Here is a 72,089-nt window from a genome sequence, read left to right as displayed (position 1 = left end):
GTGGCTCCCTCACACACCTTGATTACCTCTAATGCAGATACATAGAACAAGGCTATCTTAGCACTGTGATGTTAGCAATAAAGTATTTCTGTCCTTTACAATAATCATTCTGTCCTTTGATGGAGATGGTAATCCAAGTATTAGAAGTTTGGTTCTTCTTTCTCTCATCTTTGTGTTGCTCCCTGCCAAATACAGTAACCATGGAGTTTCTGTTGACCATTTTTGTTACAGTAGTGCTCTGGATGTTTTCTTAATTGCCCATGTGATGCTGTTGTTGCCTTTGTAGTAAAAAACCCCTGCTGTTCTTGCAGGAATGTTAGCCATCTAATGCAAGACATTGGACTTCAGATATATAATTTTCCCTTATTTCACTGTTAACTTATTAAACATCAGCATACAGTGTGTCTGGATGCTTCTTGTACATACACCCCACACTTCTTTTTACATGGCAAATCATTCTGGAAGTACATTTACTGCACCCAGAGACACGGTGGAAATGTTCTAAAACATTCCCCTGTCACTGTGAAAAATGTTGGAGTGCTAGAGAAGAGTTATATTGAGTTTCAGCAAAGCTGGTTTCTTTTCTCTTTATTTTCTGTGATCAGATATAGCAATCAAAGAATTTGTTGTATAGAGAATATGTCCAGAGTTAAAGATAAGAAGAGTGAGTCAGAGATGTGGGCATTGCCTGGGGAATTTTGAACATTGTTGTGCAATAATTTTTATAATTCATTACATTTGGATTAAGACACATAGATTATGGCTGTTCTCTGAATTTTTATCTGTGGTGAAATCAATCACACGACTAAAGTAAACCACCAAAGAGCCCAGATTCTATCCCTTTGTAAAGACAAACTACCGGAATTGAGAGTTCACTGATGCATATTTGTAGGAAAAACAGGGTATCCAGCAAGTGACCGTGTGGGATGTTGCTAGATAGGGATGATCTCAGCTATTATAAACAAGAGACTAGTTCTAACTGAAGGGGATAATAAAAGCTATAATTAGCTAATGCTTCCTAAAAGCCTAACTAAACTGTTGGGTTTTTTCCATTCCAAAGTGCAATACCACAGTGAGATCAAGTGTCATGTAGTAAGTGCAGACAGAGAAACAAATCTTGTATACACAATATCATCTGCCATTATCTCAGGACAATCTTGTAAACTCTCTGAAACAGATACTTTTCCTGTGATGGCTGAAGGACTGTTTACTTATTATATTTGAATGGTTTACTTACTGTTTACAAGTATTCATGGTGTTACCATGATAACCTGATGAAGGATGACTGTGTCTGTTCTTATGAATCTTATTTCAAAGTACACAAATATGCAATGGTTCAGGGAAGGGTTCAGACCCTGATGGAGAATAAATGAAGGGGCATGGGACATCCTTTCTCTTATAGAGCACCAACAAATGTGACTTGACCTTTCCTGTTGACATGTGAGTAACAGAAGGAAGCACCAGAGGAAAAGCAGAACTACCAGCCATGAAAAGGCTCTTCAGAAGTGTGGTTGATGCTGTCTTACAGAGGACAGGCAGTTTGTACCATCTGCTAGAGATGCAGAAGAACACAAAGTGCTTTGCTGAGACATGCATTGACTAAATAGGAAAGCGCAGGCTTGATTCTCCCAAGTCCACCCCAGCACACCCAAAGAACATCTGGTAAGCTAATTCCATAAGAAGATCAAGTTATATTGATTTTTGAAACAAATTCATAGTTTCTTCAAAACTGAAATTTGCATGTGACTTTAGAAAATATGTTACTCACCTGAGCTAAAGTGTACAAGCATCTTTAAAGTGCAAGCTCTCCAACTGACATCAAAATTGCTGGTTATAAACATAAAATTCTGCGTTTACTTTAATTCTGTGCTAGGTTGGGCTTGTGTGCTAGGTGGCTCAGCTGGCCAGCCGCAGTCCTTTTTTCCAGTTTTGGGGGAAAAGGTCTGAGACTATCTTGCAAACATCTTGCCTTACATAGGACAAACCCATCACTGTGACAGTTTATCAGTTTTCTTCCTCATTGCATTAAATACACAAAAGCTTTTGTTATTAAATCATAGACGCACATGACTCACTGAGTATCTAAGTGACTGTCTAGTAACAGTAAATCTTAGTCTTTCTGAGTCAGTGCTAAGAGTTATGATATCTTGAGTGGTAAATATATATTATGTGATCCATAAGGAGGTTTTCCTCACAAGGGACATGACTTGGCTTCACTAAGGCACTGCAGCTATAATGGTGAGCGTTAAAGGAGACACATCAGTTTCAAATGCATCTCCTCTCTGAAAACCAGCAATATTTTTGTGATAACCAGTGACTCATGATAAGCATCAGTCCTGCAACAGGGTTCTGTATATGACTGACTAATAAAATGTAAACCTTTGGTAGAGAAGCACTTTTGCGTGTGACCTTGGGCTTCCTGAACCACAGCTTGGGGTATGTTTGTAGCAGAGGACCATCAACATCAATAGTCTGCTAAGCTGATAGTGCAATTAGAAAACCTCTTGGCAGCAGGGTAAGGAAGTAATAAATGCTTCCTTAGGCATTTTTACCCATTTGGACCCTTGTCTCTAAATTGGAGAGACATGGATTTGATGGGTAGACCACTTGGTGGATAAAGAATTGGCTGGACAGTTGGACTCAAAGAGCTGTGGTCAAAGGCTCAATATCCAAATGGAGACTGGTCAAAAGTTGTGTTCTGCAGAGATTGGAACTGGGACTGGCACTGTTTAATGTCTTTGTTGGAGAAATGGACAGTGGCATTGAGTGCACCTGCAGCAAGTTTAGTGAAGACGCCAAGCTGTGTGGCGCGGTTGACATACTGGAGGGAAGGGATGCTATCCAGAGGGACCTTGACAGGCTTGAGAAGTGGGCCAATGAGAACATCATGAAGTTCAACAAGGCCGAGTGCAAGGTCCTGCACATGGGTCAGGCCAATCCCAAGCCCAGCTACAGGCTGGGCAGAGAATGGATTGAGAGCACTCCTGAGGGGAAGGACTTAGGGGTGTTGAGTGATGTAAAGCTCAGCATGAGCTAGCAATGTGTGCTTGCAGCCCAGAAAGCCAACTGTATGCATAAGCAGCAGGTTGAGGGAGGTGATTCTCCCCCTCTGCTCTGCTCTGGTGAGACTCCACATGGACTACTGCATCCAGCTCTGAGGGCCCTAGAACAAGAAAGTCACGGAGCTGTTGGAGCAAGTGCAGAGGAGGGCCAGAAAGATGTGAAGAGGGCTTGAGCATGATCAGACAGGCTGAGAGCTGGGGTTGTTCAGTCTGGAGAAGAGAAGGCTCCAGGGAGACCTACTGCAATTGTGGCCTTCCAGTATCTAAAAGGGGCCTACAGGACAGTTGGAGAGGGATTGCTCACAAGGGAAAGTACTGAAAGGACAAGAGGTAATGGGGTTTAAACTAAAAAAAGGTCAATTTAGATTAGATATAAGAAAGAATTCTTTACTGTGAAGGTGGTGAGGCCCTGGCACAGGTTGCCTAGAGAAGCTGTGGCTGCCCCCTCCATAGAAGTATCCAAGGCCAGGTTGGATGGGGCTTTAGTTAACCTGGTCTAGTGGAGGGTGTCCCTGCTCAAGGCACAGAGGTTGGAACACAATGGTCTTTGAGGTCCCTTCCAACCCAAACCATTCTGTGACTCTATGATGCCATGTATGAAGGAATTTAAGTCATTCATAAAAGCAACCAACTACCCCAAGATAAAACAATTCTCCAGTGGGTCACAAGTTAGTCTAGTACAGCCTTGTGTTGTGCTCCTTGTAATGTGATCTGTGCAGTGCATAAGCAGTAAATGCAGAACACATCAAACCTACTGCCTGCATTCAGCACTACTGATCTGCACCCACAGTCAACTTGCTGTACATCCAATACAGCAAGCAGCCCAAATGTGCACAGAATGACAGCGCATTGTGTGGGTATCAAATTCTTCTGCACCTCCAGAATGTCCGCTTTGCAGTATTTCAGGGTGCATAGCCAGTGTTATTAGATGTTAGTCAGAAAACTACCACCCAAAAAAGGCAAGACATGTTATTACTAAAAGCAAAAACCACAGTCAAAGCTGATAAAGTCAGTGGGGCTCAATGAAGGTCTTGTCATGTGCATAATGACACAGGGAAATTTAAGATATCTATTTTTAAAGAAAATTTACAGGATTAGAGCACTGCTAGTCCATATTAGATGGCTTAAGCCCTCAACCATGAAGATTGTGTCGGGTAAGGGTTACTTGATGTCACAGACTATGCATCTAGTTATTTAAATGGAATTCTTTGTATTTGCTTCTGTGGCTTGGGTAGATAATCTAAATACATATTTCTTTAACAAGACTACAATTTACTGTTTTGTTGTACTCAAAGACATAGTTAAACACAGTTACTGAACTCAGAGAAGTAGATATAAAACTTAAGTACAATGCACTGGATATGCAGATGATGGCATCTTTTAAACATTTTTCTTTATTGAGCTCAGGGCAATCTGGAGTATTGCAGCAAAATAGCTGAGTAAAACAGAACTTATTTATAAAAGCGAAATACTTCCCTCCTCCTTCCTTCTAACAGCATGCAATCTTGTGATAGTTGTGTTTGCAGCATCCCCTGACACTCCAGTTGCCAGCCCAGGCAAGTGTAACAACCTATTGTACACAAGATGCAAGACTGGGGCTTTTTTTAATGCAAGACAAGGGTGATGTTATGCTTTTGCTCTTTTTAATTTTTTTTTTAACAAGGTAACTTTTATGAGATTTGGTTTATTGTCCTTTCACACTGGGGAGCTTAGTTTGGAATTCAGAATTAAAAAAATGAGCATTAGAACATATAGTTAGTTCTTTTACTGAAAAAGTCTTGCTAATACTCTGCAGACTTATCTGGTCATCCAGTTTTCTATTGATGCTGTAAAACTCTTCCCTGCCTCGAGGTGTCCGATTTTTTGCAAATGGAGAAACTTGTTCAGAATATAAACCTTTTGAAAAGAAGGGTGGCACTGCAGGATGAGGATTTTCTTTAGCCCTTGTGAGACGTGTTTTCTAAGAAACTGTTAGTAGCACTCCATGAAAACATGTGCAAGGATTAATTCTTTACAGCTGTACCAGCTCGAAGTTGTGCCAACTGTACTGCTGCCTTTCGGCTGATCTAAACAGATAATGAGAAATTTTTCACTCTGGCTGAGTTTCAAGAGGGAAAAATCCCTCTTAAAAAGCATTCACAAATTGTGGAAGTGAGAACAGGTTGGCTGATGGAGGAAAACCTTTACCTGCCTTTTCTTCCCAGATCATCATAGGTGAAGGTGTAGGAAAACAAGTCACTGCACTTTGCAGCTGAGAAATGCAGGGATATGTGGGTGATTGATAGGATGATTTGGGACAAAAATAAGAGCCTAGTCACTGAAATCTTGCTTTTGACAGAAGGTATTCAGATTTACAGACCTTCATTTGTTTGCTGCACCTAGTCTATGGGGAATGTCATACAGTTCCCTGGGTTTTATAGCAGTACAACTTAAAGCAGAGCTGAACAAAATTTTTAGGCACGTAGGTTATACAGTTTCTCATTGGGGGTTATGAAATGATGAAATTATGTTAATAAGTAGGTTTTAAATTGTTTTAACTCAAAATAAATTTTTCACCTTTTTTTTTTAATTTGCTGCTTAGCACCTGACATCTGACATCAACTCAAATAATTTGACTTCTGATACTACTTCTGGTGTGACTAATATTTATTTGATTTTTTTTTTATTACGTGGGATCTAATATTAAGAAGTTACTTGTATGAATCTGCAAACCTATTTTGCTTACACAAGCCTGCGTGTTCTCTATGTATGAAAATTTGTTACAAAATGAAGGCATATCTGCTTTTAAAGATAGGTTGGCTTTGCCTTCACAGGTTAGTATATTCAAATGATCAAATGATAAAAGCTTGAGGTATAAATGTCATCCAGTTCTAACCTCCTGAGGTGCTTTGTCCAGATTAATACCAGACATGCCAGGTGAGAGAGGGAAAAGGCACATTTTTCATGACTAATGTTCCTCTCACATAATCTGTTTTTTTTTTTTAGGTAGTAGTAAGATGTAAGACATCTGTAATACAAACAATGAGTGCAGTTGCCTATACTCCCTTTTTGATCATCTCCCACCAGGAATACTTTACTTTATTGCATTTTATTAGATTTCAGTCTCTGGAGTTTAATTGGAAAATAATTTGATTAAACTGTTTTGAGAAGGGGCTCAATCATGGCATGTATTCTCCCAGCCCAAACAGAAGATCATAACCTACAGCATCCCTGAATTTATAGCTAAACAAATGCTCCTGATGCTGGACTACACGGATGAAAATTGTTGGCCTGTTGCCCAATTGTGTGTGTAAGACCTATAATTGAAACGCTGGGTTTATTGCCTCTGTCAAGAAAGATATAGTGATGCAAGGTTAGAAAAATATTTTCCATCTCTAATGCCTTAAAATACTTTGCTATAGTTTCTGCAGAGGACCTTAGCAAAAAGCATGTAGTTAAAGCTGGGAAAAAGCCCAGCCAGAAGCACGCAGAAGACTGAATACAGAAACCACCTTTACAAACACAACTGTTTAGGGATGCAAACTGAGAAACATTAACCTAAATTTCAGGTCGCTGTGGGTGTTCAATCTGCTGCTCTTTCCACCCAGCATGCTACTTGCAGGCTGTAACTCCACAGGAAAATAATGAAATGGATTGGTGACGTTGTGTAGTGCAGCCACCAGAGTGGAATGAATTTCCTCCCTTCAGTAAAGGCACTCCTGTAAGGAGGTAGCTAACATGTAGCATTTGTGCGGCTGTCTTAATGAATAAAAAAGTTTGTGGTAATCATGTGATTGTTTTTTAACAGAGTCTTCTGAGATGGGGAGTAGGGTGTGGTACTCTCTGCACCATTGCAGCAATGTGGATGCTGGCCAGGGACAGACACACACAAGTCCTTGGGGGACATCAGTGTTAGAGACAGGGCTAGATTTAATGACTTCTCATTTCTTGTCATATCACTTTCACTGCAGTCGTGCTGTCCTGGAGGCATTTGCGTTCTGAATAGCTGGGAAGTCTTTGCTGTGTCCATGTGGCATGTTTGAGAAATTGTAGATACTTCTTGGTTATAGAAACCACTAGTACTGACCAGCTTGAGACTTCTTATAGGTATTTCCTTATCTGTGATTCTTCATTGTTATATATTTAATCTTCATTTCCCTACTTCAGCCCAGCATATTTCTTAAAACTAACCAATAAGATTTACTAAGAAATTAGGTCAGTTGGGCTTCCTACCCGCATTGTGCAGTAGTGAACTGGTGCACACCGTTCATGGCGTCAGAGAGTACACCTCAGTGTGCATCCCAAATATGGGGCTTTCACTGAATGTAGCTGAGCAAATCAAAAACATTTCTAAAGTCTAGAGTGATTGCTTGACTATGTATGTAGAAAGGAGTTTCCTGAAAACACTAAAACTGAAGGAAAGACAGCAACCCAGCATCAGGCAAATGTTAAGAATCCATGAGAATGATTTGCTTTCTCAACAGCTTTCTGGAGTCAGAATTGTGCATCTCCTACACTGAGAGTGGTTAGGATCTGTGCCTGTGACATTTGGGGAGGATATACCACCACTGCTGCTGGGAGGGCCAAAGTCTGTTGTTCCGGGTTGTACATGTGGCTACCGGCAGACAGTAGTTGCATGCTCTGGGGTCGGGGTCCTAAGCTAGGATGACAAAAAGCATTTCTGTTGCACTATTACTGAGCTCTTTATGTGGTTGCAAGCCGTAACCATTATTGCAGTGACAGAAGCACAAGATTCCAGATGGGACCTCTTAGCATCACTGTTGCAATTAGTGTATCACACTGAGGCCCTTACTAATCTTCTTTGCAGACAAGTTAGGAAGATGTGCAGTGTTTGTGCCAGAAAATATTCTGTTCTTGTCCACAGTTCCACAATGACATAAAGGGTTTACTAGTAAAAAATCCTCAAGTAAAATATCCAAAATGTAAGTATTACATTGATACTTTTTACTGGTTTTACAGGTGGCACTGAAACATCCTTAAGGTTGAGAGTCAAGAGCTTAGTTCTGACAGGCTCTGAGTATTTTGGCTCCATACTTGAAACGTAATTCTGTACCTCAGCCCTACTGTGGGTATGTGAATAAGCTCACCAAGATGCCTGCGAGATTTGAATGGCAGAGTTCGATTGGATCACATGAAGTATGTCTAGCATCGATCATCAAAGCCAATCTGGGCATTCATTCGGGAGAACAAAGAGTAGGGGCTTTTTTGTTCAGGTTATTTTAAATACATAATGTAAAGATGCATTAAGCAACCAACACATTCATAGAGAATGGAGAGTAACATCACAGAGAAAGTTAAAGAAATGCAGAGAAAGAGACTGAGGAACAGAAAGACACAGAAAGCAGGCAGAGAAACCAGCAAAATCCTTTGTGTCAGACCGACTGCTCTACTGAGTCATGCTGGGCTGTCAGACCCACCGCATTTCAATTAGTTGTACCGGCAGCTTTAAGGAGCAGACGTGTTGTAGGATCCATAACTCAAGCTTATAAGAGGCCATGTTAGAGAAAGCTGAATATTGCAGAGAGGTCCATGGAGATATATTGGTATAAATTCATAGAAATGAGTCTTAAAAAGAAGATGAGGGAATCCGAGGATTTTGGCCATAAGACTGTAACATGCTACCAACTACAAAATTAGGTACTGCTCTATTAACATACCCTCAGACAGATTTTTAAAGACTGTATTTTAGGGTCACTGTGTATCATTCTCTTAGTCTACTTCTGAGATTTTTGGGTTTTTTTTTTTTAACCTCATTATTCATTTCTTAAACTGCTCTGAGAAGAACATTAACATAGTTTATATAGTTTCTCAGTTACTGAAAGCTTTTTGTTAGGTATTTTCCCCCTCTCTGGCAATGTCTGCTCTTCAATATGTGTTGCTGAAATTTATGCATTTGACAAGTATGAGGTTCCCTATACTGACTCCTTTTTAACTACACAATCCTTACACTTTCTATATAAATATAAATGTTTATATTTCCATACTATCTTTTTATGACCTTCAGACAATGCTTTCAAAGTTGGGTTTTTTTTGTGGTCTCAGAGTGAAATCTTGACTCTGTTCAACTGAAGAGAAGCACAAGTGTTGACAGAAATGGGATGCTCTGCCCTGACCTTTCCAACTGCACAAACGGTTTGGCTTAGTCAGGAGTGACTTCCTCAGGCCTTTGGGGAACAGGCATCTCAAGGGATTTCTGGAAGATGATTAAGAGCTGGAGTCTCCACCACCTGCAGAGGCCATGTTTCAAGGGCTGGAAACACATCCAATGATGTTCATATAAAATTATCGTTTAGGAGGATGTGTCTCACAAGAAAATATCTATGAAGTACTTCTGTTTTGCTGAATCATTAACTATATGACATATATCATGGAGATTCCTTTTGTAAAACCCTTCTGAACCCCTCCAGCCTCACCTTAGCATTTCTGTGGTCTGTGTAGGACTGTTCCCAGGTAGATGTTACTGCCAGAGTACCATGCAAAATGAAGGTCATACATTAAACTCTACCTTGATATCAAACAGTTGCCAAACTGATGGAATTTCCAAACAGACACGTCCGGAGCTTATAAAAGCAAACAGTATAGGTCAGATTCTCATACTTGGATTATTTCAAGTCAGACTGTGCCAGTGTGTATAAAAGTAGACAGCCCAAGTCAGATTTGGATTTCAGTGTGAATGCCATACAAGTAAATCCCTATGGGAAAAGAGAAGAGTCATCTTCCTGCAGTTTAGTTTTTCAGGTCTGGAAGATGTGTCTTAAACAGGCAGTATATTTTTGTTGCATCAGATCTATATGTGACATTTAATAAATTTACTCTTTTTTTTTCTTGCTACTGGTACACTTTTAAGCCTCTGCTTATTTTAATAGATTGCCACAAGGAAAACTATTTTTCTTTTAGTTTCTTCTGCTAAATCTGAAGTCTACCTTATGTTTTCCATTTTTATTATATCTCATGGGCTGAATATTAAGTTCTGCAAATGGTAGTCTATGTTCTGAGCTGCAACAGGCGAATAATGGGATTTTGCACGCAAGGTCCTAGAGTCTGAACAGACTGCTGAGCCCTATGCCTTTTGAAACAGAAAGATGCATTAAAAGTCTGCCTAATGTTTGTCTACCTTCTGCTTTTTATGAAAAGCAGCATAACGTTCTGCTTTTCATAAAAAACATTAAATGCAGCTAAAGAACTCATCATATAAAAGCAACAAAATTGCCCCAATATGTTTCTCTTTCTCCTTTGGCAGATCTTCCAGAGATCTGGCCGTCAATGGGGGTTTCCATTCATACCTGCAATGTTTTCCGTAGCATGGCATCTCAGTGAAGTAGAAGGCATATGACAATTTGGCTTTTTGGCTGTGGCATGCCACCATGGCATCCCTCAATCAAAAGCACTGAGTGACATGCCTTTCTTGCACTGCCTGGCATGCAATGTGCAATATGTCAAAACACATTGCTGCCCCTTCCATAGTGTGTATTATCGGATTCCTTTCTGTTGTATTGTTTTCTTCCACAAGCTATTAAATATAGTGGAAGAAAATTTATATTTAGATCAGCCACAGGCACTGAGTAAATGCTTTTGCTCCTTTAACAGTGTGGTCATTGTGGGCACGTTCTGTGCCCCAGTAAAGCCCTTTGCATGAAATCACCCATGGGAAATAGCCCTGAGCACGGTGGAACCTGGAAAGCTTAGCTTCGAGCAGGGGAATTCTTGAATTACATCCTGCTGGCATATTTGGTTCTGTGTGTCCCCTTACAGTCTGCCATTCCTAGCTGTCACACTGGCCTCTGGAGACTGCTAGAAACTGGCATGCTGAGGTGGAGCAGCACTTCGGTTGTTCTCGTTATGTCAAGGTATTGGCCAAGCCAGTCATGGCTGGCAGAGCCCCGAGCTGCTGTAGGACGCTTTTCCATCACTCTCTGCGTGTTTTGTGTACTGTGCGCAAAGCCCTGGCTGTGAGCCATTTTCCAGATTCCTGTTATTCCTGTTTTCCATTCTCAAGGAAAGCATCTGTGATTTCAGGTGGTGTATTTTCATAAGTGAGATGAGCATGATTACATCTTTTGCTTGTTTAGCAGAAGCAAACTGTAAGTCCAGCAGACAGTGTCCCATTATAGCATGTTAATTGTCACTGGTGTCTCGGTTTCCATCTTTCATTTAGATGACAAATGTACAAATTCCTGTTTTGGATGAAGCATACCTCACTGGTTAGGTATCCAGCAGGACCACTGGTTTATTTTTCTGTTGAGCTTTTTAAGTAAACTGCTGTCACCAGGTGCCCAGATGTGATCCTGTGACTGGGTGCCAGTTTCAGACAAGACCCTGTCTGCAATTACCATGTAGGTTAAAACCTCTCACTTTTGGTCTCATTTCATCCCACTGCATCTCTCTTCAGTTACAGAAGCATATGATGCATGTACTTACCTCCTTTACATGGTCAGATTTATTACTGTAACAGAGAGGCAGTTCAGCATGAAGATTGCTGACGTATCCACCTGGATCGGATTCTGCTAGTTTTTGATATTACGTATTTACAGCTGGAGCAGTGATAGGAAGTTGGCTGGCAGGCATTGTTCAAAGACAAAACACTGACCGAGTTCTTCAATGACATCACTTTTCATGCTACATCACTTGCTTTTTACTTAAGTCCTTGCATTATACGTGCTGTGTTCATGGACTATTCTAAAAGGACAGTTAGAGAAGCCAGATTTAGAATGTATTCATCCCATACTTCAACATCATACTTCTCCAGTTGATGCTCAGATCACTTCTACCTTTAAGAACAGAATCAGAACACTTGCAGCAAATGCAGAGCTTTTCTTCTGCAGCTAAAACCATAGGTAATGACTTTACAAATACATTTTAACCAGAGACATTAACGATGCCACTGAAATTAGCAATTCACTTTGATCAGTTTGATTCAATTCCCCAATTTTCCTATTACTTTTCCTTCCCTGATTCGCCAGACCTTATCTTTCTGATGAAACATGTCCTTTTGCTACATCTTACTCAGCTCCCAGCTGAGTATTACTGCACACACGTATGTCCTGAGGGAGTGTGACTTTTTTATTAAAGCATAGAGTAAGGAGGGCTCTATGGACTCCATGTTGGTTTGCAGTCTTATGTACTCACAGGTATGTAAAAAGCCAAGGCTTTTAAAAGTGTGTGAGAGATGTGGGATAACTTGTATGAATGCCATCCCTAAAAATGTTGTAACTCCACTTGAACAACAATCTTTTTGAAGATGCTGTGAAAACGCTTTCATTAGTGACATACTGTGGTGCTGTAGGTGAAGGAACTACAGCTGGGTTCAAAGTAATCCTGGAACTTTTTGTGGACGTTATAGGTTGATCTTGTTATGCTCTTATCCTTGCTATTTCAGATGCCTGTTGGCTTTCTAAACATGTCAGAGAATTAGAAAAAAATAAACAAAACTCTGCAAATGCAGCTGTGAATGTGTTAGGTAATACCACTCAAATGTTTAAAACTGTGGCCTTTTCTTACTTAGAAGGACGTTTCCACGACACAAGTATTTATTTCCTAGAGAAAGTGACATTATGCAGATTAGATAATAATGCATTTCTGAGCCAATATCAAATAAAACAGCTAAATGTGAAGACAGGTCCTAAGGGATGCAAAAGTAATTGAATTGTGATTATCTCTCAATGCAGATAAAGCTACTACGTTTTCTTTTTGCTCTGTCTTTGATGATGAAAGCAAGAGGAAATGAATACCACCACCACAAAGTCAGTGAGACACAGTGATATGACTCAGTGCCTGGGGCTGACTCCAAGAACCCACACTGTTGATCCTAGCATTTGTCACTTACGTGCAAGTCAGCGCCTAGAAGCCACAACGTGCAGAAGCTGACATAGAGCTGCTCCTCTGGGTACAACAGGACCGCACCACTGGAGAGCTTAAATACCAAGACTTCTGCTGTAGGCATGTGTGGTGGGTTCACCCTGGCTGGAGGCCAGGTCCCCACCAAAACCTATCACCGCTCTCCTCAGCTGGACAGGGGAGAGAAAATAGGCTCATGGTAAGGACAGGGAAAGATCATTCAGCAATTACCATCAGGGGCAAACCAGACTGGACTTGGGGAAAATAGTTTAGTTTACTACCAAAGAAATTAAAGTAGAATAATGACAAATGAACCCAAATTTTAAAAAGACTTTTTCTCCACCAGTTCCTTCTTCCCATGCTTAGCTTCACTCTCAATTTCTCTACCTCCTCCCCATAGCAGCACAGAAGACAGGGAATAGAGGCTGGGGCCAGGTCATCGCATGTTGTCCCATGGGGTCACAAGTCCTGTCAGCAAACCCGCTCCAGTGTGGCCTCCTCTCTCAGCAGGGCCACAGGTCCTGCCAGGACCCTGCTACAGTGTGGGCCTCCCACAGGATCACAGCCTCCTTCAGGTGCATCTACCTGCTCCAGTGTGGGGTACTCCATGGGCTGCAGGTCAATATCTGTTCCACTGTCAGCCACCATGGGCTGTAGGACAGCTTGCCTCACCATGGTCTTCTCCACGGGCTGCAGAGGAATCTCTGCTTCTCTGGCACCTGGACACCTCCTCCTTCTTCACTGACCTTAGTGTCTTCAGAGTTTCTTCTGTCTTCTCACTCCTCTCTCTGGCTGCTGGCCAGGTTGGGGTTTTTTCCTTCTTAGCTATGTTATATCCCAGAGGTGCCACCACTGCTGCTGCTGAGCTCAGCCTTGGCCACAGTCCATCTCGTCACTGGCTGATACTAGCTCTGTTGGACATGGGGAAGTTTGTAGCAGCTTCTCACAGAAGCCACCCCTGCAGCCCCCCACTACCAAAACCTTGTCATGCAAACCCCATACTTAATAAGAGAAGATTGTGTAAATTATAATATAGAGCAATGAATTGAAACACCAGGGAAATAACCTTGTTCTATGTGATAGAAATCCTGTCCTTTAGCTCCATAGATTGCTCCAATAAGCATTCCTTGTATATATAAAGGTGGTCAGCCTCTTCTTGCACATAACTAGTGATAGGACCAGAGGGAATGGCTGCGAGTTGCGCCAGGGGAGGTTCAGGTTAGAAATGAGGAGAAATTTCTTCTCAAAAAGAGTGGTTGGGCATTGGAACAGGTTGCCCAGAGAGGTGGTGGAGTCATCGTCCCTCATAAGGAAAGGTTGGATGAGGTACTTAGGAATATGGTTTAGTAGTAATATAGGTGGTATGGGGATGGTTGGACTGGATGATCCTGGAAGTCTTTTCCAACCCTAACGATTTGATGATTAAGTCTCTCTGAGACTTCAATAAGTAAGTCCACTAAAGCTGTCTGTTTATACAGACAGAAAATGAGCTGATACAATTAACATTTCATGAGCTCACACATCTTTCTCTCTAGAAAGATGAGGTAGAAATCATTTCAAAAGGATTAATGTCTAAGCTTTCTGAATTAAAATTGCAACAGGTGTCAATTTTGCATGTCTGTCCATTATCCACTTGATTGACGACAGAGTAAAAGTATTTTCTTTTGTATCAGAGTTCTCTTCTGAAAAGATGTCATTTCTTATACCCTTGTACCCAAAACACCTCCTAATATTATCTTACGAGTTCTTCCCAAGGAAAATAGGAGGAACTACATTTTTTTAAGGACACTTTGACAATGAGCACACCTCTGTATCTTCAAAGATGGTAAGAGGCACACCTGTTACAATATTGTAGGTGTTTCTAAGGTTTTGTGAGTTTTCAACTGACATATCTTCTCCATGTAAAGATATCATATACATCTCCATATAAATCTTCTCAGATTCCTAGGTGAGAGATCTTGTCCTACCTTTTTCTCAAAGGGGCAGGGGGATGTTTACTTATGATTAACCTCAGATCCAGGTAAATGTACTAAAGAAGTCAAAAGAAATCATTATAGTTACCCTAAATAAAGTCCATGTTTAGTTACTTACTAGCTTAGCTATATAGCCAAGGTAGAAGGGGAGTTGTTGTCTCTGAGCTAGTTTTAGGACATGAAACACAAACGAATTTGTCATAGGCTCTGTATACTACAGCTTTTCCCTGTACCTCACCAATACACAGGGTTTGCAGTCTCTCAAAGCTGCGGATTTATTTCCATGCTGCTTTCAATTGCTGAAGTGTACAAGGAGCATTTGAGCAAGTTCACTGCAACTATGTTGGAAATCTCCGTGGTTCCCGATGCTTCTTGGCCGACCCCCAAATATTTAGCTTGGGATATTATTTAGCTCGAGGTATGAAGTTTGAGGTGGTATTTAGCTCGAGATAGATACAGTTGCAGCAGTGATAACACGGACTGACAAAGCCAAAGGAGACTGCAGCAGAGCTGGCATTTGAAAGGAAAGCTTTGAGTATCCAATATAGATGCAGAAACAAAGCCAACTAACACAACCCTACCGATCGCTAACTCTCCATCATCTGAAAAACAGCTGCTTTCCTGATGGAAACATCAACTGCTAAGTGTCTAACGTGAGAAATGCGCTTGGTGTAAAGCTCCCTGCACGAGGGAGAACCAACTGGCTAACGTCAAACCCGAATTTAACCAAATAGCCAGGAATGGCCTCATGTGGGGCTGGCTGAGGCTAGCTTTGCTAACGGCATGGGTTTGGAGATGTCCTTTCGGGCAGGCACAGTGTCTTTCGGATCTGTTAAGAGTATTTGTGAGTCTCCTGCCCGCCTGGGGAGCTCGCCCAAAATCATGCTGTCGGACCTCACGCCCGCGATGCTGCCCGCAGCCGGGAAACCCGCGCAGGCTGGGCCGGGCTGGGGTACTGCGCTCCGTCCCGGCCGGCTCCCCGTGCCTCTGCAGCAGGTCCCCCCCCGCAGCCACTCCTCCACCCGAGCCCGGCCCCGCGTCCCTCCGAGCGGGCTGCGGGACGCGGCCGCCGCTTCTGCCGCCGCTTCTGCCGCGGGTTCAGCACCAGCACCAGTACCAGCACCAGCACCAGTACCAGCACCAGCACCAGCACCAGTACCAGTCTGCCCTCGTCGGGCTCCCGGGCGGCGCAGCCGCCTCTTTCCCACTCGCGGGGCAGGGCGGACTGAGGCGTTCCCTGCCGAGGGGGACGAAAGGAGTCGCCGGGTCCCGCCGGCGTGCCCCTGCCTAGTCCGGGGGGAGAAAATGGCTTTGCCCGCCCCCCGCCGCTCCCCACCGCCCCCCACCCCTGCCCACCTCGCAGCCTCCCGCCACCGCCCTCCCCCTGGCCACCCCTCAGGGGAGGACGCGGACCCGCAGCGCTCTATAAAAAGCCCCCCGGGGCGGAAGGGAAGGAGGGAGGAAGGGAGGAGGCCGTCGTGCCGCCGGAGCAGCCGCGGGGGACGAGGCACAGGGTGCGGGCAGCGGCACCATGGCCCAGTCCGTGTGGGGCTATGACAGCGAGAACGGTGAGTGGAAGTGCGGGGCCGTCGAGCCGGTCGGGGCTGGGCCAGGGAAACATCTCCTTCCCTTTCCCCCTCAGGACCGGAGCGCTGGCATGAAAACTATCCCATGGCCAAGGGGGACAAGCAGTCGCCCATTGAGATCAACAGCAAAGAGGTGCGGCACGACTCTTCCCTCGCCCCTTGGCACGCCAGTTACGACCCCGGGGCAGCGAAAACCATCCTGAACAACGGGCGCACCTGCCGCGTCGTCTTCGATGACACGTTTGATCGATCAGGTCGGTTTTTGGGTCTGGCTTTTGGGGGTTGTTAGGAACTGAGGTTTTCAATGTCCTGGGAGTGAAAACGCATCCTGAGGTACCTGGTCTACGTGGGCTGGCTGAGAAAACCCATTTGGATGCATAAAAAAGGTGTTCCCAGAGTTTATTCTGATGGATCCAGCCTTGGTTAGGTCTACCACATGTGTGACAGGGAAGCTGTAGCTGCAGCCCCTGAAATATAGACCTAGCTGGAAGGTGGATTTGCATTCCCCAAGGCACCTCCTCCAACGCAGGCATCATATCCTCAGGGTTTGTGTGAGGGGGTGGTGTTTCCCAGAGGGGTGTTGGGCACGCCATAAGCATGGAACTCGTGTGTTTCCTCTGACCGTGATCCTGATTTCTTCTCTTTGTGTGGGAAGTCTTAAGATCCTTCAGAGACTGAAAAATCTATGAAAATGACATTTATGACAAAAGCATTTCATGGCTTCTGGAAACCTATAAAATGGCTTTATTGTTTAATTGAGGGATAGCAGTCTTGAACCAAGTTAAACTGTTCGAGCTGTATCAGAGTGTGGCCCTGAATGCAGACAGGCAGCAGCAGTCAAAATGAACGATAAAGTCCAAATATTGTATAACATGAAGACATCTTAAAAGCATGCAGTATTGATCAGTCCTTTGTCAAGAAGGAAAGCAATCTAATTAATGGAAAACAGTTACTTTCCACTGTGGTTTTTTTTTATATTTGGATTTTGTGCTTGGTAAGCTATACTGTTAATTCAATATATCTGCAATGCATTGAAAGACCACTCTCTTGTTTATCATGATGAGCTCACTGTTTCCTTGGACTCCTTTATTTACCATTACAGCTACCTGTTATTGTTCCACATCTCACAGATGGAATCTAAACTATTTAGGGCAGGGATCATCTACTTTGTTATGTATTTGTATGGTGCTTTGGAATTTATTCCTGCAGTTTCTACACAATAGCCTTGGACAAATTGCAGTTTTGTTATAATACAGAATACTCTTCTACAAACACTGTATATAGTTAATGCCATGACTGAAAGCATGGCAAGTAAATTGATTATGAATCTTTTCACCATATTTTCAGGCAGTTCTGCTATGTCTTCTTTTCTTTTTCTAAAACTGCACTGTTTAGGCACAGGCTGCTCAAGAACATACCTGCTCAGAGAACTGTGTCAGAGAAAGACCCTGATTTGTCCAAGCAGAGTGCAGCCCTTGGTGCAGCCCTTCTTCTAAATCCTCACTCCACCTCTTCCCTCCCCATTATCTCTGGATGTTGTTCCTCTGGGCACCCAGTGTGCACATTCAATCTCTGCTGCTGTTACTAACTTTCTGCAGGCTGCAGGACAGTAGTTCAGGACTCAAGCCTTTCATGGGGATGTGCCTGATTGGAATCAAGTACAGTGTTTGACAGCCCTGGAAAACCCCATGAGAAAGCATTTAATAAACATTGCCTTCATTAGTTGGCTTATGTGGTGGCAGCAGCTGATAAGTAGCAGTTTTATTTTGCAAAAGTAGCCTGACTTGAAGATAGCCTTTTTCTGATCTAATCACATGGGGGAAAAAAATAATAATGTTAATAAGAGATTTTTATGCTAGAGAGATCTGTATGTTGTTACAAAATGCTCTTTCCAAGTGCATCACAGTATTTGAGCTCTGGAATGGGCCACCTGTAAGAAATGACTGCTAAATGAGTTTGCGGTTCTGATATTGATTTATCTTTAAATGTAGGTAGATCACATAAATTCAGCTACTGAAAGTTCCTGCCTCCCATTGATTCCAGGGTGGAATGGCAGCAAACACCTGTGAGGAGTTGGAGTCTATGCCCTAGTTTACCTACATTCAAAAATGAAATAACAACAGTAATGTGACAGATTTTCCACTGAAGTTAGTCCTTGAGTATTGAGTTAGTTATGATGATTTAAGTATGAGCAAACAAAAAACCCCAAGGAACTGCATGCATGAAACTCAACAGAGTGCTTTGTTTCTGCCCTCAATGGCTGCGACACCTTCCAACTAAAAAGAGAAACAGCAAAGTTAAACCTCTTGCTCTGTGTAGGTATTCCAACACGTATGATATCAAGAATTAATTTGAGACCATTGGGCGCAAGAGGATTTAAATATAATTTCAATGTTAACTTTGAACTTCAAAGCTATTGGTAGAAGTTCAAACTTGAATGGTATTTAAGCAAGATCTTCTGGCACTGCGGTTGTGACCTGCATTATCAGCTTTCTGTGTAAGGAAACACATCTCATTCCTGCCTTAGGTAATGAATGAAAAAATATATTTGAGAGTTTATCCTCGTAAGCAGACCCTGTTCAAAAGAATCCCCAAACTGAAAGAGCAGGTGTGGTGTTTTGAAAGCCAGAGTTGATGTAAACTGTCAGATTGATGCATGGTCAGCATTATTTGACTAGGAATAGCAGAAGTAATAGCTTTATTTGTTTCTTCTGTGGTAATGTTAAGTGTGTTAAGTGTGGTTTATAGCTTCTGTGCTCAAGAACACTTTTCTAACCCATTTGACAAAAGCTCTCTTCTCTTTCCTGACTTTCAAGAAATAGATCCTTTTGTGTTTGGTTGTTCTGGATTTTTTTTTTCTGAAGCAGCAAACTATGCCTTAAGCATCATTTAGTTTTCTGAACTGTAAAAGGTATGCCAGCTGTGTGCTAGAGGTAGGCTTCAAAGTGCCTTTGGGTTCCTTTCGCAGTCCTATCCCCAACCATTTCACAACAGGCCTGTCAGCACTACTCTCTTGCCAAGAGAAGAGGGGTTTGCTGGCCAGCAGGGGTTTGATTCCGGCTTAACTCACAGCAGCTTCCACACTTTTCACATCAAACAAGACTCTTCCTAATGGATAACAGAATTCAGCCCCAGTCTTGTAAGCTGGGGAGTGCTGTGACCCCCACTGCAATCAGCTGGGTTTAGGAGAGCTGCTCCATACTCCTGAGGTGCGGGTCCCCTCCCGCTGAGCGTGTCTGTCAGTTTGCTGGTGCTGATGTGGAGTGTCCATTGCAGTGCTGAGAGGTGGGCCGCTCACCGGAGCCTACAGGCTGCGCCAGCTGCACTTTCACTGGGGTTCCTCTGATGACCATGGCTCTGAGCATGTTATAGATGGGATGAAATACGCAGCAGAGGTAGGACTGACTTTTAATAGAAATACTCAGTACTAACTGGAATTTGGCCGATTGTGCACCTGAAGGGATTAACCATTCCCCCTTTTCTAAGGTTTTAGCTATGGATTTTTCTCTAAAATCTGTGTGTGAAACTTGGGAGTGTTCATCAGCATGCAGTGTTGCATCTGCCAACAAATGTATCCCTGCAAGTATGTCCTAACACAGAGTTTACTTCTTCAAGCACCAGTTTTCACTGGTATTTTAGAATGTTTTTAAAATATTTGAGACAAAGTGATCTGTTATTTCCAAATAGGAAGATCTGGGTTTTGCTGAGGTTTTTTGACTTCTGGCTCTTTCTGGTATAGCTTGGATTACAAAGTCTCAGAAAGCATTGCTAGCTAATAGAAGAACTGAAAGCAGGTTTGATTAACTGACCTTCAAAATTAGATCCACCTTGAAACCTATTCAGAACAGTGAAGAGTATCTCCTAGCTTCTGAACATCTGTGCTCTACAATATCTGTGTTTGTATTTGGGAATGGTGGAAAACAGATTTTTGAGGATTTTTGAATGTAAACTACTGTAGTATTGTTGTCCAAATTTGCTAAAGACAATTGCTACTCTAGGCCCTGAAGACTTCTTCAGGTAAGAAATAAGACTGAATTCACTATTGAAGCTAGCAAATGTTGCTTCCTTCCTCCATCTTACATGAGAACAGGCTCAAAATATATGCCTACGCCCACAAAAAGCCTGCAGTCATCTTTTCCTATCTTTCACCTATGCCCACAAGGCACAGAGCTTACAGGGGCTTTGGCCACCTATTTATCATAGGAAAAAATGTGGGCAGTTATTTTGAAGGGTCAGCATGCACTGACATCCTAGAGATGACTGTGGGTGGTTGTTTGGGGTTGCTTTTCCCTCGTTCCTTAGCCACAGCCAAACTTGTTAGTATTCTACATTAATTTATATCCAGGGCAATTTATTTTGTTGCTATTTTAAATAAATGTTACTGTGCTTAAAAAAATTTAAAAAGTTAAAAATTTGCCTTCAAAATAATCACCAGATTCCTGTTTTTATTGTGTGGAGCTGTATTCCAGATGCTACTTTGACAATCCACACTTTTGGCTGCAGCATTTGCAGCTATACACAGGAGGCAGAGATTTTCTAGGAGGAGATGTAAAAACTTGAAATCCATCCTGAAAACATAGCATTAATGAAAGTAGAAATAAGGCAGAAATGCCAGGTTACTATCTCCACTCCTTTCCAGTACAACGTGTCAGGAGTAGTGAGGGACACAAAACAATAATGTATGCACTACTACAACCCCATGGAAACCCTTGACCTGATACCTGAAGATCTAAAAATCTACTTGAGATGAGGTGCATGCTAGTAGGTGTCTCATGCGCTGCATGTGTGCATGTCATGCTTGGGTTCAATTGTTTGTAGTTGCACTGTCTGGTTAATTTTTAAATGCACTGTGTGGTAAATTTTTATGCTTCAGTTAAATGCAATATAAGTGTGAGCATATGGAAGTGTGGGAACAGCAACAGGGTGCACTTACACACAGTGTTCTTTTTCATGTGCTTCCCTTCACTTGCTGTGTTCTGGAAACTTTTCTCCATTTAATTTAAAAGTTTGTAAGATTCTGCTGTTGGCAATTTCTCGCATTTTTAACTGAGGTTTCATTGATTTCTAGCTGCATATGGTGCACTGGAATCCAAAACATGGTAATTTTGCCGGAGCTTTGAAACAACCTGATGGTGTGGCTGTTGTGGGCGTTTTTCTGAAAGTAAGTGGCAGATATTCAGTCTTTGTCATTTTCTGTATGTTTCATCTTTCTCTAGTGCCAGGGGAAAAGTTGCCATTGTTTTTCCCTGCACTGTATCATTTTACAGGAAAACATTTGAAGAAGTGTACAGACTGAAGTCATGTATGCCCTTGGGCCCTCCAGATTCCATTCACTAACCCATTCAGAACTGACTTCTGACACCATTCATGACACCAGTGGCACATATCAAGGGTGGTATTGAACAAAAGCCACACAACTTCAAGCCTGGGACACTTGCTAACTTTTTCCCTGCTAGCTGACCAGCATATATGCTGCAGAATGCTCCAAGTGTCTGCAGGAACTCCAGCTCTGCCTCACTTGGCTGAGTGCTCATACATCTCATGGCGGTTGTGGGTTACTTTCAAACCAGGAGCCAAGGGCTAGGCCCTGGAAGGTGTAGATGACCCTGTCTCAGCATGCAGTTTGTTCCTCAGACAGTGTGAGATGCCTTGTAGAGACCTTCAACACTTTTTTGGATTGCACAGCCCGCTACTCGAGTAACTCGAGCTATTCCGGATGTTCTTTAAGCGCACATAATTCTGTGTCAGCCTGGGCTGGATGCTCAGGACTGCTGTCTGACTTGGCAGATGGGATGTACTGAATTTCTTTCACATACAAAATGAAAAAGTACAGTACTTGCATTTTGCATTGCAGGTTGGAAAAACTCCCAAACCAGAGATGAAGAGAATTCTTGAAGAAATTGATAAAATTAAGACCAAGGTATCCAAACGTTTCTTGTGATAAAATGTAGTTGAAAAGCAGCAGAAGCAGAAATCAGATTCACTTTTGGCATCATTCTGATACCTAACAGTATTTAGTATACATAAAATCACAGAAGAGAGTTCTTTGTAGAGAATTGTGATGCTGCATCCATTGTCATTTAACAATATTGAACATAAACCTAGCCTCTAGGTATAGGTTAGCAATTTTACTTCAGGATAAGCTTTTTGGTTCTAATGTTGCTAAAAGAAAATTCCTTTTTTAATTTGACATTGAACATACAATTAGATCACTGGGACTGAATTTTAAAATTTTTATAAGCACTTTCTTCCAAATCTAGCAGAATTTATCGTGTTTAATTTTAGTATGTACTGCCATTGATGTGTGGGTCCAAGCCTGAAATCTCTTCGCTCCTTTCTCAGTCATATTAGTTTCTTTTTTTCCACATTTTCTTAGTCTTCAGCTCCAATTCAGTTCATTCTGCTGAGGGAGCTGAAGGTCTTTAGGGTTTTTTTCCCCTACTCATCTCTCCCCCCTGCTGTGTCAATGGTATCTGTCTTGATACAAATTCAGCTTTCTCTTACAATCTCTGTATCAATTTTTTGGCCATTTACACACAGAAAAATCTTTGCCACAGTTAATAAAAATTTGATCAATGAAACACTGTGTCATACAATGATGACAGGATGGCAGTGATATCCACTCCATTAAATTCCATCTGAGATTGCCTGACTAGAGATTTTATGACTTCTAACAGCAGAAAAATAGAAGTCTGATTTCTTCCATACAGACACTTTCTGAGTGGTTCTGAAAAAAGCAACAGCTGAAGAAAAGCAGAGAAAGATAGGTGTATAGGCAAACAACCACATCTTGTATTTTCTCTCTTATTTATCTTTCCCTGACGTCACATACATTTAACCAGGACTCCTTATTTGTGTCGGCTGTTCTACCTTGTCTGGTGATAATCACCTTTAATTGTCAGACACTCAGGATTCAGTAACCTTCCAGGAAATATTTTAATTTTTTACATAAAATGTAACAGTGCCAACAAAAAGATTGAGAGCATCACCATGACAGTGTAATTAGAGCACAGTTTTGGGAGGAGAGAGATGCAGGTTTAAATTCTTTTAGGTGGAAGAGAAGACTGTAACAAATCTGGGACAAATTCCTGGCCACTGTTCTTTGGGTAGAAAGGATACCAGTGCCTGCAGTGTCACAGCCTTTAACTTTTAACCCAAGTGACCCAAAATAAAATAAAATTCTGACAATTCCAGAGCAGAAAAATGCAAAGATGAATTTGATTTAGTGCCACACATTCACTTTGTAATTTCTTTGAATTTATTAGCAGAATCAGAATGTCAGTGATTATTAATTGCAGGGCAGATGTTTGACAGGAAGAAAAGGAAATTAATCTCTTGCATCAATCTTGGTATTTAATTACTTCCTTAATAACAACATAGATGTGATGTATTTTAAGATGCACATCTCTAAAGTTACTGCAGATAATTATTTTTTGTTTCTTTAAGGGGAAAGAGGCTCCTTTTCAGCACTTTGATCCTTCAATTCTTTTCCCCAAATCTCGTGACTACTGGACCTACCACGGTTCGTTCACTACACCGCCCTGTGAGGAGTGCATCACTTGGATTCTCTTGAGGGAGCCGATTGAAGTCAGCTCAGACCAGGTAAACTCCAGCTTGTTCTGCTACTTCTTTACCAGCTCTGAACAGTGTGTCAGCACATCAGTGTGATGATTTGCAAGCCCTCTGTTAGATTTCTTTGATGAGGAAAGCTTTAGCTGAGGACTGTGAGAAATTGCCTGCAGAATGGACTGGAAAAGGACTGTAAAACTGACCTTGAGAATCAGGGTCTCTTCCCAGAGACCTCACAGAATAGCTTCAGCAGAAAGTGTCTTCTTCCCAAGGTGTTCTTGGGTTCCTGAAAATCAACCTAGGTGGAAGCACCTCCGAGCCACAAAATTCAGCCATCACAGCAGCCCCAGTACATTCTCTGTGCTTCAGCATTTAGTGACAAGGGAGAGTACAACTGGTTTCCCAGTTTAAAAAATTCCTGGTCCAGATCTTGACTTCCTAAATGCTGTCAGAAGGATCAAAACAGCTGGAGCCTGCAAACCTGAATGTTAATACAAATCAAAACTGTATCCATATAGCTCGAATGTGCACTTACACAGGAAAAAGAAGAGAAAGCCAGTCTGGATAAGGTACTCTTTTTGGTTCTTATGTTAAAACTTTTGGCTATTTATGCTATTTTCTGCTTTAGCAGTTCAAGTCAGGGTGTCACCTTTTTCAGAACAGATTTCTGTTTTCAGAACAGATGTATTTTGCATTTAGATGAAAAGGTAACAATCAAGTGACATTGGTTTGAAATAAATGTGGAGAGCAATGGCTAAGTGCTGAAGTAATGGCTGGTCTTAACAATCCAGTTGGCTTACATTTCTCTGTCTTTAAGAACAAAATGCAAACTTCTGCAAAACAGCTTTTTCTATCAGAATCACTAGCATGGTCTTGGGACATGCGTCCTCCTTCACAGAGAGCCACAGTTTCACAAGCGGCTTGACTGCAGTCCAGCTCCAGCAGGGTCATGGGAAGCCCCTTATCTTTCTCCACATTGTGAGTGTGGCTCAAGGAAAAAGTCAAAAGCAGCCCTGATCTGTGGATGAAGGGTATAAAGGTCCACAGAAACAGTGCTTGCCATAGGGCTGCAGTGATCTCTGCCAATAATCTCTACCAGTATGCTTGTCATTATAAAAGAACTTCCCTTTTCTGTCTCAGAGTTTGCTCTAGGCATCAAGGTCTGTGCTGCATCCAAGTGAACTGCATGAACACTTTCTTTTTCCTTCCTTGCAGATGGCAAAGCTCCGTAGCCTTTCCAAGAACAGTGAGAATGAACCTGTGAACCCACTGGTGGATAACTGGCGTCCACTCCAACCTGTGAAGGGCAGGATAGTGAGAGCCTCATTCAAGTGAAGTCCCAAGTCTCACTCTGCTGAATGAGCGAGAAAATCCCTGCATCCCAAAGCGTAGTTAGTTTTTGCTGTCTACTGCTTTTCCTCTGGATCCAGATCTGTGTTTCTCAGCTTGGAATTCTGAGTGGTAAAAATGAATCTTACTTTGAAAGCAGAAAAAAATACCGTATCAGATAATAAGGAAATGTGAGATACATGTGATTCTTGACCACAAAAGAATCAGCATTTGTGGTAGTCTCACTTCTCTGCCACGTGAGCTTGGAAGAAAAAAAATGGGCTCAGTTTCAATATTTAAAATTAATTTAAAAGGAAATGTAGTAAAGGCAGAAAAATGAGCCAGTAGTTCAAGAAAGCAGACAGAACAGTGGGTCAACAGTACACGAACAGGAGGTAAAACGCCTGCTCCTACAGCATCTCTAGAAGTGATCTTCCTCAGATATCCCACCTCCAGAGCGAACATCCAGAGAGTAAGTTCCACTTTAACCTACAGGATTTTTCCTTCCCTCTCTTGTTCAGAACTTGTTGTCCAAGATTAGATTAGTATTTTGAGGGCATTATCAGCTTCTCTGTGTGTAGAAGAAAAGATACCTTGCTGTCATTTCAGCTCGTGCTGTCTTCTCCATGCTCTGCTGCTGCCCACTGATCTTTTCTTCTTTCATTTCTGCTGTTACTTCACCCATCCAGCTGTAGGGTGCTGCTGGTATCATGTTGCCTTGTATTTCTGCCTTAGGATTGCTGAGGGGGAAGTGCCTTTCTTCTGTTGCTCTGACTACTTTACCTCTCAGGGTGATGGATTTTAGTTTTGGTCTGCCTGGTTTTGTGGGTTTTGACGTCTTTGTCTGCATATTAACAATTTCATCCATTAGGGATTTTGTTGCATATGGAGATGGCTTTATAGATGATTCATACATGTAACTTGTCTTTCCCACTACTGAAAAATCCAGGTATTATCACCCAAGTGTTTGTTTATTGTGACTCTGTGTAGTTAGAGATTCTAAGTGGAGTCTGTTTAGCTCTGCTGCTTTCTGGGGAGATGCATCAGCTTGCACATATGATCTGAGCAAGGAATTGCTGGCAGCCAGAAACTTGTAAAACTGTCCTTCATCATGTAAACTTTACAATTTCATCACGCATCCTAAACAGCATAACACAAGTGCCATCTAGGTTGAACCCCCATGCAGACTCTGAGTAAAGATCTGCCCCGTGATTATTCAGTGTTGTAGGTACAAGAGATTGCGAGGTCCGAGGTGGTGCGTGAAGCCTCCTGCAAACTGAGCTTCTGGATTCTCTGTATTCCTCTAACTCATCAGTAGGTGGCAGAGGGCGTTCTTCTGGAGATGCTGTTACAAACATGTTTGCAACAACGTTTATAAGGACTATGTCAAAGTCTGAAGAAAGAGCAGAGGTACAAGTGGCTGGAACAGGCGTTTCCCAGTTCTGCACTACGTCACTTTTCACCTTTACTAGAAAAATCGTTCTCCAACAGGGAAGTAACGAATGGGCAACGCTGGAAAATTTCTGCTGTTATTACCAGCACCATTCAGTGAGAATTCAGGAATGAAACTGAAGGCAGAGTTTGATTCTCTGTATTCATTTAGAAATGTTTGAAGAACTGATGAATTCCCATTGAGGATTAATATTTCAGTTGACTAGAAGTTATTTTGCTTACTATAAAGCAGTTTCATTTTAAAAGCCAAGTTCATGTCAGCAGAAATTAAAAGCATTGATTGAATTCTGTTTACAAATGTTTTGGCATTGGCTTAATCTTATCAGAAAATCAGCTTTTGATGTTATGAGTGCAGCACTTGCAATGGTATCGATTTTAAGAGTCTCTTAGATCTTCTGTAAATCCTTGAATCTGTACATCTTCTCAACACATAAAAATGTTTCTGCAGAAAGTTCATAAGCAACATTTTTTTCTACTGTACTATGTCTTACATGTAAAATTTGTTTTCATATCCATACACAGTTGATCTTGGTGTTGAGAAAACTTCAACACAAATAACTGAGACAAGTCTGAGTCTTTCTACCTAAAAGCCACTGACTGTGATGTTTTAATCTCTTCTTATCGGGGCAATAAAACAGGATTAGTTGCCTGCACTTGGAATAACAGCTTTTGTGTCTTCAGAGAACCAATAAATTGACTTACATAAAAAAATTGATTTCTGGTTTTATTTCTAATGCTGAGTAATGACTGAAAGAACAAGAAGATACTAGAAAACCTTGTTACTCTTGTCTTTGATACATTTGCATGTAATACATAGGTGGACAGACACTGTCCTCAAAAACATGAGACATCAGAACAGTATCACTTCTTCTCTGTTTTCAGGTACAGAAAGAAGTGTTTATTCTTTGACTGGATACAAACATTCTTTTTCATCTTCCCAAAATTCATACATTTACGTCTGATCTTGCATATCACTAACTTGGAGATGAATTTTGGTTTCTTGCAGGAAGCATATGGACCATTTAGCTGAAGAGTTACATCATTCCGAAATTTCATAATTAATTTATACTCTTTGAGCACATGAATTAAACTTGTTTAAGAAAAATAGTATCTTAATTGCCCACAAAATCAGAAACTAAAGCTAAAGGAGGGAAAGTTTAGATTAGATGTTAGGGGGAAGTTTTTTACAGAAAGAGTGGTGAGGTGCTGGAACAGGCTGCCCAGAGAAGCAGTAGATTCCCCGTCCCTGGAGGTGTTCAAGGCCAGGTTGGATGGGGCCCTGGGCAGCCTTGTGTAGATCCAGGCCCAGAGGTCGGTGTCCCTGCCTGTGGCAGGGGCGTTGGAGCTCTATGATCCTTGGGGTCCCTTCCAACCCAGACCATTCTATGATTCTATGATTCTATGATTCTATGAAACTGTGTGCACTTTGCTTTGATTGTTTCTCCTACTGCTTTTGAAAGGCAGAATCGACAGGAATTTATCAGCTACTGGCATAGCAGTTTTTGTTCCAGCAGCAAACACATGCTTTGGGTGTTGGCACAAAGGAAAATAAAGTCTGAAGTTTATATTACTCCACCATGCATCTGCTCTGATTCCATTCTGTTTTCAAACTATTAGTAAGCAGAAGCATCAATCTCATTGCAAATATGCTTTACACCTTTGTTTTTCACTTGAAGAGTAAAGCATATGTAGTTTCATTCCATTGCCTTTGGTCCTTGATGAATAGTGTAGCTCACTACTGATTGCCTTGGTAACAAACTAAGAATATGTTATGTGGACTCTCATCCTGCTGCCTTATCTATCTTAAGTAGAGAAAAAAGCCTCTGGGAACTGATGAATTAAAAAAAAAAGTAAAAATTACTGTAATCAGTGTGGTTCACAAAATCCTTGACTACTTTAATATATATAATGTATATATTAATTCCAGCAAGGCAGACAAATGATTGAAATTAATTACCACCTAATAGCTTTTGACAGAGACTGAAACCCTCCCAGCCTCCCACACCCCATAAGAGCAATTACCAGAAAACTAAAAGCTTATTCCTACAGTTTCAGAGCTTTTTTATTAACTGCAATAAGTTTCCCACCAGCTGTGCCCATCTTTCGGTCAGGTGCAAATTCATAACTGCTCTGTGAATTCCTGGTATGACCCTCGGTATATGACCATCTACGATGAGGCATTTCTGCTACTAAAATGAAAAGTATACATGTTCTTTTTTCTCTATCTCAAAGACAGACCCTCCTGGATCTCCTTGCTGGTGTTTATCTGCAGAGTAATTAGAGTTAGAGAATGTTTATATTGTTGGTCAGTACAACAAAATAATAAATGACAATAACACAATATCCATTTCTTCCTGGGGCATTTTGTCCTGTGCCTCAGCACAAGAAGCAGCTGTACGGAGTGTGTTCCCCCCTCATCTATCTGCCTTTTGGCTCAGTGAATTCTGGCACTTACCTTTGTCAGCACTGCAGCACAAAGCATGTATTCAGGAATTACATTTTTCCCAAAGCCAAGAATTTAATAGAACATAGTTAACATTCCCCCACCCCGCCCTCCCAAATAGTACAGGTAATATTCTTCTAATGATGAATTATGGATCTAACTGGACTCACCTTTTCTTCAAGAACATATTTTCTATAGTACGTTCATATGCTAAGAACATATTTTCTATAGTACCTTCTTTTCAGTTCAGGGCTGCTGTATACGTTTGTACTTGTATATCTGCTGTACATGTTTGCACATGTATATTTGCAAAAATGTGCAATAAAATGGAATGGGGCCAGTTCAGAGTTACTCGTGAGGGAGAGACAGAAAGGCTGTAACATTTTGCATTCATTAAAACACAGCAACAGATTAGGATACAGATGGAGACCTTGTGATACTACAAGGAAAATAAACAGCAACAGAGTATTGTTATTATAGAAAACATTAGCTTTCTATATTTGGACTGGCCAGCACAATACTTGGAAGAGTGTGTAGAATCCCCTTAATGCTGTATGTAACCAATGCCAGATTTCCTTATCAGTTAATCATTAATCCAGGAGGAGAGTATGTTCTATGCAATTGTAGTTTGGATTTCAGTGAACAAATGTGCTTGTCCTTGAAATGAATCTAGCACTGATTTTTGCCAGTTGCTTCCATTCAAATTAAAAGAAGAATGGATAAAACTGAGTCTTCAAAGCTTTTAATTTCAAAAGTGCAAGCATGCTGTATTTGTGTAAATACAGGTTAACTGAACTGAGAAAGTCCATGTCCTTAGATGAGGAAAGCACTGGCTGTTCTTTAAAGCAAAAACTTCTAAAATCTCTGGAACCACAGAAAAGGAACGCTGCACTTACTGATGAATAATGACCAAAAAGGCTGCTGGGAGTAAGTGACAGTAAGAAATGAAAAGGCAAATCATTAGCCAAGGAAAGTGTATCTTTAATGTCAGAGATCATAGACATAAAGTGAAGTCTGTCAGAAGGCATGTCAATTTTTACTTTTCAAAAAGTACCCGGTGGCTGGAAAATCAACTAGGAAAAAATAAGATGGAGAAGAAAGAATCACAGTTTCTATGCAATCAGGATGAGGCAAAGATTACCCGCGTCTGCAGTCTAAGTGAATACCTGACATTCAATAAAGATGAATGTGAAGAACATGGATGAAAATGAAGATTTTAGGATTGACAGGAATATATATATGGGAATGAAACTTAAATACAACGGTAGAGCAAACTCCATCCAGTCAAAGGACTTGTCTCTGCTTCAGAAGACTAAAAGATTGGCACAATAAATGGCAACACTTTTGTTAACCAGTTTTAACAAGGTCTCTCTGGAGATGCCATCCTGCCTTTCTAGAATCAAATTCAACAGGAAGGTTGGAAGTAATGATGCCATCAGCTATGCAGAAGTAGTGGTGGTACTACTGAACCATACCGGGACTTAGCAGAAGCAGAGGCCCTCACATGGAATAGTATCTGAGGTGAATCTGAGTAGCTCACTGGCACTCTTTTATCGTTACTAATAACTCGCAGAAGTTCCATCAGAAAATTGTTGAAGAACTCAAAACTTCCTGGAATTCGACTTGTGTCCTTGCTGGAAGTAAGACCACAAGCCAGTTCTCCCAGATTTGCATTGTGGCAATAATAAAGCTTTAATGGATTAATATTTTAAATTCTTCCATTTTTTTCCCCCTGACATTCCTGCTATTTGTCCTACTTTCATCCCACAGACAATGCAAGCATTCCTACTGAAAACTGAAGTGCGGGGACACTTCTTGCTGGGCTGGTGAAGTTCATTTTCCCAAGCCCACACGGTGGAGCCAGTTCCTCAACACTCACATTTCTGGCGCCACTTGGCAGGTAGCAGGAGGTCCGGGTTGCTGCACAGTGAAGATGCTACGAGTCCAGCAGGAGTAATTAAATAAGCATTTAAAAGCAGTTTATCCAAGTTATGCTTGAGCTATAAGATCCTGTATTTAAATAAAAATTGATAGTTAAGGACTGGTATCTATTTCTATGTAAAAAAGCTTTTTTAATTTTGCCTGCATGTATGTGCAAGCAAGCCCAAGGATGTAAGTCATTTTGCTTCTACAGACTGAGAAAAGTATAGGTAGGATCATAGAATCAGAGACTGTTTTGGATTGGAAGGGACCTCGAAGACCATCTAGTTGTAAGCCCCTGCCATGGGCAGGGACACCCTCCACTAGACCAGGTTGCCCAAAGCCCCATCCAACCTGGCCTTGGACACTGCCAGGGAGGGGGCAGCCACAGCTTCTCTGGGCAGCCTGTGCCAGGGCATCACTGTCTTCACAGGGAAAAAATTTTCCTAAAGTCTAATCTAAATCTATCTTCCAGTTTAAAGCCTTTTGTCCTATCACTGCACTCCCTGATGAATGCCTCTCCATCTTTCCTATAGGCCCCCTTTAAATACTGAAAGGTCACTGTAAGGTCTTCTTAAGGCCTTCTCTTCTCCAGACTGAACAACCCCAACTCTCTCAGCCTGTCTTCATAGGAGAGGTGCTCCAGGTCTGATCATCCTTGTGGCCCTCGACTGGATTTGCTCCAACAACTCAAAAATCCCATCTAATCCCATTCCTAAAGATCTCTAATCATTTCTTAAATCCCAAAGAAACATATCCCCATGGCACGAGAAGCTACAGATTAAAATCCATCCCTGATATGCACCAAATTGGTTGCTGATCTAAGTAATTATGAGATCAGCACTGTAGGACAAGTTGTCCTGCCTGTTAGTGATAGTCTGACTAGCTGTGCCAGTCTACATGTCCCTTTTCTCTCTGCACATGATGACTCAATCATCCATCATGGTTATGATAATTTCTCCACTGAATTAAAAACTGAAGACATTTCCATTAAAGTTCACTTCTTTCAGAGAAGTGATTTATTTCTTTCTCCCTTAACACTGCAGGCTGCCAGCCATTAGGCCCTAATGTAAGAACCCCCACAGTTTTGTGCATTGTCTGTATAATAAATCTCTGTTGGAGAAAGCGTATAATCAAGGAATAATTTTTCTTGTCAGACATCGCTGAGCAACAGACAGCATCAATGACTGCAGCATTCCTAAATTTATAGCTAAACAAATGCTACTGACCCTTGAATAAACAGGCAAGAGTTGATCTGTTGCCCAACAGTGTGTAAGATCTATAATTGAGACACTGATTTCATTGTCTCTGTTGGGAAAGGTAGGGGATGCAAGTTTAGGAACAAAACTTTCCATGCCTAATGCCTTAGAGCACTTTGCTCTAACTTCCACTGAAAATTTCTGAAAAAGGCATTGAGTCAGTGTAATCTAAATAAAGTTGAGGGTATGGAACACACCTTCCGCTTTTAAAGTAGCAATTGTGCTAGGACTTGGATCAAAGAGAATATGGTACAGTATTAATTAACAGTTAAAATAATTACCAGTGAGAATAATTACATTCTTATACTTGTATCCATCATCAGTCTATATCAATGCCATTGTAAGAAGTTTTTAATATTGCAAACTGGAATTCCTCTCTGTGTTTCCTGTAGCCTTAAAACCCAAGAATCATAGTACAGGCTGTGTGTACAGGAATATTCTCCTCTTAGAGGTGATAGGGAGCAGAATCTTGCCTGGCAGTTCTTTATAAAAGCAACTTCTTGCTGGAGCCTGCCTGTGGCCTTTTACCCAGAGATATGATCCAAGTAAAACTTCAAGTTAAATGGTATTAATTTCCCATACTTGTGTTTGTATCTTGATCTCAGAGGACTGTAAGGTCTGGCTCTTAATGTGTCTGTTCAGGTGAGCAGCCTCTCCACTTGGCCATATTTACTGTGGCTGAGCTGTTGAATAAAAGACATCTTGAAAAGCTTGTTGCCCAGATAGAATCATGAATGCAAGTGCATGTGTTTCAATGCCAGCAAGGCAACTCAAGATACCTTATGTGGCAGGAAAAGGAGTAAATGTTTCCATTTGTGCATGCACAGAGGAAAATTCATGACTGGTAAATAAGCATCATAGCAATGCATGGTTATAGCCAGCCAGAAGACAATAAGCTGTTGAATGTCTTCTTGCCTCAATTTCTGACTCATTGTCCGGTCTGTCTGATACACTAAAAATGTTAAGCTTCCTTAGCTGGAAATGGTGGAGGGATATGTGAATATGTGAGAACATTCACATAATCTCAAACTAGGATGTGGAGCTTTGCCAGACAGCCCAGATGGATAGGGCACAAGGCAGTATTACCTGCAGAAAGCTTTCACATCTACTCCTTGTCACTGGGAATCTCTGTGTAATCCATCTATCCTGTTAGTGTTTGCTGGAATATACAACCTGATTCTGTTTTACCCATTACTATAGGGATATGTAGTCAAAGCATGCAAATAACTTTGTTATTTACACTTAACTCCATTTAGAATATGCCCCTGGTTGCATCTGGGGAAGGAAATGGCACAGTCTTCACCGTAACAGAAGCTGAATCCAACTCCATGTACATAATTACACTGGCCACAGCTCAGAAACCCCTCTCGCTTATGTTTCTGAAATAATCTATGGCTCAGCATTATATATCCAGAGTCAGGTCTGGTGTTGACATGGCCCCTCCTCATGCTTCTCTATCTAAATGTACTTTACTACAGAAATACTACAGAGTATTTTTCTAGTCTTTCTCACTGGCTATCTATCTTACTGTGTAACTAACATCAGGATCTCCTATAATGTTTGCTGCCACAATTTTTTTTTTTCTTTAAATTTTGGCTGGATTTTGGGAACCCTTCAATTATTAGTCTTTCTCCTGATGATGCTTTCCTGCTTATCTATGACTGGCTTAGAAAAGCACGCTTCTCTTTGCACAGGAGATGGTCACTGCAGGCTGCAAACTGTGTTTTGGACTTGTTGGGTTCTTCTGTACAAGCAGGCTGACAGAGAGACCAAACGTTTTGGAGTACTTTATGAGCTCCCTGCACTGGGAAGCAGTCTGGATGACCCTTCTCAAGAGCACCAGATAGACTTTTGCAGCTGAGATCTTTCTATAGAATTGCATGTTTCTGGTTTATCTTGCATTGCCATCGTCGCTGCTGTAGTGACACAAGTTGTTATCCTGAACCTAATGTGGTCCTCATCCCATCTATTAATATACCTTTTGAGCATGTTTTAGTTCTTCAACCTACCCTGCTGTACAGTCAACAAAGCAAAGCTGTTGGCTCTGACAATTAAACATGGGTGTTGTGTGTGTGTGTGTGCACACGCGGGTGCGTGCAGACGCAAATATTTTCCAGGGCTTTGAAAGGAATTGAGAGGTAGCAGGCAAAACAATGCAGTCGACAGAAATGGCTGGGTGGCATTCAGAAAGTATCCAAATGAGCTCACAATTATGCGTTGTGGCTGCACTGCATTGCAAAGTGGGTAGAAGGGAACATATGTTGAAATACAGCAAGTGTTTTACCCAGTGTTCCTACCAAGAGGGCCAACACATTTTTAGCATTCACCTACACATGTTTACTTGTTGGTTGGATGGGGTTTTTTTCTAGTTCATCCATGTATAAAAACATCTACCTAAGAATGTGACAAAACTACTAATAGTAACAAAATTTGCAATTTTTTCTTGTTTGAGTATTGATTTTCGTTCATGCAGCCTTTTAAATAATGTAAGTCATGGAGCAGAGGATACCATAGCAGCTTGGGGATTTTGTGAATATGTAGCCATAAAAATAGAATAAATCATGGTAGAAAGATATTTTATAGACCTATTGAGTCTTAGTCTGCAACTATCAGATTCTGCTCTTTGACAATAGAAACTGTGGAAAAAAATAGGGTTTGTGACATAATAACACCATAATTTAACTCAGCATGTTGGGTGTTTTTATTTTGGCAGGCAAAGATCTGATTGTTGATAGGTTTCCACTCATGCCTACCATGTTTTCCATAGTCTGGCATGGATTTCAGTGAAGGCATATGACAACCCATCTTCTTGGCTGTGACATGTCACACCAACTATGGCATGCTCAATGAAAAGCACTGTGTGAATGTTTTTTGCACACAGCCAGGCGTGCTGTGCGCCATCAGATGCAAAGCAATACGGTGCTTTCCGCAGCTTCTTTTTTACTGCATTACTTTCTGCAAATTCCTAATTGAAATAGAAGGTATGCTATGTCAATATTTGTACTGTGCACAAAACAATCATTCCAAACTGTACTGTAATACAGTGCAATCGTTCTGCAGTCAGGCACTGAGGCGAAACAGCATTAAAGCAGGCATATCTTTGCCCACTCCACAGGCTGAAAGAATCCAGTGCTGCTCCAAACCACTGTCTTGCTGGCCCTCTACTGCATTCACAACACTTATTCCATGTATTTCTTGCTCTAGCAGGATCAAAACTGGAATCCAGAAGCAGTCACATGAGTGCTGAAGACAGGGAAATTATCAATCCCGCCAACCCTCTGGCTATGGTCTTGTTAGTGCAGCTCAGTGTGTGCCACAGTAAGGGCACACCACTGACTCATGTTCCATTTGTTGTCCACCAGGATCTCCGTGTCCTTTTGCACAAAGCTGACTGACTGCTGGCCAGCAGCCCCTAACTCATCCCAGTGCGTGGGGTTGTTCCTCTCCAAGTGCAGGATTTCACAGGTCCTCTGTGGAACTTCATGAGGTGCCCATCAGCCGATTTCTCCAGCCTGTCTGAGCTCCTCTGGATAGCAGCCCATGATTTCATCCTTGAACTTGCTAAGAGTGTATTTGTGCCACTGTTCAGGTCATGAAAGTTTTGCCAGTAAATAAAACAAATTAAATTCCACTCCGGGACAATAATGGATACTGTAGTCCACCAAATCTTGTTCATAACATCTGAATAAGTAGCTACCCCAATTTCATTTGAATTAGCATAATCTCTTTGACTTGCTTTCTTTCTGATCACAGATGTACAAAATTTCTGCTATGGGGACTCTGTGTGTACTGGAGAATTGTGCCAATGCATTACTGCTTTTACTGCATACACTTACTGACCTTGCCATTGGTCCTTTTCTCCACTCACAGACATTGTCAGCTGCCTTTCCTTTCTCCTTTCCGTTTTGTGGACTCCTGCAAACAGCTTATCTTCTATCATGCAAATAATTCCTGTGCCACAAATATTTTTCCATTTTTTTCTTCACTGCTCCCCTCCTAGTCAGCCCCCTTCCTCTTTTCTGCTTGCCTCAGTCTGTGTCATCCTTTTCCCAAACTCACCTACCATTCTCCTTACTGCAAGGACTCTGTGTATCCCTTGCCCAGGCTATTCTCTCTGTCACACAAAAGAGACTTCATATCACTCTTCTTCCCTCTATTTCCCTCTTCTTTTTACTGCTCAGCCAATAAATCAGTCAGTAATGTATCAGTAAATGTGCCTAATTGGGAACATGAATAGGGAAAACATTCAGTTTATAGCAGGGTGTGACCAGCTGGCTGTTTATTTGATCTGCAGTAAACTGCAGAGGTATTTAAGCTGCCAGAGCACTGTGGTGCTATCCGTTCCGTAGTTACTTCCACACAGAGAAATGTCATCAAGATTATGTCATAACATGTAGCTAACTGGCTCATGTGGTGCCAGTCCAAATGCATTTTTGAAATATGCTGAAGTTCTCAGGTTGGATCTTTCTTGGCTAGTTTTAGGCAAGCTTTTATCTAAATATATATACCCTTATATATCTATACTTATATACATATGTATGTATAAAGCGACATGTGCTAAAATGCCTCCCTTTTGTCAGCACACCTCCCTCAGATTTTTATTCTATTGCATATGTGAGTAACTCTGCAAATGCCTGTAGCATTGTAGCTGACCAACAGTTCAGTAAGAGGACTGTCCTAGTAGCTAAAAATACTGGGATTTTATCCCCTTTGGATGCTTTTCATGTATAGATACGATACTAATATGACACTTTCTGACTGTATCTTTTTGAAAATTAGAGCTTCATTCACTCCTTTAAGAGATTGTGTCATTGCCAGCAGCAATTTTTTCAATTACTTTTTAAGATAAAATATGAAATCATTGTGGTATCATTTCTATCTACATTTTATCATCAATACACCACTATGCTGAGTCACAATAATGAAATGATAAATGGGACAATATTTTCTACTTAATATTTCTTAAGCCAATTACTTCTCTGGGTTTGACAAGCTGGTTTCAAGTTTCAGGGGTGGGGAGTTATGTTCAATAAAAGTCAAATAACTGAAGTATTTATGCATCATCCTTTTTTCAAGTAAAAGTACAGATAACTTTGCCAGCTTTCTTTAGAAGCAGCTGATAGCCATTCTTGTGAAGTATGACTACTCTGCTCTCTCTTGGTGATCTGCAAAATGTCCAGAGAAGCTTCAACCCTCAAATTCTCTCTGCTGAAGCTGTTGCATTTACTTACCACTAAACTTCACATTTAAAGGTTGTGGATGCAATCTCTGAGGATGGTACGAAACACCTGCCATAATTTCATTTCTTACAATTCAGGAACCCCAGGTAAGTTGGATATCTCTCCCACAGCAGTCTTGTTCCTTCTGCTCTGTATTCCATTTTGTAATTATATTCAAAGTTTATTTTGGGTATGAAACAGATATAAATGGGTAAGTTAGCATTCTCAGTCTCTCTCAGAAGCAATTCAGCATTACAAATGTAGATACAACCCTAGAGAATCAAGCATGACCTTAGTAAGCATAGACTTTTGGCAAAGGCTCAGGTCCTGAGTGCAATGCTTTTCCATTGCCTTGTTCTGCCTTGTGCAAACAACGTAGGGATGAGGGGGAACAGGCAAAGAGAAAAGGAAAGATTTACTGCCTGGGAAAAAATGCTTGAATTAATGCTGTGTTATCACTGTTTATAGGATTAAGCCAAAACCGGGGTTGGGGAAGGCCGATATAGCATCATATAGTGGCAGCATGCAATGAAAGTTAAGTGTGATCTTACTTGTAACTGCTACTGATCTGCCTCGTAATGGAAGAAGGAATTTTTCTGTTTTAATAGTGGATTTTCTCACCCACTCTTTATATTTCTTTCTTCACTTAGTTCTGAAAAGAAAACAAGCAAAGGAACAAGAGTCTTTGGATGAAAATTCTGTAATAACCTAATGCAGCAGGAGCTGATTCTTCTTAGACCTCATAACAGCAATCACAAAAGTACCACAGCAGTTTCTCGAGACTTATTCTTTTGTATGAAAGCAGGAGGGTGGCAGTTACATTAGTTTCTATGGTTATACACTAAAAGTCTTTTCACTGGCTCTGTAATTTGATCCTCTGTGTCACTAGCTAATGCCATAGCTTCATAGCTTCCTTCTCATGTTCTCAGCAAAATGCCAATATGGGAAATTTCTGTAGTTAGAGATGAAAGCTTCTTAGTTGCTGAGATTTCTGTGAAGCGTGTGAATAACTTGGAAGATTAAACATACCATTATATTTACAATGAAAGCAAAATTTATACATTCTGATTTGTTGAGGTTTGGACATGCATACATCTAGATCCAGGTGTGAGGACACAGCTATACTACAGAGAAATACAGTCATTCTTAGATTGTTACTTTGACTGTCCATAGCCTTTTATTAAAATATTTTTGTGCACACCCTGGACCTAGATTCAGAATAAGATTCAAATCACTTCTTCATGAAATGTAGGGCTTCTGACAAAGCCCTAGTTTTAATGGTGATTAGTGTTACGTGGAAAAATATCTAGCTGAAGTGTAAAGTCCAAGGCTATGTATGAGAAGTAAATATAACTGCCCAACTTAAATCTCTTCGCCAACTATGTGCCTTTGCCTCTTTGAACTGCAATTGTTCTTGTACTTGTTCAAAATGAGACTATGCACTCTTGGGTTTAGGATCTTTTGCCATACACATCTGTAAGAAGCAAATAATCTTAAAGGATGGAAACAATATATGGAGGTGATAGTCTGCTAATTAGTCAAGGGTCCTGCACTAATTCCCATCCCCTTGAGCAAAGCCTAAATAAAGTCATTTGGGAGGAATCACTATGTTAGAATGGCTGGAAATAGCAACCTCCTACACTTTCTGGAAGTGTGTTATGAAACATGAGCAAACACGACCTCTTATCTATTTCTGGTAGTCGTTTTTGTATCTTTGTCCCCGCCACAATAAGTAGCATCAAGGCTTTGGCTGATGGATCCTCACAATTGCAGATCTACCCTCCCACTGTGTTCCCCAGAGTTTTTAGTTTACTGACACAGAAGATGCTTTTGTTGTGCAGTTCTCCATGACATGTAGGGAATGTGGATTCATGCTGCGCTTGCTGTCCTAGGACTTTGCCTCTCAGTAGCTATACTGCAGAACTATTTCAGTTCTGACGTATTTCAGTCCTTCTAAAAAGGTACGTAAGGGGCAGGTTCTGGACCATAATTCTAAAGGTGCTCGGGTTAGTCTTGCATCTAAGCCATTTAATGTAATATTTAAAGGCATTTGGAGCATAAATGTCTTCTGTTGAAGACAAACTACTGTGAACATGGTCAGAGAAAGAGTGAGAGCTGGGGCATTTTAGGCTGGGAAGTGGGTCTGCTATTTATGTTTATGGAGAGTGCGGGTTTCTCTTCCAGATTTTCCTTATGTGTGTTTGGAACCTAAGGCTGAGAGATTTGTCAAATCAGTTAATATCAAGGATTGAGAACAAATGGTTTGTGTAAGCTTTAGAAAATTATCATGGTAAACGTAATCACCGGTTTAACATTTGACTAGTCCTTTTCACATTAGATTTTTAGATTAAGGTTAATGCAAATTTAATATAAACTATACAGTAGTGAGCGGAGCCACAAAACTGTTGGAATTTCACAACAGATTTGTTTGGATTTTCCTTTTCTGAAAAGATGAGGTCAAATCCTTACTGTTCTAAGCCTCAGTGCCAGAGCACACATGAGCAGATTGTTCCACTCTTGAATGGAGGCTTACATTTCTGCATATATGCCATCTGGGTACTACAGTAACACCGTAATGGCTGTCTAACTGGAAAGTTTGTAGGATTCTGCTTGTTGAATTTGCCTGTTTACATTTTTAAAAACGATAGATGTTGTTTGGTCAATTTTAACCTAGCTTCTTGACTGCTTTTCATTTCTGAGCTCAACTGTTATTCTTAAAATTTATTTTAGATTAGAGACAAAGTCTGTCTGATTTTTTTTTATTTTTTTGTAAACCCGACTTTACCGCTATATGAAGTAGCACATATGGGAGGAAGTCAAGGTTCTAGTGATAGGGGTGAATCATCAAGAATCCAGGAATCCTACCTGACTCATTATTCTGCTTCAGAATTGTGAGCTACTCTCAGAGCTCCTGACTGCCTGACTGTTTCCCATCTGTCTCTCAGACCACTGAAGAAGGCCTTATTAAATGTTCATACAATATCTCTCAGGATAGGTCCTCTGACTGCTACTGTTAGATAAATAACTCTACAGTGTAATACAAACTATAGATGTCCGTGAGGATAATACACATTTAAAAAGGAAAAAAAAAAAAAGAAAAAGAAAAAAGGAGCCTTGCTGGGATCCAAAGGAGTGATGTTTTGTTGTCAAATTAAAAAGCATCCTCTTTAAAACTTAAGAAGTAAGGCCAGTCTTAGTGATGCATATAGGGAAAATTTTGGTATAGGAATAAAACCCACGAATGGCTAATCAGAATTTGACAGGGAAGACAGGTATCTGAGCGTTTTTCTAATTTAAACAGTATTTGGGGGGGAACATTTGTTCAAGTGCCTTAGAATATATGTTAATATGTACAATATATTTGTTTATTTTTCCCCTATAACTTATCTGGACTTTAAAAGCATTTAATGATATATTCTGAAAATGTGTTTCACTGAATCAGGTGCTCTCTGAATTTGAAACACAACTGAGTATATCACGATGTGGACTGTGGCAGATTGAGGTATGTTATTGTCCAATGGTGAACATCACTTTGCTCTGTGAAAGCTTTCTTTATTTCAACCTCCACTTTAGACCAAGTTTAATAATGACTTCTGTCTTCTATGCTATCTGTATTACATGTGCATTTGCTTAAAAGGCTTCTCTTGTCTGTAACATGCAGGGAACTTAACCATGTTCAATAATGGAAAGCCCAGGAATAACATTTAAAGGCTTTCTTTTACTGGAAGAGATCTTCCGCTAGTAAGGCTGGTGTCTTTAAGAGATTCTATGCATGGCGTTTCTGAGAAGGAAGTGAATATTTCACCTGGGAAGAGGTGTTGAGGGACATTGTGTACTCAGTCTGAGACAAAGGAGGAAAATTCAGAGGGAAGGGGTAAGGACACTGGGAAAAATAAGAGGACCAGAGAGGAAGAAGAGAGGAGGATGAAGTCACCTGTCTCATTTGGTGCTCTTGATGATTGTCAAATTCCAGAGAAAAAGAGTTCAATGAAAGCAGACATCTTTTTTTCCTTGAAAGCAATTTACTAATTTGATTTAAAGATCCAAGTTAAAGTGTCTAAGGTTACAACTTTTTCTTAGACTGCTTCTTTCTTCCTTCCATTATCCCTGTTAGGTTGTCTAAATACCAGGGAGTGCAGAACAAACAATGACTCTGGAAAAATGCTGTATGTGTCTTAGAGTGCAGGACAGAAATTTAAGTCTGAGTCTTCCTCTCCAGGAAGTAAAGTACAGCCTTAAATTTGTCCATTTAAGCAAGTATAAAGGATACAGTGGTTTACATTACATGTAACTGTTTATGAGGAAAACCAGGTGAGGCTATAGGTTGTTCCTTAGAAACTGCTAACAGCTCTGAAACAATGAAAGTACACATATTGCGTGTGGATTTGATTTTTTCCCCCTCTTTCTTTACTATTATTCTTATCATCAAAATATTCATTTTTAAATGTGAGTATGTAACTATCAGCAAACAGCATTAATTATTTCTCTGAGTGCAATTACACACAATGCGAGGAATGTTAAAGGAAACTGGCTTTACATGAATTATCAGTGACACTGAAAACAATCTTGGTAGCCAAGGTGACAATAGTCTATGATGAGCTCCATCTTAGTTCATATCATTCACTACTTTTCTTTCAAAATACTCTAATCCCTGTATTTGCCTACCCATGGTGTTGGCTAGTTTCCATACTCCCTCCATTGCAGATCCTTTTGGTATTGACGAATCTCCTCCAAATGGGAGTCTTCCAGGACTCACATGTAAGTGACGCCTTCATGCACAAAACTGGCTTGCAGCCTACCAGGTTTACAAACTTCTTGTCTTGTGGTTGTTATGTCACCTTCACAGGTGGATATGAAATTGTGATAAACCCTCAAATTTGATTTTTGGGAGTTATAATGTGATGTAATTGTAATTATTTTTTAAAAAATGTTCTGGAATGAGCTCATCTAGAACAGTCCATGTTTAAATCAGAGAGCATCAACATCAATGCATGAGTAGAGGAGGAACCAGAACTCAGTTTCTTATTTCTTTTCCCCTCCTCTTCCCAGACACATTTTCTCATTTTGATTTCCCTGACTTAAAACCAATTTTGTTTTCAGGAGCAAAATGCAGCTGCTAATATAAATAAACTGAGAAACTGAAAAATGTTGAGACCTGAGTTCCATCTAAGCAAATGTTTGATTAGAGATAGGGATGCATGGTCCTGGGCTACTACAGAGAGTCTATGCTCATGTTTGCACTGTAACTTCATCTGGAAGACTGACAGGTGTACTGGGTCACTGGGAGATGCTTTGAATCTGGAGGATTGTCTGTGGGTCATGGTGGTGAGAAGATGGTGAGAAATGGAAGTGAAATTGAGAGAGAGGTGTGAAATATGTGTTCTGTAGAGCATAAATACATAGCTCTTGTGTACCTTGTTCATGTCTCCACTTTTAATATTGCAAAGTTGTTGGAATACCTCATGTGGTTCCAAACCTCCATCTCTTATCTTGCTGTAAATTGTTCATGGCACAAGTATATATAATTGTTCCTTGGCTGACATTTCTCTTTTGCTTCAATAACTCATCCAATTTCTTGGTGTTTACCTCTCTGATGATGCATATATACAGACAGCTGTCACTTCCCCTCTTACCATTTGTTTGCTATGCAAAGCACAGCTAAGCAAAGCTAAGCTTTTATAGTCTCCTATTATAAAAGAGGCTCTTCAGTTCCCTGGTCTCCCCTGCACCTGTTCCAATTCATCCTAATTCAGCTTTACAAGGATGACAGACCTGTTTCAGAGGAGGTCATGCCAGAGTCTCTCCAGCTCCAGTGATATGCCACCGGCTTGTGCCTGCTTTTTTGTAAGCAGTCCCTTTCTGGTAACACTTATTGACATTACGATCCATGAATGCCACTCTTCCTCCTTCTCTTCCACTTCCACTTCAGAAAAAAATGTATCAGCCCAGACCATGATGCAGGACAACCATGTTGCACTTTCTGCTACTACATTTCACCCACAGTAGTTGACAGTGTTCAGGTGCACTGGACTTCTCTGTTTATCAACCCCACACTTCCAACCTGTGCCATTTTTATTTAATCAACTTGTACTTTTGTCCCACTTCATTGCTAACAAAAAAAGAAATAATAAATCTCACTTCAGAAAGTCTACTAACAGAAAGTCCACTAACATTTAGAACATACTGCTAAAATTCAGAAAGTCTACTAACATTTTAATCACAGTAATTCACCTTTCAGTGAATTTGTCTTTTGCCTTGTCAGTGCTTCATCCATTTTATACACTGATGCTAATGCCTGTCTTCTCTAACTTGCCTGATAATTTCCCATGTGTCAGAATAACAAATATTTTTAAGAGTTGTTTGATTTCTGTGTGTCACATGGGAGTCACATAAGGAATGCATGCACACTAACAAGTATGCTTACAATTTTAAGTGCAATTCAATGCATAACACCCTGCTACATGAAAGGACAAATAGAGCTGAATCAAAACAAACAGATCCTATGCTTAATTTGATGACAAATTATTTGATGCCAGCCTGAAGCTGGCAGGAACTAGATCTTCAACTAGTTTAATGATTTTCAGTTTCCAGGAATCCTTGCAGTAGGAAGCAGCAGGTTTTTGATGGACAGGGGCAATTAATGCTACTGAAATTTTTCAGGGAAGCTGTTTACAAAGGCTGTGGGAAACAGCGCAGTGGGGAGCAGCGCTGGAACCCAAGCGTCTATGTGGAAATTTCATAGGGAAGGGTGTGAACCTGTGATAGCCGTTTGCACACTGAAGCTGTTGGACTCGTCCCCTCAGCCCCAGCTGACCTCTGGATCAGGGATATGCTGCACATTGAGTGGGAAACACACACACACACACACACACACACACACACACACACACACACACACACACACACAGGTTAAGCTTCTTGTTTTAAGTGCCTGTCTCTCTGTGTGTGCATCTTACTTGAATGCGGAAAATATTTCTACGTTTCCCGAAGCTAGTTCGGGGCACTTGGGGTTTTCCACATTCCCACTTATTCCCACTTCCTCGGCGCCGGGGCAGGCGGCAGCAGCCCGCTTCCCCGCGGCAGGCCTTCAGGACAGCTGAGGAGCCACGTCGTGCTGCCCCGCGCTGGGGTCACCCATTGCACCCCCCGCCCCAGACAGCGAGATCCCCGCACCCCACTTTCCGTGCGGGCAGCTCTGAGCAGAAGCTCCCCTGAGCCAGGGGCCGGAGGGGCTGGGAGCCGCGGTCCGGTGGCGGGGGCACCCCACAGCTGGAGCAGTCGGGGCAGCGGCGGGCAGAGGGTGTGAGGCAGCGCGACTCTCCCCGCCCCCGGCGGTCGGGGCCCTGCAGTGTCTCTCGGTCGGCCGGCGGTGGGGAAGGGCATGGAGTTGGCGGGAGTCTATAAAAAGCTGCCGTGAGATGAGGCCGCTGTCCTGCCAGAGCCGCCTGGACAGGCTGAGGCGCGGTCCCGGGACGCAGCAGCAGCAGCAGCACCATGATCAACCCCAACTACTACCCGTGGGGCTACGACGGCGACAACGGTGAGTGTGGGCGCGGGGCCGCGGCCCGGCCCGCCTCCTCTGCAGCCACCGCCCCCGCTAGCAGCGAGAACCCCAGGCAAAACCGGAGGCCCCCCATTCCGAGCCGCCATTAAGAGGGGGAATCCGGGCTCCGGGCGGGCCGGGTCTGTGCAGCGACAGCGCGGCCCGATGAGACAGGCCACCACTCCCTGGTGTGGAGGAGGTGAAGCAGGTAGAAGAGGAGGCAGCAGCGGAGGTTACTTAAGTCAAATAAAGTCAGTTTTCCTACTTTTAATATAATTTTAAATTTGGCATGGCTTTAAAATCCAGCTTTAGGCTAGCCTTTGGTGCAGGGACAACAGTGCCAGCTGCGATGGAGCTGCCATCCCTCCGACCTGTAGAGGCTGGAAACCTGGGGGCCTGTGATTCCTGCTCCCTCCTCAGCTGCTGGAAAAACAGCATGGCCTCGCTCCATGAAGTCCTTGATAAAACCAAGAGGATAATTAAATCTGCATTCCAAATCCCTGTCTCTGTCAGGTATTAGTGGCTATTTCTCTCTCCAGATGGGTACATGGTGCCACATTTGAATCATTTGAATGACTAGGGTATATTCCATCATATTTCTAGTCACTACTGGACTTGGAGTATACTTTAGGGGTTAGACTCAATGATCTCTTGAGGTCCCTTCCAATCCCTACAATTCTGTGATACACCTCTAGTTTCCTTCCTTGGTGTGTTGTCAGTCTCCCAGTAAGTAAAGACCTGAGGTTGCTATGAGAGTTTAGGTTCAGTTGAATGACTTGCATTATCCAGTATTCCAGCTAGAACAATCTAATTGCTTTTTATACAATGAAACTCTTGACAAGGCATGACTAACAACCAGATGAATAGTAATCTACTTTTATTAAATGTAATTGATGTTCTATAGCTAAGGAAGGCCATACTTGCATTTATTGTAACACAAGTATAATTCATACCTTGCTGGAAAAGATTTTCATGCTATTTCTCTGTATTTTTTCTAGGACCAGATCAGTGGCACAAAAATTACCCATTTGCCAAAGGACGCCATCAGTCACCTATCGAAATCAATAACAAAGAAGTGCATTATGATCGTTCCCTACTACCGTGGTTTGCCAGCTATGATCCTGGGGCAGCTAAGACCATCCTCAATAATGGGAAGACCTGCAGGGTTGTATTCGATGATTCTTTCGATAGATCAGGTTAGTTTTGTTCTCATCTCAAGCTGTCATTATATATCAGTGGCTATTTCTCAAGTTTGTTGGAAGACAGTGTGCTCTGAATGCTCATGGTTGACAGAAGGTCTCTGCGTTCTGCCTGCATGTGATGTACAGGCTTTTGTGGCTCCAGTGCCCTGCACAACCAGTGGGACTACTTTTAAAGTCCATAGATAAAATCCTAGAGAACAGAGAGACCTGCAAAGCAGCTTGGTGCAGGATAAATTAAGGTGTATGGTAAATTTCTGAGCTTGCAAAAGCTATTGCAGTTGTGCTGCTTCCCAGGAGCAAGACATCCAGGCTTTATCTATGAGGACTGAATTCCTCCATGCAAGGCTGTTAGAGATGCCTACCAGAACTCCTTTAACTTTGTATATGGCTGAAAGTACCGTATTTGAAAACTGTGCCCATGTAATTTCTGATCAATGAAGTGATGAACCAGATGTTGCCACAAAGTCACAGTATTTAATCAGTTAAAAATGCCTTTGGCATTCTTGAGATTTTGTCTTAATGAGGATTATAGGGATGAGAAATTCCAGTGTTTCAGCTTTATTGTCCAAAATCTCTTATCCACTCATAGTTATGACAACATACAATGTGCTGCATATATAACACACAGCTTTTAAGACTTAGTGGGTTATATATTTTGAAGACATATGCCTGTTCTGTTTAACAGGTGCTAGAAATATTTAGTTTATGTTGGCAGAACCACTGACATTTTATGTTAATACTGTTGGCTATATTTCAAAGGAGAAAACATTACTGAAAGAAGTATGAAATTGCATTAGTACTGAGATAAAAATGAAAAATCAAATGCATACCTCACTCTTCAGTCTGGTATCAAGGTCAACAGAATTGTGTTATTATTTATAGTACATGGGGTAATAAGAAAAGGAAATGTCAATTTAAGTTAAATATTGAAAAGTCTGTCTTCCACAGTGTACAGATTAATTTCGTAACTGCAGCAAAGTTCCAATTTATATTACAATATATCTGGGATTGACAGCTATAATTGCTAGGAGGAATTTTGCTAATAGGTTGATTAATCTTAAATATCCATGGGAATGGATTTAATTTAATGGATTTTTAACGAATGACTTAGGTTTCGTGAATGCTGAGGATCAAATTGTACGTAAGCTAGACTAGTTAATATATTATCAAAACTCATAAATGATTTTGCAGTCAAGAATTAGATTCATTTTCTGGCAAAATAGGAATCTTTAGTGTTATTTGAATAAAATTATTACTGATGTCAGATAACAAGATACACCAGTAAAAAGATGTTGTTGTGACATATGACAAGACCTCCATTACCATTACTTATTTACTTTTACCATCTCTTTTATTTGTTGGAACTATATCAAGGGTTAAAACTTCTGTGTGTTTGTCAAAGTAATTTCTGCTACAATTACTCAGATTTTGCACAGGAGGGAGTATCCAGGCACAGCAATCTACAACGCAGATCCAACACTGCGGTCACAAAGAGCAGAAAGTTTTGGAACATTCTGAATATTTTTTCAGATGAACTGCTCAGTAACTGTTGTGTTCTGATCTCAGAAATAAAAAGTGACTCACTGGAAAAAAAGTAGGTGTATTTCTCAACTCTTTGAAGGCAAGAAACATTCAGTGTTTATTATTGTGTCTCCTTTGTTATACCAATGCCTGCAGAGTCTGTGGGTGGTGTTCCTTCTCTAATATAATGCTAATTGCAGGACGAATTCCACTGTGCATACTCCTACTGACTTGAGCATGTTTTAAGTTTTTTAGTATATGTACAGTGACTTAATTTTTGTGTAAAGGAACTGCCAGCTGCAGAATACATACATATGTAATAGCAACTGTATAGGAATGAAGCTTTTGTTCCTTTGGAACAAAGACTGTCCTGTCTATCCTGTGTATCCTATCTATCTATATCTCGCTCTGAAGTATTTCTGAGTTAACCAGAAAACACACTAACTTTTTCAGTTAGAGTGGTCATACCCAAATTTGTAGTCATATCTAGATTTTGATTAGTGGTAAGTGAAATAGATTGCTGAATAAATGGCAAAGGTGACTGATAAAATTAATTAGTTTGGATGTCTCCAAGTTTTATTTACATTGTGTTTTATCTGTAGGGAATACTTTGAATATTCACACTAGGACAGTTTCTTGAACTCAGATGATTAGGGAGAAGCTTCTGGAAAAAGTGCTATCCAATGTAATTCATGTGTTATATTGAAAAAGACCTTATTGCTGTTATCTTTGGAGTTGTCTATAGGAAGAAATTGGAGAATTTATCCCCAGATATTTATAAAGTCTGGATGACTATAAACATTTCCTATAAAACTGAAGGCTTTGATGACAGATACTTACTTCAGGAGCTGTGTCATGCCTCTGCTGCCTGACCATTCAAGTTAATGGATTGTGGACTCCGTTGACTCTCTTACCATACCTATGTGTAAGAAGGACCTTCAGCTCTGTAAAACCATTGCAGAGGGAGGCTGGAGTCTCAAAATCCAGGAAAGAACTAGGAGCTAAAATCAAAGCCTTCTAGGTAGTTGTGCCCCCTTGTGATGGCCATGATAAAACCCATACCAGAAACTGGGTGCTTTGGCACCCTGCCACCGCTACGTTTAATTATTTAAACTTTAATTAGCACTGAGGGAAGTTTGTCCATAGACACTCACAGTTTGGTTGTTTACTTACCGTTTTGTGTACTGTGTTTACACTGGAACAAGACAGTCGGCGCTACAGGAATAGCACCGCTAAATCTCAGTGCTTGTGTAGCTGTGGCACATGCCACTTGACAGCTATCCTGCATGCCACAAAAGGCAGCAAAGTTAAATTCTTTAACACTTCTATCATTTGTAGTGTCTGTATGAAGGTAATGAGAGTTAATGTGAGCACTGTAGAGCTTGCGTACACCGGATTTAGGGGTTGAGTTTCTGTTAACTGAACCTCTGATTGCTATTGATAAAAATGCTTGAACAGTCAAGGGCCCGCTGAGGCTGCCTTTACGAAGTGGACTGTCACTTTTGCTGCCCCTGGAGATGGGGATTTCACCCCTGCTGTAGATGACAATGATGTGGGAGCTTGCTGGTGAACAAGCTCTGATCAATAGGTGCGAAAGTGGAAAAGGCGTGTTGCAGTGCAGGTGAGGGTGGGATGCCATGCTGACAAACTTCTGTCAGATGCTTCTCTTTTTCCCAGCCTGTCCCTGTAAGAGTGCAAAGTTCAAATACAAATAAAAGTAATTCTTCTACATATCTCTTCAGTGTTTGCTTTAAGAAAATTTTCATGAGAACTGTGTAAAACATTCCAAAGGCTTTTAGGAAATATATTTTATCCCTGCAATTATCCAGAGTGTTTCAGCACAGAGATCCTCTTCTTAGCAGAGGTTTTTTATAACATCTAAAATGTAGCACTGACATAAAAAAGCTGTGGGTTTTATACTGCACTGTTAGATGCTGTTATAAAGCAGTGTAACAAAGGTAATGTATCTTTTTCAACTGTCAGGCAGTAATACCATACTAATTTAATTTCACTGTGGTTTACCCATTCATTTTATAGATTTGGCAGGATGTGAGGATCATAAATCTTATAAGAACAGCTAGTTCTTCTCATGTTCATAAACACAGCTCATCTCATGAGTCTGTTTAGTACTCCTTGTGTTTTTCCACCTGACTGTCACAGTACGCCTTCACACCAAAGAGGGAAGGCATTTCTATAGGCATAACTTTGCTAGTTTTACTTTAATGAGACAGATGACAGTTGACATTAGCGACGATTAACAGCCAGACTCCTACCTAAGCTGCTCAGCAAGTGGATGGGCTCATTTCAAAACCTTCTTGTCACATTCCTGTTGTTAAGGACACCCTGCTAACTAAGGTGGAGTGGCCATCACTCAAACTGTGTCACACCTTCATTTTGCTGTATAAGCACACAGAGGGAGATAACAGAGTTTTGTCTCTCTTTAGTTACATCCTCTAGTGCAACGCCTGCTCTCTCTGGGGCAAACGTCTGCTTCAGCAGTTACACTGAGAGAAGAAAAAAACCCACATTCAGCCAATTCTGTCTCATGCTCCTCACTTTACAATGGACCAGATAAAAGATGGTGATCTTTTTTACTGGAACTGATGCCTGCGTGTGTGTGTCCATGTAGGATTGGTCTGTGTCCTACACTGCTCTTCAAGATGGATGGAGGGACATGAAATTTGAGGAAGCACTTCAGAGTGGCATGACATTTTAATGTCTGGTATCAGGCACTGGTGGACAGTGAGATGTAAACCCATATAAAAAGAGACAGTGACTGAGCAATGGGTGGGAGCTTGCAATGATAAAGCACCAAGGAGTGAATACTTTTCTCCCTTGTCTTCCGGGGATGGTTTGCATATTCCTACAGCTGGGCCATGATACTTGAATGACAGCAAGCTTAAGAGAGTTACCTTGTGTTAAGTCTGCTGTGTCCATCCTATTACTTCCTGTAAAGCAGAAACAGGAACAGAAATACCACATTTCCTGTATTCAGAAGTAAGTCCACCATTCAGGTAGCCACATGGAAAGGACTATGTAGTATTTTGGAGTAATAGACAAAAGCTGGCTGCCCATATATTGGGGAGTGAGCCTGCAGGCTCCTTCTTTAAAGATACTGGGTTTTGTTACATGCGGTTTTCATAGGTAGAAGTTCAGAGATAGTCATGGGGCTTCTAGAAAAACATCTTTTTGTGTTTTGTGGTAGGAAAACAGCTACAAAAGCCTTAAAACTGAGAGTCTCAGATATTTAAGGTGAAGATTTCATATGTAATACTTCTTAGAATAATTCCCTCGTACATATAAATATGTAAACATATAAAAATAAGCTGTATTTTAACACCACTGAAAATCAATTTAAAGATACCATAGTTTCTTTTATAAACTTTTACCTCATATTCTTTTTCTAACTGGTATATAGATACGTATTTGTTGGTGTTAGTATTTTCAGAAAACAAAAATCCAAGAGGATAAAGGGACCTTCACAATTTAGATTTCTAGCCACATGGTTTTTTTAAAAAATAAAGATATCTTTTACTAACTTAGACCTACACAGACATAGTTTGGGACTGATTTATGGATTTAAATACTGGAGAATTTAATTCTTGAAATGGTTTAGTTTACCTTTTTTAAGGCCTAGGGAAGTTTCATTTACTGAAGTCATTCCATGTATTTCTATGTTTTGGACTACACATGTGCAAATAAGAGAAAGAAAACACCATTCTGTACTTCACGAGATGTTGGTTTATAGGCATCTCAGTCTTTGAATCATTCTGTCTGCTAAAAGTGTGCTAAGTAAAAGCTACTGTCTATTTATAGAAGAGTGAAGCAGGAATGTGTTGGCACTGAGGTGATACAGAGCTTCACCTAATGCCCAATTGAAAATGCCTGCTGATGGCCCATCAGTGGAAATAATGACACGTTTTTACCTTAAACTGGATTATTTGGGTTTACAGATCTATTTTAATGGAGAATTGATGACCTTGTTAGCTACTATTGTTACCATGTCTGTATTGGCCATAGAATTGAATGTCTGTGGAAGCAAGTAAAAGGAATTTTTCGAGAATAATAGCTTGCTCTTAACATTTAGTAAAGAACACTCTCAGTACTTAATTTTCTGAGATGATCATGGATTTAATTCCTCTTCTTTTCAGATTGAAAGATATATTTCTCTAGCATATAAAGACCTGTTCTTGAACTGATGAATAGTTTATAGGAATGCTCTTACTTGTTTCCAAATAAAGTGAATGAGAACTGAACATTAGTATTTGGTGAATGTGACTGTTCTTCCCTTTTTCTTGCTAGATTCTTTCAACTACATAACCTTAATTTGGTACATAATGTAAAAATGTTAAGAGTATTTAGAATACAGAGTATTGTTCATCACAGGCTGAAGTTCTCTTCAGGAAAATAGTTTATATTCTCAGTGATTGCTTTTCTGGCTCATTTGCTGTTACTTTCTCCTCTTCCACAGCCAGAGGGAGCAGCCACTATAGCAGAAGGACCATCAATAATTTCATAACATTTTAAACAAATAAGTCATAGCCTGCAGTAAGAGACACAATCTGTAGTATTTTGTGGGAATTTGTTTATCATATAGCACTTCAGTAGTTATCTTGATCATGGCTGGTTGTGTGTGCTTTGATATAGGTAGATATTAGAAGGAATTAAGGGATACATTAAGACACCTAAATTTTGATGTCTTACACTGGCTTTTAACTTAGGTTAATTTTGTCTCTAAACTGCCACTGTAGTCAACAGAGTCACAATCAGTGGAGCAATTCATGTCACCATTACTCGAGCATCTACCTAAGGCAAGCAGAATTACTCTAGAGGCTCGGCTGTTCTAATTAGAGTCTTACTTCAGTTACGCAAACATAGGTACCTCATGCCTTTTTTGATAACCTAGTGTGCTTCACCTTGCGTCTAGATACTGCTTTAGAAAAATACACTTCTTCTACAGGTCTTATATCACATCTTCCAGTCCTGCTCAGATGTATTTGGCATATCCCAGAAGGTACTAGATGCATATTTATGCAGCTAAATCAAAACTATGATCTCTATGTATAATGGAAGCCTAGACACAAATCATTTTCATTTGCCTGTAAGTACATGTAGGTGAAGATGATTCCCTGAAGTGCTGCTAAAATTGGTGCAGATTTGCAAGAGGTACTCAGTACTCTCAGACATTGAATCAACTTTACAGTAAATATGTATGCAAATATTTTTAAAATATACTCATTTCTTTATAAAACGTTGGAAGATACCAGAGTCTAATGCTGATGCAGATTATCCATTGCAGTGCTGAGAGGCGGGCCACTTCCAGGAGTCTACAGGCTGCGTCAGCTTCACTTTCATTGGGGTTCATCTGATGACCATGGCTCTGAGCATGTTGTGAATGGAGTGAGATATGCAGGAGAGGTAAGACATCACTTTTTACTTTAAAACAGGGTGGAGGGTAACATTTGTCATTATCATTCAGGTGGGACAAAAATTGTCATTTCTCTGCTTCTCAAGGAGTTCTTGCTATTTATTTATCTGTGACTTTTTCTTCTTACTCCCATTATTCTTAGAAATGTGAACCAGCTTGAAGTAGTTCTCACAGTATGAGAAAAGAAAAAATCCCATGTAAAACAAAAGTTCCCATCTTCTCAAGCCAACATGTAATTAGCATGGCTTAAGACACAGGGCAGCATGACTGAATTACTGAGAAGCAATGCAAGCTTACTGAAACAGTATTCTGAAAATATAGTATTGTAGTGGAAGTATAAAATTGTAGTGACAGAAAGGAGAAAGAATGTGTTATCTTGATTTTCTACCACTATGGGACTGTAATGGAAGATGAAACCTTTAGGCTAATAATATACAGAGTTTACATTCGTATGAATTCTTTGCTAGAACTGTTGTAATTTGAAGGGTAAATGTAAATGAATCACATATCGTAGATGACTTCTGAACTGCATGTTCTACCTGATTATTTAAGCATCTTTTCTCTGTTCTTCAGCTTTAAGATGAGATTTCTGTTCTTTTTTGCAATTTCTGTATTAAGATACTTATAGTTTATCTTAAAGCCAATAGAAGTCTAAATGCTAATATAAGGCTGATATAATTAATGTATATGTCCCTTTTTTATTGGAAAGCTTAACCCTCATACTTTGTTGCTCCAAACTCACTCAGATATGTGAACTCTAAATTCAGCCTTTGATGGCTTTAATTGATTTTTTCTTTACATGTTTTTCTTTATTTCCAGTTGCATTTATTACACTGGAATCCCAAATACAGCAATTACCTTGATGCTGTGAGAAGAACTGATGGAATAGCTGTTTTGGCCATATTTTTGCAAGTAAGTAGAAGGATGCAACCTTTCTTTGTACTACTAATACTATATAGATTTGTATTCTTACAGGGTTAAAGAATTAAAACACTGTGAATGTATTTGCTATGATGATACCACACTGAGGGGTTTGACTTTCAGTAATGCATGCTTTTCAAGTTTTAGAGTATGAGTCATGTTATTTCAAATGGTATCCAATATTACACACACTTGTCCCAGCAGCTATTGTGTCACTATGTGTTTGGTGGATGCTGCAAATGCAAATATATTTGCCCCTGTTTTGGGGACATGATGTCAGAAGTGTCCCTCTGACCAATAGCAGCTGTCTTCTATGCTAATCTTGGACTGATTTCAAGGACAGATACCGTTCCTAGGCTTTTCCTTCATTTTCTTGCCAGCAAAACTAACTCACAAATACATGTAACTTTTTTAAAATACTTTTGGGGCATGCAGTCTTAGCCTGAAATATTGGTCTTTGCTCTGTCTTGTTTAATTAGTATTCACTGGGTGGATGTTTGTGTTAAGATCAACAATTATAAACAGTGGAGCTAATCGTGAAATCATAGAATCATTAAGATAACATGTATTTATATTTGTTCAGCTAAAGTTCAGTGTCAATAGGAATAGCTGTGTTATGAAATCACTAGTGATGCTGAGTTTCTGTACTGCTCTAAGTTCCTCATTTGGATCATATTATCTGTTGGGGTACAGACAGAAGGCATAGCTTACTAAGCTGGTAATGGTAATAGGCTGAATTAATGCATTGTAATTTTATAGTTGATAAAAGTTTAGAAGTGCATATTAAAAAAAAAATAAAAAGAAATAAAACTGATCAAGCAAACTCTTTGGTTAGCTCATGCTTTGTTTTTTACAGGTAGGGAAGACTCCCAAACCAGAGATGAAAAGAATTCTTGAAGAAATAAATGCTATCAAAACAAAGGTAACAGTTTTGGGGGTTTCACTGTAGGAAGACTGCTATTCTAGGCCTGCAAATTCTGAGGGAAAAAAGAATTAGCAAGAGGCATGACTTTCCAGTTTTTAAATGATATAACTGTTTCCCTGCAACATTGCAAGAATGTACTTGTGAATAAAACCGTTAGTAGCTTTTTCTTAACAAGAAAAGTAATTTATTCCATTTACATATGAGCCTTCTTTGGCTTTATTGGGTCTTACAACTTTGTGAAAATAAGAGTAATCTCACCAAATTTTGCTCATGTAAGAACTGGGCTCGGAGTCTTACTCTCTTAGTGGTCAGTGACAAAAGAAAGGCACCTTTGGAAATTGGTCCATTCAGTCTTGGAATACACTGCCTAATGGACCTCTGGAAATGCCACTGTGCCTCAGATAACATGTGATAAGGCTCTCACCATAGGTTGTACATTTCACAGGCTGCCGTGTTTGTTATTAGCACAAATATAAATCTTGTCTCATTTCATTATAATCCAATATTCAGTAGATAGGCAGAATTTGCATAAGAAGGGAGGACAGAAGGAAGAGTGTTTCTGCACAGAAATGAGTGAAGCACATTGGTACTGGATGCTGCCTGACATGAGTTAGCTCAGGTACAAGAAGTAGCATCATGGACTTGTATGTTTTGTCTCACTTCTCTTGTGTCATAACCATCTGTGAAGGCCATTCAGCCCACTGAACTTCACAGGGCATCATTATCTCTTGTGTAGATGTGTGCTTAGATTCTTTAGTTCATACCTTTGAAGTATCTGAGTCACTCTGTTTCTTAAAATACCAGAGCTGCATCTTTACCTTGATTAGTTTTCTTTATGGTTTTGTTGTGCTGTTTTTGGTTTTGTTTTTTTAAGGGGAAAGTAGCTCCTTTTCCAAACTTCGATCCTTCAATTCTTTTTCCTAAATCTCATGACTACTGGACATACCACGGGTCCTTCACTACTCCACCTTGCGAAGAGTGCATCACCTGGATTGTTCTTAGAGAGCCTATCATAGTCAGCTCAGACCAGGTAAACTTCCAATAGATAATATTTTACCCATTTCTTTTTAGTTACATGCCATAACCTGGTATTATTGCATGATCAAAAGGACATTGAAGAACTGAATGCCTTAGAAACTACCTTGGGACTCCATAGGGAACCTGTAAAAAACTCCAAAGGACTGTAGTCTACAACCTAATATGTGCAATCAAACTGTTAGACACGTCTCTATCTGTCTCTGTATGACTCCTACATAAACTAATTGAGCAGAGATGATGACCTTCTCTACTTGGAACAGCTTATTGTTCCCTAGCCCACATCATGGTTGTTCAAATTCAGACATCAGAGAGTTTTGTAAATCAGTAAAGTAAAAACACAGTGTAGATGGTAAGAGTTTATAGCAGTTTGGAGTGTGACTGACACCTGGCAGTACTTGCTATATTTGAGAATTCTTGCTCCGGTGGGCAAGACGCCTCTTGTGACACCAAGAAAAGAGTAGATGTCTTTTTGTTTCTCAGTCCCTGTGTTCCCACAACATTAGCTCTTGCTAATAGTAGCAAAGGGTGGACCTGGGTGTGGCTCATACCTTTCATTTTGTTTATAAATATCTGAAGTATGGGATGCAGGGGGAATTGGCCAGCCCCTTTTCAGTGGTCTGTGGGGATAGGACAAGGGGCAATGGCTGCAAGTTGGAGCACAGGAAGTTCCGCACCAACATTGGGAGGAACTTTTTCACAGTGAGGGTGACAGAGCCCTGGGACAAGCTGCCCAGGGAGGTGGTGGAGTCTCCATCTCTGGAGATATTCAAGACCCATTTGGACACCTATCTGAGTGATATGTCCTAGGGAGCTGCTTTGGCAGGGGGGTTGGACCCGATGATCTCTCGAGGTCCTTTCCAACCCCTACAATTCTATGATTCTATGATTATATGTAGACACATAAGTATTCATTTTAGGTTCTCAAGGTGATAAGGTGTTCCATTGTATTGACCGATGTGTATCTATCACCAAAAAAATCTATTTTCTAGTACTTTGTATTTATATAGCTCTCTATCTCTGAAAGATGAGAACTCAGGTTTGGTGGGAAACTCAGTTAGCAAGAGATGAAGCATGGTAATTTATTCATATAACTTTGATCTTAATTTTCACATCTTATTGAGTTGATCTGCCTCCTGTATCCCTGCCCACCCAAAAATTAATATATGTGGGCTATTTTGTAGCTGGTACTTGCATGAAAAATACAAATATTATCTGAACGGTGTCCACAAAATGAATCTGTTTACATGTTTATATTCCAGCAGATCAGCTACAGATTTTCTTGGGAAAAATGTAGCTATTACTGAACAACTCTGATTTAAAATGCACTTTTAAAGGAATAACTAATCACATAGATCCAGGTGCATGAAAAGACTTTTTTGATCACTGCTGTATTTGGGTCATGGGGATTTTTTCAGCTTAAGTTAGTGAATTTTGGGAAACACAGACTGTTCTATAACTGACCCTAATATGGAAAAAATAGATCATTTAAGGTTAAAAGAAAACTACTACATATAGATGGGATGGTGGCTCTTACCTGGAGATACTCACTTTTGAGGCAGAATTGGCAGTGTATGTGAGGCACTCTATACAAACACAGTAGAAACACATTCCTCACTCCAGAGTGCCTGCAGTCTAAATAATGTATTCATAAAAGAGGATTGTGTTACTTCTAATCCTAGAAAGTGTGCTGCAGCCACAGCCTCATTAATAGTAATTATGTTAAGCGTGTGTGCATTTACAGCGGATGGCTGGGATGCCTGTGCAGCCAGATGGCAACAAGGCATTAGCCGCAAGGGTAAGTGCGCATCAGTGCTCCCCAGGAAGAGCCAGTTCACCGGGAATCCCGGGGAGATGTAGGGCAGGTGGCCTAGCTGCTCTGATTGCTTTTAATGAAAGGATAGGAAGTTAACTGTACAATAACTATCCAATTGCAGGCTAATTTTTTCACCTCTGTGTAACTATAGCCTGAATATATGCTTTTTTTTTTTTTTTTTACTGAGTAGAGCAGATTTTCCACAAATAATAATAAAACCAAGCAATCTCTCCTCCCACAGTGTTTTATCAATATTAACAAAGTTGATGAACTGTTTTCATCTCCTACTGTTCCCACACAAATTACTATCATAGAATCACAGAACAGTTTGGGTTGGAAGGGACCTCAAAGGTCATTTAGTTTCAAAACCCCTGCTATGGTTAGGGACACCCTCCACTAGACTGGGTTATCCAAAGCCCCATCTGAAATTTAATTTCGGATGAATTATCCATCTGATGCATATTACACTAGTTATAAATGAGCCCACCACTGTTGAGGCAAACTGAGATAACTGGCTTTCCTGAGCCATGTAGTGACAATTGATGTTGAAATGCCTGAGCTAGCTGAGTCCATAAACTGGAATTAGTGTAGTCACAGTGAACCCAGCTTTGACAGCCCAGAGAAGTGCTGCTTCTATTGGACTTGAACTCTGTACCATAAAAGGTAAATACATCAGCATGTTGAAGCTAGTTGAGAACAAAGTTGATATGCTGCATGCATGGGGATATATTTTCAAGTGTACATATGGGACAATGTATGCATCCTTTTCATGGTAAGCCATTCAAACAGGCAAGTGTCAAGTTTCTGAACCCCAGCTGATATGCTTTCTGTCTGATGTTGTACATGGCAGTGTCAACAGATAAACAGAATGTATCTCTAAGTGGGTATATGTGTTACATCCTTTGTAAATCAAAAAGCAGGAGAGGAAGAGCATAATACAGTTTTGAAGAGCACGAGGAACCCTCAAAAAAAAACATACTTTGGTTAAAAAAAATACATGGCCAAAGAGAGTCTGGCCACAGATCCTGTTTACAAACCATTTGAAACCTTAACCAAGTAATTATCAGATTTATGTTCCTGGTAATAATGTACTTTTGTGTCGCTGCAGTGGAATATATCCTCTGCTGCAGACCCACCACAGACATGAACAAGCAGTTTATAATTTAGCCTTAATAGCTTGTCATTCCAAAAGCTTCTTAACAATCAGACACTGAAGCAGGGTTGGGGTAGGAGAGGTTTATTAGGGCATAGGCTGTTCTATTTGCATTTTCTGAGGACTTCCCGCAGTTTGTGTGGCTGCACATGGTTCTGTGCACAGTACATACATGACAATACTTTTCACAGTCCTGTTCAGATAAGATCCATTTTTTTCTGTCTTGACTATTTCTAAGAATATTACTGCTATGAAAAGCATGTAAGTGCAGTTCCTGTGGTGATGGGGTGAAGAACATCTGCACAGCTTTGAAGAAGGCTTTCTCCCCAGCTTCCTGGGCTGGGCCAGCCTCCTTGGTGTAACTGTTAGGCAGTGGATTTGATCCTAAGAGATTTCCATCAGGACATTTCATTTTTTGCTCCCCTTCAGATGGCGAAGCTCCGCAGCCTATCCAAGAATCCTGAGAATGAGCCTGATCTCCCCCTGGTTGACAACTGGCGCCCGACTCAGCCTCGGTATTTCAGGATGGTGAGCGCATCATTCCTCTAGGACCTGGCTTGGATTGGGTGCCCCTGACTGAGGCGACCTCCAGAACTAAGAGATGGTTTTGGCTTGTGTCCTCTGGTGCATTTAGACAGAACTCCAGCTGTCGGTCTGGAGGCTGAAACTTTGAGTCATGAAATGTGAATTTCACTTTCAGAGGATAACGTCTGCTTAGGCAAATCTTATCAGTAAAATAGAAGTAGACAACCTGTTTGGCATTTCATAGCTTCTTCAACATTAGCTTTTGTTAGTAGTGAAAAGAAAGAAAGAAGATGCTACTAACAACTAGAAAACCATTTCCTATTGTCCACATGCCTCTTGATGCTTGGCTTATTCCATGCTAAAGACATTACAGTCAAGAGAAGTAACTGTTTTCAGTAATAACCTGTATTTTCAGTAGTTGTTTTCAGCATCATCCGTATTGTGCTCTAAGCTTTACCAGGTAATGCACAAGGCATTCTTGGAAATAATTGAGAGCATTCTGTTGGTACTTGATGCTTACATTAAATATGAAAGGATAGAAAAGTGATTCACTACCATTGAGGAATTAGTTTTTAACTTCTTAAAACAATGGAAAGGTGAAACTGAGGCCTATTCTGAAAATTGTATTCACTGATTTATATGGAAAAATTATGGTTTTGTTTGTGTTACGGCTGGTTCTCCATATTAAAAAACTAATTTGCATTTTAAATTGTAGCAATCAAAGCAACATTGTTTTGGGGAACTTGGTCTCTTTGTATCCTGGATATATATTTTCTCCATGTATGCAAGTAGCTTTTCTGTGTAAAATGGATATTAAGACTGCAAGATTTCTTAATGTTTTTACTGTATTTTTGAGGCAATCTCACTTTAAATGCACCAATGTAATTGATCCTGCTGTCCATGAGATGTGTGAGTAAATATCTGAAGCCACAGTTTGACTCTCCTGATCAAAATGCAGTTGACCAGGAGGTTTTTGCTCCTTCTTTTAATATAACAATCAATGATACAGGATTGTAAGCCTATACTTGAAATAACAGTATTTCTGTGTGAAAAAATCCAAGAACAATAAATACATTTACTAAAGAATTTTTGTTCTATGTGTTTGGGTTTTTTCCTCAATTTTAGAAACATGTAAAAATAAGAGAATTCTGAAGAAAGACTGGCCAATGTCCTCTGTAATGCACCTTCATGGAAATTGATGATGGATGGTATCTTTTTCAGATGTCTGTTTGAACTACAAGAGTACTGATAATATTTCCTGTGACCACAAACAAGGAAATAGCATCTCAAATATGCTACATCACTGAGACATCCACATCTGTCCTTTTAGTGAGATCACCCTATTCTGACAGTGGCTTTCTTGTAATGTCAGATGAATCAACTCCTTTGTAAGCTGATTGCACAATGGCAAAAAAAATCAATCTGTAACTAAAACTGTTCATCTGAATGGTGATGTATACTGAGCTCTGGAAATACAAAGCAGCTGCTGCTCTGGAAAGAGACCGGACTTTCAGCTGCTGTTTTCTAGGGCAGGGGGATGTTGCTGAGCTCGGTGGTGGGATGGGGACTGCTCCCTTTCTCCAGGTCCTCCACTGTGAAAGTTTCTGGACCATGTCTTCACTTTGCTTTCTTCCTTCAAATTGGTCGTGTTTTGGAGAGGGCGCTTAACTTAGTCATTGTTGGTATTTACCAACTGATTTCCCAAGTGGATTGCGTTGTGCTGAGTTTGTGCTTTTCATTTGTAAAATGATTCATTTGTGACATGACTCAGATGAGTTAACACCTGTTTACATTGCATGCACATAGTGCTCCCTTTGATACAGATTGTCCTACATGTCCATATTCCCACTTACACCAGTAGTAAAGCCTGTGCAGGTCTCTGTGTTTGAAGACAAACATTTTTGTAATTCTTAATTAAATGTAATTTCTTTCCAGCGGGGTTGTTACAGGAAAGTCCAGAACGTAGTGTTGTGTATGAACACCAGTGCCCAATACCATGTTAGCTGCTGGGACAGGAATATGCTGCTGGGTTGCTCTTTGTACTGCAGAGGAAGGTTTAATCCATAACCCTTTCTGTATCACATCTTCTAAGTAACTATCCAAAACAACATCAGGAAGTATTCTGCACCTGGTAACTGACATTGCCTTGAACAGGAATGCACTGACTATGCAGGGCAGGGGTCCCATGGACTCCCCAGTGCTTCCTGCCTTGGAGTGGAAATGGCGATTTCCTCAAGCATGAAAATAGGAGAAAGCAATACTTTAGTCACCCTTCTGCTTTCTAATCCTTTTCTCCAGCCAATTCTGCAGCCAAATCTGTTTGCTTATGTGTTGCTTCATTAGAAAAAGGGATTTTGAAGCAAAAATTGTTTTTCTAAGCCATGTAATTTGCTGTGGATTAGAATATAAATTATTTTGTAATGTGATTTATGAAACTAAGTTGCGTATCTTAGAGCTAGGAACAGGCTTTATCTTCCTTGCAATTTGTGATATTGCAAAGTCTTGACATGTAATCTCAGGCTCTATTGAACAAGATGGCACACTTTGCAAAGGAGCTGTCTGGGTTGTGGAAAGGAAACTGAGGTCAGCCTCATTCTCTAGAGCCAAGTTTTAAACTTACAATGGAGGTAACCTCTCTAAAGGAAGTGTTAGACTTTTTCATGCATTTGGTTTCACAGTATCTGTATTTGTAATTAGTAAAAAGTAGACTAAATTAGGCTCTGGACTGTGTTGACTCAGATGCAGATAGGAGAAAGCGTGTGAATATGATTGTGGTGGTGGTTTTACAGACCCTGTTCCAGTGTTTAAGGGACTGGCTGAAGTAATGAGGACAGATTGAGAAAACAATTGTTCAGCAGGCATCAGGGGAAAAATGGAAAGTGTAGCAGTAGAAAGAAAACAAAAAGCCAAAGAAAGGAGGGGGACACTGCAGGGGCACTGTGAATTGAGCTGTAAACTCAAGGTCTGAGAAGATTAGGAGGAGTTTTGAAGGCAGCAAGGGAGGAAGTGTGGGGTGAGGTGAGTCAGCGTTTAGAATGTGTTCATGTCCTAAGCAATTTTCTCTTCTCTCTGGCTGTGCTCTCTGTTATTTTACAGAGAGTCCCCCTTGCCTTTAGCTTGCAGCTTGCTGTAAGTACAAGAAAAATTAATCACTGGTGTGACTGAATTCATGTCACCACAGGTCACCAGAGGAATAACGTCCCACACATCTCACGTCTACCGGCACATCTCCAGGGAGCCCTGGGTTCAGAAGTACCTGGTGAAAAGGGAAGACGTCAAAATTTTGTCTGGGTGGGGTAGAAAACAATGAGTTGCTACAATACTTTGACTTCATATACCATGCGTGCCTGGCTACAATCGGTGATGTCAGTGCTAATTAAGAGCAGTCCCTCTGCAACAGAAAAGCAGACATGAGACACGCAGCCCCACTGCACAGCCTCTTCTCCAAGTTACTTTTCATCTGCAGATGTCAAAAATAATTTGACCCAGCTTAGCTCTGCGGTGCTATAAGTCTTCCTGAAACTTAGAATGTTTTAAAGACGTCTGTACCTGTGTCCATGTCACTGGCAGTCTTGAACATGAGTCTGAAGGTGTGCGGGGGATAAAATCGCAGCTGCTGTAGCACCAAAGACATGATTATGCTTATCCACAGTGAAGATGAATTGCCATCAATTTTAGGTAAGATCTGCCTGCCTAAAATTGTTCTGACTGGAAGACGTTCATGGCAAACATGTGGGAAGTCCATTTTCTTGTGTTGGTCATTGGGAAGATTTTCTCTAGCCCCAGCATCGTGCTGATCAGGGAAGCAACATCCTTAGGTTACCGGCATGCAGCGAGCATGAAGTGACCAATGAGCAGGTCACAGATACCAATCTAAAGGTTTATATAAAAGTAGCCATGGGTTTTAGTGGGGAAGAGGAGTCAAAATCATTCAGGTGATGGGCGTTTTTGAAGAATTCAGTCTCATCAAGTCTGCTTTAGATCAGGGCTACATTTGATTAAATGTGATTTATTCTATATCCAAATTTATGCCTTGGGAATTTCATTGGAATCATCTATACAACAATAGGCAGATCTTTAGAGTCCTTCTTTTACTTTAAACAAGATAGTGTTTTGCAAGCTATGTGCATGGCCTACATCATAAGAAAAATTTGGAATTATTTTACCCAAGTTTCAGATTTAATAGAAAGAAAATGCAAATTCCCATGGTGAAGGAATCCTGGAAATGTAAATGAATGAGACTGTGCAGTGATGCCCAAAGCAGCGCTGTAAAATGCAACTGGCTGACCTCACGCCCTGAAGGCTGGGACTTGGGGTGTTTTGCTGAGAGGAAAAGCAGAGATTTCATCAAAACCACAGTCCTTATGGCCAGAGTCAGGCTGCCATGCATTTTTCTGCTCCCTGTAATAAAGGACGCTGTAGGGAACATTTGGGATCACAAGAAATGACTGGCACAGAAGTTCTGCCCTGTTCACCGGCCATGTGACAGCAGTGACAGCTCGCCAGGACTGAGCTCTCCTGTCAGCTGGGGAAAGCCGTCCCTGGAGAAGGACGTGCAGGTAAGCCCCATTTCGGGAGAGGATGCATCATTCCTCTAACTGAACATGATGAAGCCTGGGTTATTTAGAATAATGTCTCACTCCTTTGTCTCAAAGCCTGTTTCCCCACTGAAGAGACCTACGCCTCTGTGTAGTCACAGCTTACTGTCTGTGTATCTGCATGTCAATACATCCACAAAACACACGTGTGCTACGTAAACACACGTTCTGCTACTGTTTTTTGTCAATGTGGGATAGCATTCTGACTGAGATTATAACTAGCTTCAAGCTCACAGGAGAAAAAGCATCTTTCTAGGGAAGTTAGTTGTGCTTTTACCAAACCTGCCTCTTGTTGGCTGCCTGCCACCACACCTGGATGTCTTCCAGGATAAAGCAGCTGCAGAAACAGCTCCTTTCCCCTCCTTTTCCAAAAAGAAAAGAAACTGATGAGCTCGGAGCAGCTTTGCTTCTTTCTGAGATCACTGGGGCCATTAATTACCTTTTCCGCTCTCCAGCCTGCAAATCACAGCGTTGACTTTGAAAGAGTTAAAGGTCAGGCTGAAGAGGGAGAAGGAGGGCGTGCTACTCTTGTGAGAAGGAGGATAAAGAAGAACTGCTTGGGTGGAAGGTCTCAGGGAAGAGCTGGTGAAGACTGGGCAGGTAGCAAACAATTACAGGTGAACACAGTGAGATGTGCACAACTGGTGTAAAGGCAGAATCCACTGCTGGTTGGTGAAAGAGGTGAGGACTCCTGAATCAAGAAAGGGCCAAATTCTGTCTCTTGAAAACGAGGTAAGTGGTGGCATGGATATACTGAAGGCATGGGAACGATTAAAGGCCACTTGAGGGAACCTGAGCAAATCAAGGCCTTTGAGAAGAGAGAAGGCTGCAGCTTTCATTCTTTGTGTGCGACAGCAAGACAGAGACTTTGTGGTCCCACATGCATGCAGAGGGCAGCTTGGATTGACACTCACATATACCTAAATAGATGAGATGGTCCCCTAGTTGCACAGTGTGCATGGTTGGCTGAAGCACACGGGTTTTATAATGAGACAGAGAGTCTTGCTCATTAGATGATTAATTAGATCAGCATTTTTGCCTTTTACACCTATGAGAAAAAGTGTGTGTAAAAGGTAGGGGTTTTTAACCTGGGTTTACTTCTCCTAATGCCAGCACACACATCCTACTCTTCAGTTGTAGGGCTGAGTAATATCTAGATCCTGTATATTTGACTTTTTATTTTTGCCATCACCTTTTCTGTTGTGAAGTGATAATGATCTGTAGGATTGGTCTGATAAAACATGGGTTGTTACTTTTATTTCTTTATTTTAGTAAAGGCTGCTGAAAGACAATTCTTTGGTAAAAGAAACAGGGAGGATTAAAATAGTTCTGCTTAAGGCTCTCACTAACCAGCTTCAAAGGCATCCACAAAAGCCCTGACTGTGAGAAAGACCAATTTGCACATCTGATGTGCCACAGATTTATGCTGTCATCATAGGGGAGCATTCTTCCCTCAGGGACTAGGGATTCTCAGGGCTGATTAGGGTAGCCATCCCACATGGGATCTCTGCAGGTTGGGTAGGGTTTTCTGTTATGAAATATGACTCAAGCCTATAAGTGCTCAAGTCAACTTCCAAACCTCAGAGACCTCACAGTCATTTTTACTCATTAGTAAAGTCTGCTAGTGAGGGAGCTCTGAAACCTAATTCATATAAAATGATGCTGATACTATAGAAAAACATGAAAATATGAGGATTGCAGGTATTCTTCCATTAATCCAGACATTGGAGCAATATTTGTGTATGAGTAGACTGTTATTCCAGTAGTTTATTCAAAAGTATTTAACTGTAAAATTAATGTGTAGCGTTGCTGTTATGTCCCCCTAATCCCCCTTTTCTTCAGTGCATTATTTAGCAACACAATTTGATATGAGAGCGAATAATCACCCCAGAAGAATAGACCTTCATGACTGAGCAGTCAACTTCCCAAATATATAAATAGTAACAGATTTTTTTTCCCTTTTTCCTGTGACTTTAAGGATTTATCTACATTAGTTGTATACTTCAGATCAGCTTCTGCTGGTTCACACTGCTTGCTAATGTAGACATAGTACCAAAGCTTGGTCATGGACCAGAAAACTGTTGTGTCAAGCTATGTTGAAACATAGGGAAAATTAAGGTAATACCTTATCTAAAAAAAAGCCATCAAATTGTGGTTCATTTAAAATGAGAAAGAACAAAGGTATGAAAGCAGACAATGGGCAGTCTTGGCCATCAGAGCAAGCTGTGCAATTAGAAAATAGAAGCCTATCTGGCTTTGATTTTGAAGGCATCATGGAAAAGGACAGATTTAAAGGAATTTTCTTAGTGTTTTTTTAGAGCTTCTCCCAGGCATGAAGGGATGTCTAATCATAGAATGGTTTTGGTTGGGAAACACTTTCAAGATCATTTAGTGCAACCATCAAATTTGTGTTTGCTTGAAAATGTAAATGGACACTTGCTGATCAGAGACAAAAGTTGGCTCCTTGATTCTGTTTCAGATAACAGGTCAGGAGAACGAAGACTGTGAAACACCTTGAAAGTCAAAGCAAGTTGTGTGTGATCAGTGTGAGAGAGGTTCAAAGGGGTGATGACACACTCGAAAAGACAGAACAAGAAAAGGATCTTAGCCAACAGCGGAAGGGCTGTGTTTACCAGTGCTGGAGGAAAGGATGCTACAGCAATGAGGGTGTGAGACTCTGAAAGCCTTAATTCATTGATAGCTGGTTGGATGAAGAGATTTAGTGCCCTGGTGTCTTAACAGAAGTAATTGGAAAAATTTACATGTAGTTCAGATGATATCTGGGTCATTGGCCTGAATTATCATTGGTAGCTTGTATTAGTCCTCTTGCCTAATCAAAGAAGGTTGTTGAAAGACCGTTTTTCCCTATGGTGACCTTGAAGTTAGTAGTTAGAAACCTGGAAAAAGGCCAGGACATTTCTTTGGCCTAAAGGCATGTCTGCATGGACATTATCCATCTGAATGGATATTTAGAGATAATATTAGATTTGCATATATGAGATATGTGTAAGGGAGAAGGAAAAAGGCTAGAGAGTGCAATGAAGCCCTTACAGAAGCTGGGGGAGATAAAAAGCATCTTCCAAGTGACAAATTATAGGAGATCTCTTACTGAGGACTAATAAACACAAGTTAAACCCTATGGTTTTCTGCATAGTCCTGTTTTTATTTATTTATTTGGCAGTTTTGCAATGGAAAAGACAAGTTCGTATCTTTTCTCTTCTGAATAGCTCCTTTGGGAAGTATAGATGGTTCATACTTTAAAAATATATAGCCATATACCAGTAATTCCTGACAACAACACATCCAAGAAATGCTAGGTAGGAAATAAGGAAAATGTGTTCAATATAAATGTGAAAAAGTGCCATGATTTTGTAGAAAAGCTTTTAGAATCACAAGGTTGGAAGAGACCTTTGAAGATCATCAAGTCCAACCATTCCCATCCTATGCTAAACCATATAACTATACATACCTTCTTTACACTCAATGTATTGACTGAAAAACAACTCTTAGATCAGCCATGTTGCCCAGAAATGATGGTAACAGACCTTTACATTATCTTTCTTCTTTTTGGATTTTCATAATTATCTGGTAATTGCAAGGGGAAAAAATAATTATGTTCCTATGCATTAATTGTCTTTTCTGATTCAGGGTATATTATGTGTGTCTGATGGCTGTGGTTTTGGAAGGGTATGCATCTCCCCTGTTTCCTGATATGGTTGATTTATGGCTTATAAATCCCTAATCATCTTTTTACCACCTGAGAATGACATTCTGGACTATGGTCTTCTGCATATACTTGGAGAAATTGGTAAATTTGTTGTGAGAGCTTCCATTAGGATCAAGGCAGAATGACTTTATTTTCTAACATGTAGCCTAAATGTCCTTCCATGTCCTCAGAACAAGTCTTTCCAATCAAACTTTAAATCTGCATGTAGGTATGTGAGAGAGATGGGAACAAGAGCAGTAATGTTTTAAGACTTTTTTTCTCCCATCATAATAATTTTCCTGCCAGGAGAATGTATTTGTTTACAGGGCATGAAAACAAGGGATATTCTCTGTATCCACGCGCAGCTAATGGTAGAGCATGCAGAGAGACAAGTGCAGGTAGTTTCTGGTGGGAGCCTGTGAAATGGTCAGATGGTGAGAAATACATGACAGGAATGCTCACTGGGAGGCCAAGCATCTCCCTGTATTTACTCCTGACAATATGCAAGAGTTTCAGAGTAGGAGGGGTGGGAGAGGTGTGTGCCTCAGTACTGCCTCTTCTGGAGTCTTGAACCTTTCTGGGATTTCCAAGGCAGGTGATATTGATATATGAAACTGGATAAAGACAAAATATGGCAAGGACAGCATCACTCTCCTTATTCAGGAGTGGGAATCATGGGATGTATGCACTCCTGAACAACTTTTTGGAGATGGCTTCTCTTCCCAGGCAAGTATAAAGGAGAATTTCCTGTGGAAGACCATAGGGAATACTGTTTCTCTTGTCGACATAATACTGATTTTGAAGGGGAAGCAGAGCACTAAACTTCTAAAATTCTTAGCTAAGGCAATATTCACTGTTGTGTATTATTCCATATTTATCTTATCTTTGATTTTGCTTAAATCATGAGAGGCAAATATTTCCTCACCTGTAGATGTGTTTCCAGGTTAAGACTTTTCTCCTACTGTCAAGTTGATAATGCTAATACTGTTTTCTGACAGCACCTCTGATTCTCTAAATCTTATTGGACTTTCTTATAACAACATTTCTTTGTTCTTATTGGAACTAACTTCAGGTCTTTGAATATTGTTATATTCAATATATATGAATATCTCTAGACTTCCAGAGCCAAACATATCTCAGGAGAGAAAAAAAAATCTCAGTCTGATGAAAGTTCACGATAGATGTGTCCAGACTCTTTATGATCAGATGGTTCAGGTAAAATTTCCATTCTTGTGGGGTTTTTCAGTTTGGTTTTGCTTTGGGTTTTTTTTCCCCAGTTAGACTGTACCTGAATGTTTAAAAGGAGAGGCTGATTCAGATTCTCATTCCTGGGTGAGGATTTGAACTTCAGTGCAAGTTAATTAGTTAAATAAAACTGTAATAGTCTTGGAGTTTCTGACATTAAATGTTGCCATGTCTTATGTGTACATAATGGTTGTACTGCAGAAGTCCTGTACTGTATTGACCTGATTAATTTCCAGGTAAATACGATCAGGGGACTAGAACATCTCTCTTTAGAAGAAAGGCTGAGGAACTTAGGACTTTTTAGCCTAGAGAACACCAAAGGGTGGGTCTTATCAATGCTTATAAATATTTGAGGGGTGGGTGTCAGGAGAATGGGTCAGTCTTTTTTCAGTGGTGCCCAGTGACAAGACAAGAGGCAATGGGCACAAACTTGAATATAGGGACTTCCACCTAAACATGAGGATGAGCTTCTTTACTGTGAGGGTGGCAGAGCACTGGAACAGGATGCCAGAGAGGCTGTGGAGTCTCCATCTCTGGAGACATTCAAAATCCACCGGGACATGATCCTGTGCAATCTGCTCTAAGTGATCCTGCTTTGGCAGGGGGGTTGGACTAGATGATCTCCAGAGGTCCCTTCCAACCCCTACCATTCTGTGATTCTGTGATGACTGGCGCTGTGTTTCTTTTATTCTTATATTAACAGACTTTCTCTGTCAATACAGGTGTTTTACTCACCAGGGTAATTTGGTGCATGAAAACAGTGCCAAGAATGTGAATTTTCACTTGTATAATTAAACTGAGAATAGTGCCATCAATGACCACATGTATTAATCTACGAGCATCTTTTAGAACTTATTAGGTCTGTAATATTAGAGACCTGTTCCAGTGCTTTTGAGCATTAAGATACTTCTCAGCATGCCACAGGAAGGAGTAAATCCCAAGGAAATGTGCAGTCAGACATGTCCCATGTAGTTATTGTAGAAAGTTAACAGTATTTCTGCAGAGGCGCCCTGCAGAACCAGACCTGAGCCCTTTTTGCTCTGGTAAATATTCCAGAAAGTATTTGGCTGTTGCTGGGGTTTCCATACATGTCAGTGATATTTTCCATAGTTTGGCACCCATCTAAGGTTTTTGCTATAACCTGATACCTTGGCAATGGCCTTTCACCATCTGACACAGTGTAGCATGCTTCTTCCCTACTCATTTACACAATAGGTATTCTAAACAACAAAAAGTTGTGGCTTTTCTCATATGAATAGTAGTGATTTTCCATTCCCCCATATAGTTTTCTGGGCCATACTGTTTATATAAAATTTATAAGTTCGTGTCCTCCCTTTCTCATTGAAGTGAGAAGCCCCATTATCTTTAGCAGGGCTAAGGACGGTTAGACACTGTGACGTGGGAAGGTGCTATGCCCCATTAATACTTAAAATATTTCCTATGTTTTTGCCTGTGTTATAGCTCATTAGAACATTACCTGACCTTTAGAGACTAAGGGATCAGATGAGGAGGCTGAACAACATTACCTTGTTCTATGAGGCTTTGAGAGATCAGCCAGCTAAGCCTCTGAGGAGGATGCTATGTGTTTGCACAGCACAAGGCTTGAAATACTAAGTAGTTCTGAATTTGCTTCTTTGGCTGCTAATGTCAGGCAAGAATATTCACAGAAGCACAGAGCATGAGCAACTGTCAGCTCTGGCTAAACAGTTTCCTTTTCAGTCACAGAAATGGTGTATATGAGTGCCCTACATATGGATGACTTTGCTTTGTGTTGCAGATAAGCACAACAGCTATTTCAAGCATTTAACGTGCCTGACACTCACAGACTCTTTGTTATCTTGCATGTCCAGAGAGTAGGTGAAGATCTCCAACTGTAATTTCTTCAGACACAAGATATCACATTAGCAATACATCACCTGATTTTCATGTCACTTCTATTTAAAATACTTTGACATAAATCCATTTGGGAAAGAAAAAAAACCCAAAACTCCACGACACCAAAACCCCACCTTCTCAAATCATGTTTTATGTTATACCATCAAAATCTTTACGATCATTACACAAATACAGTTTATGGGAAGTAAGACCCAATATTTAACCTTTTTCAAATCTAGCCTGGTTGTAACAAACTGAATATTTTAAACTTTAATTTTAAAACCAACAGCAGAAATGTAATATCACAATTTCCAATAGTGTCAGATCTAAACACCAATGTTCCTGTTTTCTTTGTTCCATATCATTTTGGAACTGCCCTTCTTATCTTTCCTTCCCTCCCCCAATTCTAGTTTCTCCTCTGCCAGTCCCAACCTGTTCTTTAATTAGATTTTATTATTCTCTCAAATTACATCTTATAAAATCTTCAAACCACATTTCTTGGGGTATTACCACTTGGCATTACTGTACGGGATCGTGTTCTGAGGCATCACCTTCCATTCAAGGCAGAAATCCTTACTCTTCCACTCTCCTTTCTGACCGCCCTCTTTTGTATTCCCAGGCAAATCACATATAGGAGGAATATTAAAAAATTTCATGTTCATTCAGCCAGTTTTGCAAATCTCAACTCTGAATTATTTCTGCCTGCCTTCCCATTCAAATGCTAAACATAGCAATGCCGTTGGCTTGAAGGGGCTACTTTCTTTAATGAGTGTGATGTGTCTGGACCTGAAATACTGTGAGGTAAGTCAGTTACTTAATTGAAAGTTCATAAACCTTTCATCAATGGTCTTGTTCCTGCTTGAAATGCTCTGACCTTTGCTATCATGTTTCTTCTGGAAGTTGCCTTAATACGTAAATTGCTGTTTTAAATCCTTGATGGATTTGATGAA

The 72,089-nt window shown here is 40.6% G+C and overlaps 2 protein-coding genes across 3 annotated transcripts; both read left to right on the top strand.

Moving 5' to 3' along the window:
* The first annotated feature begins 16,339 nt into the window (after positions 1 to 16,339).
* Positions 16,340 to 27,485, top strand: LOC311188969 (carbonic anhydrase 3-like). 2 transcript variants are annotated; one of them, XR_014617145.1, is made up of 8 exons: positions 16,340 to 16,437; positions 16,512 to 16,709; positions 19,732 to 19,850; positions 21,524 to 21,616; positions 22,310 to 22,375; positions 23,902 to 24,057; positions 25,240 to 25,825; positions 26,574 to 27,485. XR_014617145.1 is itself a non-coding variant. In XM_084260550.1 (7 exons), exons 1-7 carry the CDS (start codon positions 16,401 to 16,403, stop codon positions 25,357 to 25,359), a joined length of 789 nt encoding a protein of 262 aa, XP_084116676.1. In that variant the 5' UTR covers positions 16,340 to 16,400; the 3' UTR covers positions 25,360 to 27,485. The 2 variants fall into 2 exon arrangements, 1 of the variants encoding a protein (XP_084116676.1); XM_084260550.1 differs by having other exon boundaries at positions 25,240 to 27,485.
* Positions 27,486 to 45,140: 17,655 nt separating this feature from the next.
* Positions 45,141 to 59,739, top strand: LOC311205593 (carbonic anhydrase 3-like; the record flags this gene model as incomplete). The annotated part of the gene is made up of 7 exons (XM_084280057.1): positions 45,141 to 45,186; positions 46,188 to 46,385; positions 53,212 to 53,330; positions 54,160 to 54,252; positions 55,118 to 55,183; positions 56,061 to 56,216; positions 59,620 to 59,739. The coding sequence occupies 7 exons, from the start codon at positions 45,141 to 45,143 to the stop codon at positions 59,737 to 59,739; spliced, it is 798 nt and encodes a 265-aa protein (XP_084136183.1).
* Positions 59,740 to 72,089: the final 12,350 nt, after the last annotated feature.

This window comes from Gallinula chloropus, assembly GCF_964237585.1.
Source record: "Gallinula chloropus genome assembly, chromosome: 2".
In the NCBI taxonomy this organism is placed as follows: domain Eukaryota; kingdom Metazoa; phylum Chordata; class Aves; order Gruiformes; family Rallidae; genus Gallinula; species Gallinula chloropus.
Note: the sequence above shows the minus strand (reverse complement) of the source record. Positions and strands in the feature narration are given on the sequence as shown.

Bases quoted from the DNA above. Each gene is read 5' to 3' on its own strand.
- LOC311188969 (XM_084260550.1), top strand. From the start codon at position 16,401: ATGGCCCAGTCCGTGTGGGGCTATGACAGCGAGAACG. The intron at 16,438-16,511 runs GTGAGTGGAAGT...TTTCCCCCTCAG, and splicing joins GGGCTATGACAGCGAGAACG to GACCGGAGCGCTGGCATGAA. The intron at 21,617-22,309 runs GTAAGTGGCAGA...TTTGCATTGCAG, and splicing joins TTGTGGGCGTTTTTCTGAAA to GTTGGAAAAACTCCCAAACC.